Source organism: Peromyscus maniculatus, chromosome 1 (genome assembly GCF_049852395.1).
Source record: "Peromyscus maniculatus bairdii isolate BWxNUB_F1_BW_parent chromosome 1, HU_Pman_BW_mat_3.1, whole genome shotgun sequence".
In the NCBI taxonomy this organism is placed as follows: domain Eukaryota; kingdom Metazoa; phylum Chordata; class Mammalia; order Rodentia; family Cricetidae; genus Peromyscus; species Peromyscus maniculatus.
Window position 1 is genome coordinate 10,254,931 of NC_134852.1, and position 72,089 is coordinate 10,327,019.

Here is a 72,089-nt window from a genome sequence, read left to right on the forward strand (position 1 = left end):
TCCCAGAATATGCAAAATGAGCTGTAAAATAAATTCTCACATCTACTTTGTTTTCAGTTAACTCTGAATTACATCACTGACATCACATAAATAACACTTCACCTACTCTTTTTATTCATGTAACAGAAAATGAGGCTGATGGTGAAGCAACTCAGTAAGGACAGGGTATGTTAAGGTGACAGCATGGACCTTAAAGAGTTCCAAGTTGAGGCTCAAAATAGCCTGTGTGTTAAAGAGCACTGAGTGATCTTACAGAAGATCCAGGTCAGTTATTAGCATCTAGTCAGCTTTTAACTCTAGTTCAAAGGGATTCAACATATCTGACTTATGAAAGCATCTGCACCCATAGCACACACAAAGACACACACACACACACACACACAAGCACACACATACACATGGAAAGAGAAATAAAGAGACAAAGAGAGAGGGATGATAGAGAGTCTCTGTGCATTAAAAATAAAATAAATCTTAAAATACATGTGTAAACTGAGGCATGTGTTCTTAAGGATGTGTCATGACCTAGGAATGGAACATAGAAGGTAATTAAAGATAACCTCTCCAACATAAGCTGTCTTCAAGGTTTTTTATCTTACCCATTCTGACAGGTGTAAAATGGTACCTCAGAGTCATTTGGATTTACATTTCCTGATGATTAAGGATTTTGAGCAATTCCTTAAATATCTTTAAGCCATTTGAGATTCTTCTGTTGAGAATTCTCTCTTTAGCACTATAGCCCATTTTTTAATTGGACTCTTGGGTATTTTGATTTTGATTTCTAATTTCTTGAGTTCTTTATATATTCTGGATAATAGTACCCTGTCAGATGTGGGGTTGGTGAAAATCTTTTCCCATTTTGTACGCTGTTGTTTTGTCTTGTTGATCATGTCCTTTGCCCTACAAAAGCTTCTCAGTTTCAAGAGGTCCCATTTATTAATTGTTCTCCTCAGTGTCTGGGCTACTGGTGTTATATTTAGGAATTGATCTACAGTGCCCATGCATTCAAGAATACTTCCTATTTTCTCTTCTATCAGGTTCAGAGTAAGTGGATTATGTTGAGGTCATTGATCCATTTTGACTTAAGTTTTTTGCATGGTGACAGATATGGATCTATTTGCAGTCGTCTGAATGTTGACATTCAGGTATGCTAGCACCATTTGTTGAAGATGCTTTCTTTTTTCCATTGTACAGTTTTGGATTCACTGTTGAAAATCATATGTTCATAGGTGTGTGGATTAATGTCAGAGTCTTCAGTTCAGTTCCTTAGGTCCACATTTCAGTTTTTTATGCCAGTACCAAGCTGTTTTTATTACTGTAGCTTTATAGTAGAGCTTGAATTCAGGGATAGTGATGCTTCCAGATGTTGTTTTATTGTACAGGATTCTTTTGGATATCCTGGGTTTTTTGTTTTTCCACATGAAGTTGAGTATTGCTCTTTCCAGGTCTGTGAAGAAATATGTTGGGATTTTGAAGGGAATTACATTGAATCTGTAAATTGCTTTTGGTAAGATTGCCATTTTTACTATGGTTAATTCTACCTATCCATGAGCATGGGAAAACTTTCCATTTTCTGACATCTTCACTTTCTTTCTTCAGGGACTTAAAGTTCTTGACATATAGATCCTTCACTTGCTTAGTTAGAGTTACCCCAAGATATTTCATATCATTTGTGGCTTTGTAAATGGTGATGCCTCTCTGATATCTTTCTCAGCCCATTTGTCATTTGTATATAGGAGGGCTACTGATTTTTTAAAGTTAATCTTGTATCTAGCTACATTATGAAGAGAGCTTATGTTGGAGAGTGTGTGGAACAAGGGGAACACTCTTACACTGTTGGTGGGAATGCAAACTTCTACAGCCACTTTGGAAATCAATATGGTGCTTTCTTAGCAAATTGGGAATCAACCTTCCTCAAGGCCCAGCTATATCACTCTTGGGCATATACCCAAGGAATGCTCAATGTTCATAGCAGCATTATTTGTAATAGCGAAAACCTGGAAACAACCTAGATGCCCTTTAACTGAAGAATGGATAAAGAAAATGTGGTGCCTATACACAATGGAGTACTATTCAGCAGAGAAAAACAATGACATCATGAGGTTTGTGGGCAAAAAAATGGAACTAGAAAATATCATCCTGAGTTAGGTAATCCAGACTCAGAAAGACAAACATGGTGTGTACTCACTCATAAGTGGATACTCGATGTAAAGCATAGGATAACCAGACTGCACTCACAACTCCAGGGAGGCTATCTATAAAGAGGACCCTAAGAAAGCACAGGGATCTCCAGTGGCAGAGAAATGGATAAGGTCTACATGAGCAAACTGGGGGTGGAGGAATAATGAAGGGCAATGGTCAGGGGAAAGAGAGCTTAGAGGAATGGGAGGTCTCAGCTGGATCAGTAACAGAACCTATTCTGAATAGAATTACTTAGTTATTAAATGAGGAGTGATGAGACCCAATGAATGTTAAATGAAAGAATAAGTGCACCAAGCCAATAAAGTCTGAAAACTGAGTAAGAAGAGGTAGGGTAGCCAATACCATTGAAAGCCATGGGCCTTGTGTAAAAGATCACCCATATCATGTGTATCCCTGAAAGCAAGTTGTGAGTTATAAATCCATACAAAGACTCTATTTGATAAAAAAAGAAAGATGAAATGGGATATATGAAATGGAAAAGCATAGATGAGTGTCACAGGTACGTCTCTAAGGCTTCTTCTGTAGGTAATGTGGACAGGCTATACCAACATCACTAAAAGAGAAAAATGTAGCATCAGCAGTTTCCATAAGAAGAGTTGGATCTCAGGAATGTGTACATACTTTCCACTTTTCCCAGAAACTATGGGTTCTTTATAGTTTTTAGCAGAAACTACCATATATCAATCTCTACTAATATGAGCATCTTGAGGGACAATTCTCTCAGCATGATATTGAGACTATCACAACAATCCAGAAAACCAGAGGTAAAGGCACCTCTGACCAAGAGCAATATGCTTTGGAGGGTTAAAAAAGTGATTCACTCTCAAATTCATGTTAATTCATGTCTGGGAGTGCAGCTTGAATCTCTTCTGTGACACTTCATTGACTTTAGGCCTGAAGATGAATTTTTTTCTATATTTAGTCCTAACCTTGTTTGTATTTCCTTCTCTGAGGCTGTGTTTCAGTTCTGGAATTAGTCCTTTTATGGAGAAGGAAAAAGAGGATATGAGAATTTAGTTTCTATCCTCAATGCCTGGAGTACACACAAAGGACCTGGGCATATGGGAGATGGCAGTCAATAGACTCTGCACAAAAAATTCCAAGGACTGCTTCATCGGGAACTTGGGCGTGTCTTTTGTGGCTACATTATCTATTCTCATCCCTTTAAATTACTTATACTTTTCATTTGTTTCATTTTGTATTGTAACAAAATTATAATATTTTACAATTTTATTATTATTGAGAAATTTTCTATTCATTTTATATACCAACCAGATCCCCCTGTTCTCCCTACTCCCAACCTCCAGCCTTCACCCCCAACCCACCCCCTATTCTCACTTCCTCCAAATAAAGGTCTCCCATGGGGAGTCAGCAGAGCCTGGTACTTTTCAGTTGATGCAGATTCAAGACCCTTCCCCCTTCAACAAGGTTGCACAAGGTGTACCAAGATAGGCACTAGTCTCCAAAACGCCTGCTCATGTACCAGGAACACATCCTGAACCCACTGCCTGGGGGCCCACATACCAGCTCAAGCTAAACAACTGTCTCACCTATCCAGAGGCCTAGTCCAGTCCCATTGTGGTAATCTTTTATGTAATACAAACTGATTATATCACAGATATACATTGTATAATAAATAAAGATAATGAATATATATCTCAACACACATATGTATCATATCATTGTGGTGTAGACACTTAAAAACTACTCTGGTGTTACTGTGCATTACATGTGGCATGTTTAGCAATAGGTCTCAGAAGTATATTCTTTCCAATGAGTCATACTTACAGTCTCTGGGCCACTTCTCCATATTCTGTCATCCAATGTGAGCCCACACCACTGATACCTGGCTGTTTTCTTCTTGTTCCTATGTGTTTGTTGTCTTTAGGCTACATCCAAAAGTTTCCTTTTCCATTAGTCTTACTTAACTTCTGAAGGTAACTGAAGAAACAAGTTAGAGTAATCCATGACTACTTTACCCGTGAAGACTATTCTGTTTGTAGATAAAAGTCAGAGAGCTCAGAGGAAAGGCTAGAAGTGGAGACAGTTGTATATGATATAGGAAGAAATGTATAAAAACTTTCATGAAGGCCAAGGAAATAGGCAAGTATCCTTAACGTGGTTCCTTCCCTAGTTTATCTGTTTCCATCAATTCTTCAAAGAATTTCCAGAAGCCAGGTTTTAGTAATATGGATTTGTTCTTACATAAATTTTGTTTGATTTATTTGAGGCTTACCATCTGTATGTCAATATAACAGCTTCAGTTTTAAACCATGTTTTACATCTTCATTTGCTCCTATTGTATTTCTTATTATTTAACATAAACAATTATTTTTTAGTGTTTATTAGCTTCATGCAATATTACATCAAATAGATATAAATATAAAAAGTTCCTAGTTGGCCATTAACATGAAAATCATCATGTGTCAGTTACAAATTTGCAAAAATATAAAACCTTTCTCTGCTAATATTTATCCTATTAATTACATATCTTACTCTCAATTTTACAATTCTAGAAACATTCACTGCCTTCTGTGTTCAGGAAAATGAGCTAAATTGCCCAGAATATGTATAATGAATTATCACATTTATTTTGTTTTCAGTTAACTCTAAGTAGCAATCACTGATATAACATAAATCATACTTTACCTTCTCTTTTTATTCATGGAACAGAAAATGGTGCTGACAGTAAAGCAACTATGTGAGGACAGAGGATGTTAATGTGACAATGTGGACCTTGGAGAGTTCCAACTTGAGGCTCAAAATTTCAACTCTGCTAGAGCACTGAGTGATCTTACAAAAGATCCAAGTTCAGTTATTAGCATCCAGTCAGCCTTTAACTCCAGTTCAAGGGGATCCAACTTTTCTGAATTGTAAGAGCATCTGTACCCATAGCACAAACAAACAAAGACACAAACATGCTGTTGATATTGCTCTATACAAATAAAACACTGATGGCCAGTGACCAGGCAGGAAGTAGGTGGCCAGGCAGGAAGTAGTTGGAACAAGGAGAGAGGAGAATTCGGGGAAGCAAAAGGCTGAGGAGAGAGACACTACAGCCACTGCCAGGACAAGCAACATGTAAAGACGCCAGTAAGCCACCAGCCATGTGCCTAGGTATAGATTTATAGAAATGGGTTAATTTAAGATATAAGAACGGTTAGCAAGAAGCCTGTCACAGCCATACAGTTTATAAGTAATATAAATGTCTGAGTGATTATTTTATATGTGGATTGTAGGACTGAGGGGCTTAATGGAACCTGGAGAGAAGCTCTCCAGCAACACACACACACACACACACACACACACACACACACACACACACGGATCGAGAGAGAGAGAGAGAGAGAGAGAGAGAGAGAGAGAGAGAGAGAGATGAATGGAGACACAGAGAGATGATAGAAAGATAGTGTTTGCATGTTAAAAATAAAATAAATCTTAAAAGAGATATATAAACTGAGGAATGTATTCTTAAGGATGTAACATGACCTAGGACTAGAACATAGAAAGTAATTAAAAATAACCCATTTCAAATAGAATTTGATCATTCAATCCAAATGCTTTTAGACACAAAATGGTTGGCCAGGAAGATGGTAGTTATAAGAAAAGTGCTCAACCTCACTTAGAACTTAAATCAAAACAAATAGAAATTTTAATGATTAAACAGCAGTGAAGTTGGAAGGGAAAATGCCTGGGAAATTTTCACTAGATATTATGGAAGAAAGTTGTGTTGGAGATGATCAATATGGATTTTGTGTATGTATGAAACTTTCAAGGAATAAACAAAAATAATATTTTAAAGGAATGATAAAAAACTTATATGCATGTAATTCTGGGCCTCCAAAATACTTTTGAGACACCCAAACTGCAGTGAAATATGCTATGAAGGACATTCTTCAACACAGACAAAACAATTCCCTTTGGGATTAAGCAAATGGGTTTAAAGTACATATAAAATATACAATATATATATATATATACACATTATAAAACATACAATAAATATATATTTAAGGAACCATCAAACAGAAAGGGCTACATAATTAGGACTGCATTAATAAGGAATTAAATCTGGGCAAAAATAAATGACTGATTACCAAGGGCCAATGCCAGGTTAAAAAAACTGAGAAGTCAGAAGCATTCCAAATTAATGAAGTAGTCAAGGAATCAGTCATCAATAATTGCATAGAAGGACAACACTGCTAAATGTGTGCTGCATTCAATAAGGTCTTCCCTTCAAGTCCTATCACAAAACCAAGGAAAATATCAATAACCTGCCTGGTTTTGGAAGTGTTGTGGAGATCTTTTTTTGATTGTTTATTTGGTTTTTTGAGACAGGGTTTCTCTGTGTAGCTTTGCGCCTTTCCTGGCTCTCACTCTGTAGACCAGGCTGGCCTCGAACTCACAAAGATCTGCCCTTCTCTGCCTCCTGAGTGCTGGGATTAAAGGCGTGCACCACCACTGCCCGGCCTTCTGTAGATCTTAATGAATAACTTGAAGGGAGGTTTCCTATGGAATTCTTTTTCTTACATAATTTAAGGCTTTGGGGGGAAGGTTATTCATCCATGGTGCATAAGCTGGTGTTAATGTGTTTTATATGTATTTCAAGTAATGTTATAACACAATATGCTTCCTTTTGCCCTTTCAAGCATCTTTATTGTACTCTTTCCTTTTTCAATCCCTCTATATTACTTTCCTTCTTCTCCCTATTTCACTCTTTGGGCCAGTTCTGTTCCTTGAGGATATTCTCAAATATAAATCCTCAGACCTACTATACATAAGTAAGAGATAAAACATAGCAATTGTTTTAAGGAGAATGAGTTATCTCACTGAGTATTGTTTTTATACTTCCACTAGTTACTGCCAATTTCTGAGATGTATGTCAATAAGGGACAGCTATGCCAGTGCATACTTGTTTTTTCGGGGTCATCCAGAACCTCTGTGACTTACAACAAATCCCTTATGTCTGTCTGCAATGATCTCTGATTCATGGTAGGAGGGGCTGTGATACCAATGTCCCATTTATGCCTGAGCATTCCACAGTGTCTTATGGTTCACAGGTTTGATCACTTTTGGAAATCCTTGCTCACCCTCATCTACTGCAGACGGACCTCATCTGATGAAGGTTGAGAGACTAATCTACGGTGACTAATTTATGGGTGCAATGATAAATCACTGGGTGTTGGTTTACTACTGTGATGATTTAATAGAGTTGTGGTACTAGGTTCACCTCTGTGGAGCATGATATGTCTACCCATAAATGATTGGCCCAAATACTAGCATCAAGTATGGACTTAACTTGTGGAATGAACCTTACTGCTAATGATAACATGGTTGGGCACAGTCACATTATTTGTTCCATAAAGTGCCAGTGGGCATGTATTTCCAGCCAGCCTATCTTTATCACATAGGTAGATAAGGTAAGTTATTTCCTTTTCTTCTCCTTCCTTGTCATACCAAGTTCTAATACAATAAATACTAGCCAGTAGAAATTTAATTTCCATATGACCTATGTGCAATTTCTCCATGTTCTATGACTTAAGGATGTAGAGTCTTCAATGAAAGGGCCTTACTGACAAGTTGTGGAAAGAAACCAAGTGTATTGGAAAAACATGAAATATTTAGGGGTCATTTGTACCCCACTGTCTAATAACTCAGAGGAAGGTCAGCTGTGCCCAACACTGGGAATTTTCATTCTAACCATGTTGTCTCTACTAGGGGAATTATTATCCCAATCTAAAGGAACTCCAACCAATCTCTCAATATACATCCATGTATATATTCAAGGAGGAGTAATTTTCCATATGATCATTTTAAATTTATTCAAGGTTAGTTATCCCTCTGTCTATTCCATGCTCTCTCCTATCCTCACATCTACTGCAGAATATTGTTTTAAGATGTAAGTTTGTTTATGCTGTGGAACATTCATTTAATGGTGCAAAGATGCATTGCATTGTTTTGTGCCACTTCTTTAACACTGAAGCTCTGTCACTTTGCCTGTGTAAAACACATGATTGCACTAAAAGTGCTGAATGACCTATAACAAGACAGGGGAAAAGATAGGCTGGGCTAGCAGGCAGCAAGAATAAATAGAAGGAGTAATCTGGGAGAAGAGGATAAAAAGCAAGAAAAGACTGAGCCAGTCACCCAGTCACACACCCAATTACACAGTAAGAGTGAAAGTAAGATTACAGAAGTAAGAAACGGAGAAAGCCCAGAGGCAAATAGATGGGATAATTCAAGTAAACAAAAGTTAGATAGAAATTAGCCAAGTAACCGGGCAGTGGTGAGGCACGCCTTTAATCCCAGCACTTGGGAGGCAGAGGCAGGCAGATTTTTGTGCTCGAGGCCAGCCTGGTCTCCAAAGCAAGTTCCAGGGAAGGTGCAAAGCTACACAGAGAAACCCTGTCTCGAATAACCAAAAAAAAAAAAACCAAAAAACAAACAAACAAACAAACAAAAACTAAAGAAAGATAGAAATTAGCCAAGTTAAAGTTGGGTATTTATTAGTAAAAATAAGAATCTGTGTGGATTTATTTAGAAGCTTGGTGATAGGACCACCAAAAAGCAAAGAGTCAATAGAGGAAAATGAACAAACCACACACATCCACCCTACCATTAAAATCTTCCTGTACCTTGATTGTTCTTTATTCCATTATAGAAGGTTGTAACATTCACCATCCTTTTAAGTCCTATTCTAATGGCAACTGACTAATTTCCTGGCATCTATGGGTATATCAAATGAAACACACACACACACACACACACACACACACACACACACACACACACACACACACACACCTGAAATTTCAAGGATAACTCCTGATTAAAATAAAACATATGGTGCTTCTACATCTGGATCAAGGAGGTAAGTTCACTCAAAATGTGTGTTTCCAGATCTAACCATTTATTTGTGAGGTATGTCTTTTTACTCACACTTCCATGATGGAATTAATGTGAGAGGAGCTGTACTTGGAAGTTTTCCTGTGTCCCTGTCAGCTGGTCATTGGGACAAATCTCTCCCAATCCCACCCCACAAGTCAACACACAGAAGTTTATACTAATTGTAACTGCTTGGCCATTAGTTCAGGCTTATTAATGACTAGCTCTAACTCTTAAATTTACCCAAAATTTTTATCTATGTTTAGCCATGTGGCTTGGTACATTTTTTTAATTTTGCCTTGTCATCTTGCATCTTCTGTGTCTGGCTGGTGACTCCTGACTCAGCGTTCCTCTTTCCAGAATCCTCCTCATTTGTTTCCCCACCTATAATTCCTGCCTAGCTACTGGCCAATCAGCATGTTATTTATTAACCAATCAGAGCAACACATATTCACAGCATACAGAATGACATCCCACAGCACTTCCTCTTTTCTGTCTAATCAAAAAGGAAGGTTGTAATGTTAACATGGTAAAATTACATATAGCAAAACAATTATCAAGCAAGAATTACAGTTACAATATTGAGTCTATTTGTACTTGGCAAAATTAAAGAAAATAATCTATCATCTATCCTATATTTGTGAGTCTAAAGTTTCATATCTATTTATCTTTTATCATAACCAAGGAAAATTATAACATTCTAGTTTTCAAATACATCAAAGACCTCAGAAGGATATATTACCTTAGTAAACAGGAAGAACATTGGAATTTGGAAGCAACATCCAAAATTCTGGTATGACAGAGACAGTTGCTCGCCTGGACAGTCACTCAAATTTCCTCTGAAGCATTGGGGCATTCATCTTCAGCCATTAGGCCTAGAGTTTTATAGTCGCTTCCCCCTGTGTCCTGTAGAATATTTGGCAAGAACATGAAGAACCAGCTCATCTTGCAGATTTCAGTGGTCACCTTCCTATGGGTCCTGCATGTCTACTTTATACAACATACTGTCAAGCAGTCAATGCAAGGACACTTTTTTACCCAGTGGCTAACATTTGCCACAAAGAAAGCCAACCCATAACAAGCTTCTTCAATGTCTCTGAAATAGAATGGTGCTGCCAGAAGCAGGCATGTCTCAATGTCCAGACTCAAAGTTCTTAAAACATTTTAAATGTCATATTCTGTAGGTCTTTGAAGTGTTTGAAGATCACCTACCTAATTGAAATACACCTTTATGTACCGAAAAACCTAACATGACTATAAGTTTGATTATCATGGATGACTAATTATTAATCTGTATTTCTTAATTATACATTACAATTTCAAATGAGCTGTGGAAACATTAACCTTAAGCAAGAGTAGAGATATACATAGAATATAACAAAATTAACTTTAAATTTCTATCAATAAATTAAAATCCCTAGCAATGTAAAACATTTTAAACAAGTTGTTACTCTTTATCCTATCATATCTACAATATCCCCTTTTCTTTTTTAGTAAGAGATTGCATTTATAATCAACCCCAATAAATAAAAATAAACATTTATAAAAAATATTTTGGGAATTTGGACATCGCTTATCACACTACTTCCTGCTGGTTGTGGGCACTAGTAATCTTATGGGGATCCTGAGAAAACTAAGAATTATGGTCAAGTCCTGACTGGAGTAGTCTGTGATGCTGCATTATCTGAGTCAGTTGCCTTGAAGCTGATTTTGCATGTTGGATCACCTCGAGACCTCACAGGGCCTCTTCCTTGATCAAACTATATTAGCTTGGAAGCGATCCATCAGTTCTCATCTACTGTGGAAACAGGGGCACATCTTTTCCAAAACAACATATACTTAGACACAAATTTTGATAATATATATATATATATATATATATATATATATATATATATATATAATTTAGTAGCCTTTACAATCAAATGTCTTTCTGCAGTTAAAAATCCCAAAGACAACATAATCCAGAAACTCAGTGTAATATCCATCTTTGTCTGGCTTAATTTTACATTACCTTTACTGTCTCTTTAAAGACTTTATTTTTTTAAACTATTTTTACATAACTCTCTATATTCATTTTCTTCTCTCTTCCAAGCCTACATACATTTTTACACACTGTAAACCATTTAAAGTCTCATTCCATCTGAATCTGCCTTATTGTGAATCTATTGCTTTAAACTGTAGTGGCTAGCACTGAAGCTGAAGCCTTGGCTGCTGACTCTGCCCATTTCAGCTTCCCAATATGGTGGTGGTACATTTACCACCAGCTCGGGGAGCCAGGTGCACCACTAACTCTTGGAAGCAGTGGTCTAGGCCTTCATCAAAGCAGTATGTAGTCCAGAAACCATTTTTTGTCTGCACTAGCAAAAGCTATATCCACTATGAACCATGCTGCTGTGCAGCTTGGAGATGCCTCTGTGTACAGTGGCAGGAATCCACAATGCTGCACTCAAGCCCACATGCCACCGCAAACATGGCATACCATAGCTCATGGCTCACATAAGAGACAAAACTAGACAGCTTCTTTTTTGCTCCTTTTTAGAATTTTCTTTTTATAACTTTCTGTGGTTTTAGGTGGAAACTCTTGCTCTACATTGGGCAGCCAAATGTAGTTGGAAGTTTTCCTGTGTCCCAGCTGGCCAGCAATCAGGACAAATCTCTCCCACTCATGCCCCCCAAGTAAATACACAGAGGACTATATTAATTATAACTGCTTGGCCATTAGCTTAGGCTTATTACTGACCATCCTTACACTTAAATTAAACCATATTTTAGTATGTTTAGCCACATGGCTTGGTGCCTTTTCGCAGTTCTGCCTTGTCATCTTTCTTCCTCTGTGTCTGGCTGGTTAATCTCAACTCTGTCCTTCCTCTTTCCAGAATTCTCCTTATCTGCTTGCCTACCTATAATTCCTTCCTAGCTACTAGGCAATCAGAGTTTTATTTATCAACCAATGAGAGTAACACATATTCACAGCCTACAAAATAACATCCCACCACAAATATCTGGTGATTGGGGGTCAGCAATGTGAAAGATGTGCAAAGAATATATTCCTTGTAGAGTTTATCCTGTTGGTATGCTGAAGCCTAATCATACCTTCTGAAATATACTAAGTGCCCAACTTCAATGCTGGGAGACATGCCTTACTGAGAATAGGCTTACACAGTGTGTGTTGGGAACATAGCAGCTGTTTGAAATTTAACATTCCTCATGTTGTTGAAAGTTCTGGCTACTGTGTTCCTGATTGTCTTAAAACAAAACATATCTCCTGTGATTTATCTAATGATAATTATATGATATGATGAACTACAAATGTTATCTCTTCTGGACACTCAAGAACTACTTATGTCTTCCAGGTATTATAGAGGTTAATGGAGAATAGTGATTGGTGATAGTTTAACTAGGGTTTTCTGAGCCCATCTTGGATACACTCCTCTAGTCCAAGAGGAGTGGAGTGCAGTGTTAAAGGTGCAGTATTATGGGAACTTTAACTGGAGTAACATGAACAAACCATGTCATACATTACATAAAGCACCATTGACAGAAAAAATATGCAATGCCACCCAAGTATGATGTGGTGAACCAGTGACTTTAATTTTGATTACTAAACCAAAGCATTGATAAGTGGCTCCTTAATGAAGTCGGGGAAATTTTATATAGCTATACTACCAAACAAAACCTGTACCTCTTTCTATTCCATCTTTCTTCTTTAGCAAGGAATAATACCAGCATGGGCCAAAGTATTGCAAAACCCTTCCATCATCCCTAATAAATTTTATGACTAGTCCTGTGAAAAACATAGGCGGACATCGCAGCCACTGTAATTGAAATAGGAAACCCTATCTGTATTTCATGTCATCCTCAGGGGATAGATTACCACAACTTGCAGGCATTCCCAGCACTTGTAGATATTATGTCCCTTTGATGAAAGCAGCCAGTCACCAAAGTTTAATTGGGATGTGGAAAATTCCTTTTCCAAGCAGAATAATAAAGCCAAAGGTGCCTACATTCTTATGCCTAGAACCTGAAATTATTACTTCTGGTACCAGATAGTACTTAAGTTAAGGATCTTGGAGGAGTGTAGCACAAATCTTAGAAGGTCTTATTAATAAAAATAAACCCAGAGCCAGGTATTGTGATGAATGCTGAAAGATCAGAGAAACAGAAGAAGCCACAGCCAACCTCACCTCACAAATTCCTTAGCTGGTCTTGTTTTCTCAGACTGAAAAGCCTCTCAGTACTCATCTGAATGGGTCTCAGCTGAACTGCTGCTAAAAGCCTAAAAGCTTAACAAGCCTTTATCTAGTTCCTGGTCCTCATGATTTATATACCTTTCTAATTCCTGCCATCACTTCCTGAGTTTAAAGGCATGTGTCACCATGACTGGCTGTTTCCAGTGGGACTGAACTCTTAGAAATCTGGATGGATCTCCAGATTGTTAGGATTAAAGGTGTGTATGCCATCATTTTCTGGCCTCTATGTCTGTCTTGTGGCTGTTCTGTTCTCTGAACCCAGATAAGTTTATTAGGGTGTACAATATATTTGGAGGAACACAATATCACCACATTTCCCTTTTGTTGTCTAAATAATAAAGGAAGCTTATAACTAATAAAACAATGTTTATACAATATATACAGTCAAGAACTGTATTAACAATGTCTAGTCTATTAACATTTGACAGATTCAGACAAAAACTCCATTATATAAATTAACAATGTCCAGTCCATTAACATTTGACAATTTCAGACAAAAAAAGTCATTACTTATTTTATTTAATTTAAAACAAGTAGTTCCTTTTTGTAATTGATTCAATAATCTACCTTTTTATCTTATCAGAGGAGAACTTAAGCATGATGGTCTCAACATAAGAGTAACTTTTTGAGAATGCAAACAAGTAGGCAAAGGGTCAGTCTCACAGAAACCAGTAAGAGGGAACAGAATTAGAAAATGTTGGTACTTGGGTGCTGTGAATCAAGACATTGTGACTAAAGATGCGGAAGACCATTGGAGCTTAGGAAGGAAAGAGAGCAGAGTCTCACCTGAGCCCTTAAGAAATATTTGACTTGAGTCTATGGACCTACCTTGAGATTAAGGCCTCTCATTTTAACAGCATAAATGAATCTTTTCTTAGACCATACTGTTGATTTTGACTAATACTACTTTTGCATATTTGGGGTCTGCAATTGTTTCTCCTTGTGAAATGACATGCTGTAACAAGTGAATGCTTATTTTTTTGGCTTGGAAAACACACAGGACAGGCAGAAAGATGTGATGAATAGAGGAAAAAAAAACATTTTTTTTTCTTAAAGATTTTCCTCAACGCAAGTACTTTTCCTCAGTGCAGGACTTTTGCCAAGTACTTTTTGCCGAGTACTTGGCAAAAGTCCTGCACTGAGGAACAAAGAGAAGTTCCTCTTGTGGTGAGCTGGTGATAGTACTGATGTGGCAAACCCATGACAGGAAGGACCTGCCTCCAGGCTGAAAACAGCCTGTCTGATGTGTCTGCAGAATATGGTTAGGCTTCCCCAGGAGCACAAGCAAGAAAAATACAACGACTCACCATGGTCCCCATGCTCAGAATGCTGTTGTGTCTTGGTAAGATATGAAGAGGGAGAGTGGACACTCAAGTCTGTAAGAAACCCTATTCCAACACAGGTCTTATTGAATCTGGAAACTCCATGATATTGACCCTTGTCTCAGACTGAAAAAATCTCTCAGAGTGAATTTTCTTTCAGGACTGAGTGTGGGACAGAAGACTGCAGTCCTGGCAGGTGAGTGTTTCCATCCACCTCAAAATTTTATCCTTCACTCTGGATACCAGACATCATTTGCTCTCCTCTTGGTCATCTCTTCACAATGTGCAATCTGTAAAGTTTATGGATAATGTTGTGATGTCCATTAGGGCCCTACTAAGACTTGGTGTCTGAGGGAGAATTGTACCAGGACTCAACCTTTGATTTCCTTGCAGGAACCCTCACAAAGCCCAAAATATGGGCTGAGCCACACTCTGTGATCGCCATGTATGCACCTGTTACTATTTGGTGTCAGGGGTCCTGGGAGGCCAAGGAGTACCATTTGCTTAAAGAGGGAAGCACGGATCCTTGGGACAGAGAATACCCTCTGGAAAGCTTGGACAAGGCTAAGTTCTACATCCAACACATGACAGCTTACTTTGCAGGGATATACAAGTGTAACTATAAGAGCCCTGCTGGCTGGTCAGAGCACAGTGACACCCTGGAACTGGTGCTAACAGGTGAGTGAAGAGTCAGGGTTCCCAGCACAGGCTCTCCCCTCAGAAGGAGTTCAGCTCTCCAGGGTACTTTTCTCAGAGCCCAACCCTGCAGTACAATGTGGGAAGCTTAAATTCATTTCACTCCCCCTTGTATCCTAGGAGCCTATGATAAACCAAGCCTGTCTGTCTGGCCCAGTTCTGCTGTGACCTCAGGAGAGACCATAGCCATGCAGTGCAGTTCATCACTGGGATTTGGCAGATTTATTCTGACCCAGGAAGCAAAGCACCACTTCCAATGGACCCTGGACTCACAGCAAAGTGCCAATAGGGAGTTTCAAGCTCATTTTGTTCTGGACCCCGTGACTGCCATTCACAATGGTACATTCAGATGCTATGGCTATTTTAGGAAACATCCCCAGTTGTGGTCAAAATCAAGTGACTCCCTTCACCTCTTGGTCTCAGGTAAGAACCCCTGACACTACCTTTCTTAATGCAGAGTGTCACCCAGGGATCTGCTCTGAATAGCGTTCTGACCTATAAGTAAAATAATGAAACTCAAAAGTCCCAAAGACTTTCACACCTCATAGAGCACCAGCCTTAAGCATCCCCTGATGCAATTACTCCCCTCAGTGACTCATTGGAATTTAGCAGAAGCAGGAGGGCTTGAGAACAGACAGCATATTAAGTGTTCAGACATTTTCTCTCTACTGCTTTGGTTTCTATTTTTGTGATTCAACCCCTTGATCTAAAGCAACATGTGGAAGAAAGGTTTTATTTCTTCTTATATTTTACGGTCCATCATGAAGACATTTAGATGTAGGCACTTAAGGCAGGAACTGAAGCAGAGGCCATAGTGGAGCATGGCTTACAGGTTTACTCTCCAGTGGTTTGCTCAGACTATTTTCTTATATCATCAAGGTCCAACTACCCAGAGTTAGAACCACTCACAGTGGGCTTAGATAGCCCACATTAACTATCAGGCAATCAATAAAATTCCTCTCAGACTTGTCTACAGGCCCATATGATGGAGGCATATGTCCAATTTAAGTTGCCTCTTCCCAGATGACTCTAGTTTGTATTAAGTTGACAAAACCCAATGAGAACAGTCTCCAATGGCATCCTCAGTCCTTCATTCTCCTCTTGCTTATATTTCCTGAGATAAAGAGCACAGTCTTATGATAACAGCTGGTCATCAAAGGCTTGTGGTAAAAATGGTACACAGACTCAATCAGCAAGTTTTATTTCCTCAGAATCTCAATACTTTCCTGTATTCAATAATATGATTTGTTGAGGCTGGATGCACCTGATCTGTGATCTTGACAGACCAACAAGAATCCAGAGGCACAAAATGTGGTCCGAAACAAAGTGATATCCAGTTGAAGTACTTAAAGTCCAGACTGAGGTAGAAACCAACAGGCTATAGTCAAGTGCTTGAAGTTCAAATCTCATCTCTCCATCTATCTCTGGCAGATTCCAAGGACCAGTCTCTCACCCACACTGAGAATGGTAAGTAGAGCTCTCATGGGAGGTAGGTACAGCATGTGCGAGATCATAATGGGTTAGTAAAGCTTCCTGTGAAGTTGGGGAATTGGGGAAAGCTGACTTAATCCCCATCTACAAGCAGCAGGAAATGTTTTTGCTGGATCTGCAAGATGAGATTCCATGAGAATGATATGCATTTATAGTAAAATAAAAATTATTCAGCTCTCTTAAGCACTTTATATACTCTACACAAATTGTTTGATTCACTGGGGAAGCTAAGACCATTAGAACATGAAAAACATGACCATATGAGAATCAGGTGAGATGGAGAATTCTAGATGAAGAGAAAGACACAAAAGGTCTAGTTCTGTCAAGGAGAAGATGGGAGACTGGGTGCGCAATCATTTATTATCAGAAGACTTTGATTGGATCTGACATCCTTGACTTCTTTATGCAGAACCCACAGCCTCACAGCACAAAAGTCACACAGTTGAAAATCTCATCCGAATAATCATGGCTGCCTTGGTTCTAGTGACTATAGTGATTCTGCTGTTAGTAGCTTGGCACAGGAAGAAAATGGAACGAGATACAACCAGAAGATAAACAAAAAAAAAGTGCACTAGGTTCCACACTTGAGCAGACCAAGGAAAATAAATCTGCTTGTCTCATAGAAGAAAGGAAGAATTGTTAAGAAAACTGGATGTACATTAAGAAACTTTACTCTTTGAGGGTCCAGGAAGCAAATGTGTTCTGGGTGTAGGGAATCCTGGGGATTTCATTCAAGAGCACTTTCTTGCTGAATTGTACACTTTTCTCCACATCTCATTGTGGAGAATTGCTTACTAGTTCCTCCATTCTTCTTATTTCCATGTGCCATGGGCCCTTGCTTCCCTCACTTTCAAATAACATTTCCCTTTACATTGCCAGAGTCAATGTTGTTCGCAGTTTTTTCCTTTACCGCTGAGAATTAGAACTCAGTCCAAACAACAAAAATAATTGGAAAAGCCAGATATCAAGATTGAATTGAGTGGGATGAAAATGATGCTTCAAACTCTTTTTCTTTCTTTCTTTCTTTTTTTCTTTCTTTTTTCTTTCTTTCTTTCTTTCTTTCTTTCTTTCTTTCTTTCTTTCTTTCTTTCTTTCTTTCTTTCTTTCTTTCTTTCTTTTTTTCTCTCTCTCTTTCTTTCTTTCTCGATCTCTTTCTCTCTCTCTCTCTCTCTCTCTCTCTCTCTCTCTCTCTCTCTCTGGAAAGTATTTTCATTGTTCACTACTAGAATGATCTGAGGATTCTTTAGGAAAACTTCATATTTGCCTTGAAAGAAATGATGATAGTGGGAAATAAAGAGGAGGGATATTGTTGCCATGACTTGGAAGTATAGCATGTTACCACCCTTGTTATTTTCAAACACGTGTAAATAACAAATAAGTCACACTGACAATAGCCAGACCTCAAGGCTCTATATCTCCACAAAATTCAGGAAGTTAGAACACCTATCCAGATCCCGTATGAGTCACATTACCTTTTACACTTCCACTCAAAATATTTTATTTAGCATGGCATTTGCTAAACTGCGTTATGTATTCCATTCACAATCACTGTCAAAATTCCAAGATAAGGTCACATGTGTGCAGTTCAAGAGTGACATTGAGTTGGTGTTTTCCTTGTAATTTTAAATCTCACTGTTGATTGATGTTTAATACAAAAGGAAATGTTTTGTATATGCCCTTAATCTACCAGGATGCAATCAGTAATTATGAATATTAATCTTTCTTCTACATTTCAGTAGATGGTTTCTCATAAAAGATAATGTTATATTCTTTCTTTGACAATCTCATACAATGTATTTTCACCATATTCATACATCTTCCCAGCTCTGCATCGTCTATCCATTCAGACAGAACTTGTGAAAAAATAATGTTTGTCTGAAATGAAACTTTTATTCCTTTGTTAGCTTTTGTTTACTGTATTTTTGACAACCTGTCTCTTTTTTTTACAAATATGCACACACTGTATTTACTTTACTTGTCTGACTGTGTTAGCTAAAATTTTAAGTGCTATGCTGTACATGATAGACAAAAGTTACAGGTTGCATTTTTTCTCATCATCAGGGGACATTTTTTTTTAAAATTTGTCCATTAAATATGTTACCTGAAACTTATGTAAAATATGATCTCATTAAAAGTGTTTTGTGAGAATTTAGAGGAACGGCTATGTCATAATAAAAAATACTGCTTCTGTCATGGTCTCTGCATTTGTTCTTTTCTATAAGACTATTGTGATGTATGACATTGTTTTTTAATGTCAAACAGATGTTACAAAACCTTTCCACATATTCATGGGCTTTAATTCTGTTTACATATCACAGGCTCATATTGTATCACACATTGTGTGGGTATCATTGAGTTCTAGTGAAAGATAACATCAAAATTCACCATGAGAAAATGTTTCATACTGCACAGGTGGACAAAACTCCACAGACACAGTTTCAGTAGGGAAATTATAAAACCAACTCTATGGATGTTATCTGTTGCTGGTGAGATATGATAAATATATGTTGTTGAGGAGGTTTGAATGTTTTTTACCATTTCATACATCGATATGATGCATTTGCTCATTGTTCCCCATTCTCCTATTTTGCACTCCACTCCTGCACCATTCAAAATATTTTTCTCAAGAAGCCTCCCCTGACATGGTTTTGTTTTGGTGTGTGCTCCATTGAGATTAGTCAAAGCTACCTGACTCAGCACAGGAAGAAGGTTATTCGGTGGAGCATGGACAACTCATCAGTGGTACTGCATTGAAGAAAAGGACTGACTCTCTCACAATGGCCACTAGTAGCCAATGGTCTCTCTGGAGAAGTGCATTTTACATTAATTATATTTATTTATTTTCTTTGAGATGTAGACTTTTTTTCATTCTTGCAAAAGGTTTTAAGGTGCTCAGCTGAAGTTTCTTATCTTAAGCAGACAGTGCACTGGAGGGAATTAGACTAGTTTTGTACAGAGTATGAGAAACAGCACTTTATTACATTTAAAGGTAAATTTTTGGATGTTTTGCAATTTTTTCTTGTGACTTTTTTGTAAGATCAAAACAATCTTTTGTTTTGTTTGCTTGGAATTTCACTTTATTTTAATGTGATTTTCCCCTCTTTTTTGGATTGATATTTTCTTTTAATTTTTAATTTTTTCATCTTACATTCTATTTCCAGTTTCTTCCCTATCCCCTTCTTCCACCCCCACATCCTCCCCTATACCACACCCCTTCCACTCCTCAGAGTGGGTAAGGCCTCCCATGGGCAGTCAACAAATTCTGGCATACCAAGTTGAGGCAGGGCCTAGCCCCACACACCTGCATCAAGGCTGAGCAAGGTATCCCTCCATAGAGGATGGGCTCCAAAAAGTCATGACATGCACCTGGTGAAAGTCCTGGTCCCTCTGCCAGGAGCCCCACAAACAGAACAAGACTCACAATTGTCACCTAAACGCCCTTCAACCAAAGAATGGATAAAGAAAATGTGGTACATTTACCCAATGGAGTATTACTCCACAGTAAAAAATAAGGACACCATGAAATTTGCAGGCAAATGGATGAAACTATAAAAAATCATCTTGAGTGAGCTTATCCAGACCCAGAAAGACAAGTATGCTATGTACTCACTTTTATGTGGATATTAGATGCAAAGCAAAGGATAACCAACATAAAATCCACAACCCTACAGATGCCAGATAAAAAGGAGGACTATATGAGGGACACATATGGAGGGTCCCAGAAATGGGAAATAGTTAATATCTCCTGGGTAAACTGGGGTGGGAGGATGTAGAAGGGAGGGGAAGCAGGTGGAGAACACGAGGGATCAAATGGTCAAGTTAGGGAGGGACAGAGAGAGATAGCAATGAAAGAGATATCTTGATAGAGGGGGCCTTTATGGCCAAGGGAGAAACCTGGTGATAGGGAAATCCCCAGGATTTCACAAGGATTGTCCTGTAGACAAAATTCTAAATAGTCTTATTAAATAAGAAACACAGAGCCAAATACAGTGTTAAAAGCCCAAGAGATCAGACCACTAATGAATAGCCTTTAGCTTACCACTCAATGCTATCCTTCCCCTGAGAGAGAACTTCTAATGTTTAACTTGTCTTTTTAATTGCCTTTCTTTTCTGCCTTCTCATTGACTCTAAACCCAACCACATGACTTCCTCATCACTGCCTGTCTATACAGACCTCCAGGTCTCTATGGTTGGTACTGAGATTAAAGGCATGTGTCACCATGCTGGCTGTGTTCTTGAACACACAGAGACTCTGCCTGGGGTGTGATTGGATTAAGGGCATGTGCCACCACCACCGGACTTCTGCTAAATGGCTTGCTTTTAGCTCTGATCTCCAGGCAACTTATTTATTAATATACAAATAAAATTACGTTTTAGTACAAATAAAATATCACCATATTTCCCCAGCTAATACTCCTAGGAACAGTGAAGAGAGTACTTGAACTGGCCTTCTTCTGTAATCAGATTATTGACTAACCTAATTGTTATAGAACCTATATCCAGTAACTGATGGCTTTCTCTTTTAAAATTTTAATATAAAGTATAAATATGTCATCTCTCCCTCCTTCTCCTCCTGACTAAACTTTCATTACCTCCAACCCCACTGTTCACTCCCAAATCCACAGCCTTCTCTTCATTATTCATTGTTGTTACATATACACATAAATTCACAAATTAATGACTAAGACCCTCTGAGTTATTCATTTTTATTTCTTTATAATTTTCCATGGATGACCAAGTGGTGTTTTCACCTTTTGATATTTCATCTGATGCATGACAACCATTGCCATTTTTGCTTTGTGTGGAATATCCACTAATGTAAACTGTATTAGTTATTAAGCTCTCACATTGTCAAAGCTTGCTCATAGGCCAAAGAGAAAATTAAAGTGTTCATTCTAAGAGAATGGAGACATTTATCTAGTTTTGCTGTGTGGGCAATATTGGATCCAGTTGTGTCCTAGATCCCTTTCCCCCATCTATCTCCTGACTACACTTCCAATACTCTGCATCCTCACTATTCAGTCACAAATCCACAGCTCAGTCTTAAACAATAATTGTTATTACATATACATATCAACCAACATGTTATATAAATACAACCTTCAGTGTCCATTCATTGTTCTCTCTGTGTATAGTTTCTAGAGATGACCACATGGTATTTTGCACATTTGATGTTTTGTTTGATGCAGTACTTTCTTTGAAGTTTTTACTTTGAGTGGAATATCCTTCAATGTAAATTGTTTTAGTTGCTATGCGTGATATTTCCAAGGCTTATTTATAATCCAAAGAGAAAATACAACTGTTCATTCTAAGAGTATTGCATAAATCCTAATTGATCTTAATAAAAGCCAGGAGTCAGATATCAGGGTGAAAGCTGAAAGATCAGAAAAGCAGAGCAAGCCTCAGCCAACACCTCTTACCTCACTAATTCCTCAGTTGAAAAGAGCGCCTGTCTCCACAAATCCTCAGACTGAATGCTCCTGAGTCCTCAACCACAAGGGCCTGATTTCCTATCTCCTCCCATTTTATATGCCTTTCTTTACCCAGCCATATTACTTTCTGTCTCAGCCTCCCTAGTGTTGGGATTAATGGCATGTGTGCTTCCCAAATACTGGTAGCAAAGGCATGAGATCTCAAGTGCTAGGATTAAAGGTGTGTGCCACCACTTCCTACCCCTGTTTCTCTTTTGACTGGATTAATCTCGAAGTCCACTGTGGCCTTGAACTCACAGAAATCCAGGTGGATCTCTGCCTCTGCTGCCCAAATGCTAGAAGTAAAGATGTGTGCCACCACTGTGTGACTTCTATGGTTAATTTTGTGGTCATAGAAATTAATTATTTAATTAATTTAATAATTAATTATATTAATTCTGTCCTCTGATCTTCAGGGAAGCTTCACTTCCAAGATTACAAACTATTTCACCACATAAGAGAGAAAAGACATTTGTCTGGTTTGACAATCAGGACAGTCCTGAGTTCTACAGTGTATCAGTCAGGGTTTTCTACATTATCAGAATGTACAGAATGGATCTCTCTCTTTTTCTCTCTTTCTATATCCATATATATATATACATATATATATATATATATATATATATATATATATATATAGAGAGAGAGAGAGAGAGAGAGAGAGAGAGAGAGATAGATATAGATATATTGGTATAGATAGATATATGATTGATAGATAGATAGATAGATAGATAGATAGATAGATAGATAGATAGATAGATAGGACATAGAGTTATAAAGATATATGGATATGTAGGTAGATAGATATCTCTCTTTATCTATATCTATGTACAGATATAGCTATATAGAGAAATAATTTAATAGAATGGCTTACAGTGGTCAAGCTAATACAATGATTGTTGTTTATGAATGAAAGTTTGTGGTTCGGCTTACAACCAATGAGAAGGCAGAACAGAAAGTCAATAAAAAGACAGACCTTTAATCCCAGCACTCTGGAGGTAGAGCCAGGAGGATCTCTGTGAGTTTGAGGCCAGCCTGGGCTACCAAGTAAGTTCCAGGAAAAGGCACAAAGCTACAAAGAGAAACCCTGTCTCTAACAACCAAAAAAATTAAAAATTAAAAAGACAAATACACAAGAATTAGGTCTTTTTCAGAATGGAAGGACAATAGGGGTAGTGAAGGGTAAGAAAGGTGTTTAGTATCAGTTCTTAGCTACTGCTCTGATCTCTTTGGCTTTTAACTCTGAAAAAAACAACATTCCAAGAGTCCAGTTGTTATTCCATTCACAATGCAGGATATCTCAGCTTGTCTTCAGTATATGCCAGAATCCCAATGAATTAGACTCTAATGCCAGTGAAGGCGTGAACTTGCAAAGGAGAGCAAAGTAAGTGGGCGAAGAGAGATCAAACTTCCTTTTCTCATATCCTTTACATAAACTTCCAGGAGAAGGTGTAGTCCAAATTAGAAGTAAATATTCCTACCTCAAAGGTCTTGATTAAAGGTTTATCTTTCCATCTCAAAGATCCTGAGTACTAGAAGTTGGTCTTCCCTCTTTAAATTGTTCAATTAAGAAATAGTCCCTCACAAGTGATCATAGTCATTTGAGGTTTTGTTAATTTCAGAGTAGCTAAGTTGATAACCAAGGATATCATTGAGATTTGGTATTCTAATAACTGATCTGTAGGTTCAACTGTTTGGGCTGGTACCACAATCAAACATTCTCTCAACAATGTTTCAGGGTGAGGAGATGCCTTTTTGATCTATCCTCTATCTTTGATCCATTTCTCAGTTAAGGGCCCTTATAATATCTGAAGATAAAAGTGTGAGCATTATATCTTGGATGGAAAGGCATCCTGGAAGTCAGGAGCCAAAGGATACCACAAAGTCACCCATCACAAAAGACCTCATACAAGAGTTTTTTATTGGAGAAAACCAAGAGAGTGGCTTCCTCTGCTTGGCCAAGAAACAGCAGAGAACTGAGTAGAAGACAGAGTTTATATAGAGTGTCTTGGGGAGGGAGGTGGATCTTACTAGGTGAAGCTTTACAAGGTGCACATTGGTGGGATTTCAAGTCTAGAGCTCGGGCTTTGTACTCTCTGGGGCAAGGGTTAGATCCAGCCATCAGGAGAGTGTGTTGTGATGTGGCAGTTGGAGGTCCTCAGGGGAGGGGCCTGGTCACTTATGTGCCTCAAAAGGTCTTTTAGTATGTAATTGTCTTGGCCTACTAGCTGCCAGCAGAAAGAGACAGATTGATAAGACAGATAAGAGAATGATAGAGAAACATGAATGCCATGGTCAATCCTGAACAGAAAGAAAAGCTGCTCAAAGTTGAACCAGTCCTTTTCTAATTCTAACCAATCCTAATAAAGCCAAGAACTCATGCAAAGAATTGCTCTCTCTCTCTCTCTCTCTCTCTCTCTCTCTCTCTCTCTCTCTCTCTCTCTCTCATAAAGTCACCTTGGAACAAGTATCTATGGGTAATACAGATAGATAAAACAGTAATAAAATAGACATATTACAAAAGTAGTGCCTCTGTCCATTCCAACTTTGAGTGTAATACCCCAACACCTACACATCCTTCTTCCTACTGCCATATCACAAATTCACATGGTGTTTCTTGGTGTACTCATGTGGCTACTGCACAAAGTCTTCTCAATCACATTGTTAATTTTCACAGCATCTTTTAATATCCAGTGAAATTGTTTTCAGGAATCATGTAAAAATAAGACGTCAAGACTGGATATTACAAAGTTGTATTAAACTATCTGAGTTTTTGCTGTGTCATATTACACTTTCCATTTCATTATAAATTATTTGATCTTGGTCTTGGATATATCCTGTGAGCCTCTTGTTAATTAGATATAAGACAGAATAGTGGAAGGCTTCCCATAAACACTAGAAGCTTTATCACCTGCTAACTAAACATGGGTCAAAGAAGCCTGTCCAGAGGAATGCATACATAGTATGAACTCAACCCACCAATTGTCACACAAAAATTTCTGCTTGTCTTACTCTTATTTAAATTCTGATGATAGCAGAGCAAACAAGCTAGAGGAATACCATTAATCCTAGCACTTGGAAAGCAGAGGGAGGTCTGAGATCAATAGGAGCTTGGTCTACTGAGTGAGTTCCAAGAAAGCTAGGGCTACAAAGAGAAATCTTGTCTCAAGAAAAGAAAGTTTATGTTCTGTCTGCCTTAGTCTTATTAACTTCTGAAGGTAGCTGAGCTAACAAGTTAGAGTGAAAACATGAGCAGCTTACCTGTGAAGACAATCTTGTCCGAGAAGAGGGAAGGAAGAGAGGTAGGAGCAAAGGCCAGAAGTGGAGATGGTTAGAACTAATATAGGATGAAATGTATGAGAATTTTTTGAAGGCCAAGAAAATAAGAAAGCATTATTGTAGTGATTACTTCTCTGTGTGTCATCTGTTTCTGTCTACTGTGCAAAGAATTTTGCAGAAGCCATGTTCTAAAACGACATGGTTATTTGTAGTGAAATGTATTTTGTTTATTTTTTTTGAGGCATTACCATCTGTCTGCCAATATAACAGGTTCAATTTAACTGTGCTTTAGGTTTTCATTGTTTACTACTGTGTTTCTTTGTTTCTCAAAGCAGGGTTTTTCTGTGTAGCCCTGGCTGTCCTGGAAGTAACTCTGTAGATGAGATGAGGCTGGCCTTGAGCTCAGAGATACCTGTCAGCCTCTGCCTCCCGAGTGCTGAGATTAAAGGTGTGTGTCACCATGGCCTTGCTCATATTGTATTTCTTATTATTTACATTCTACTATGTTATTTGTTAGGGTCCTTATTGGCTTCATTAACTTCATGTAATCTTTATAATATATATATATATATATATATATATATATATATATATATGTGTGTGTGTGTGTGTGTGTGTACGTATATATGTGTAAAAAAGGTCATAGTTGGCCGTTGACAACAAGTCACCATATGTTAATTACAATTTTATGAAAATATAAAATCTTCCTAATATTTTTATTCTTAATTAAATATGTAAATATGAAATATATTGAGATAGGTAGATAGATAGATAGATCGATAGACGATAGATAAACAGACAGATGATTCTACATTCTGAGAATCATTTTCTGCATTCTGTATGCAGGAAAATGAAGCCTGTAGCCCAGACAATGTAAAATAAGACTTGAAATAAAGTATCACTTCTATTTTTTTCATCTAAGTCTGTTTTTCAAACACTGACATCTTGAAAATCATTCTTTCCCTTTTCAATTGAATTGGAACAGAAAATGGGTCTGAAGGTAAAGCTGTTATGTGAAAGAAATGCAAGTCAAGGTGAAAATCAGTGCGTTAGAGAGTTGGGTGATGAGGCTGGAAATAGTTTCTTGTTAAAGAGCACCAAGTAATCTTATAGAATATCCCAGTTTTGTTATCAGCATCCATTCAGCTTTTAATCCTAGGTGTCTCTTTCTCTCTCTCTCTCTCTCTCTCTCTCTCTCTCTCTCTCTCTCTCTCTCTCTCTCTCCCTCTCCCTCTCCCTCTCCCTCTCCCTCTCCCTCTCTCCTTCTCCCTCTCCCTCCCCCTCTCCCTCTCCCCCCTTCTCTCTCTTACACACATACAAACACACACACACACACATGAGAGAAAGAGAGGGAAGAGTGCCTGCTATATATAAAATAATATATAATATTCTTAATATTTTTCTTAATAATATTAATAATTCTAAATAAACAAATATGTATAAACACAGGATATGTGTTCTTAAGGAAGTATCATGAATTAGGAATTAGTAAGTTATTGAAAATAACCTATTTCTCATAGAGTTCAGTTATCCAAGTCCACTGCTTTTAAACACAGAAAACTTTTTGGTCAGGAAGAAGATAGTCATAGGAAAAATTCTCAGCCAGTCTTTGGACTTAAATCACATGAATATAAATCCAATGATAAAGCAAAAATGAAGTTTGAAGGGAGATTGGCTGGGTAAGGTTCAGGAGGTATTGCAGGAAAAGCTGTGGTAGAGATGATCAGTTTGAATTTTGTATATGTATAAAACTCTCAAAGAATAAATAGAAAATCTCATTATAAAACTAATGACCAAAAGTTATATATGTGCAATTATGTGCTACCCAAATACTTCTGATAGACACTCACACTATAGTGAAATAAGCTGTTAGATGAGCTTTTTATTTGTTCTTCATCTTAATATGTCTGTTCTCTTGAGTTGAAATATACATGAAGGATAGTCTTTCATAGTATGCCAATAAACTTCCCTTTGGGATTAAATAAATAGGTATTAAAGTACACATGAAAAGTAACAATAAATATATACTTAGGAAATCACTGAAGAGAAGGGTTGAGCACAGAGAAATGCATTAATAATGAATTGAACCACCACTGAGATTTTGACATTCAACATGACATTGAACTAGAATACATAGAGCAAAGCAACACTATCCCCAGGCTAGATTCACACTCTACAGATCTAAACAGAATTATCCATAGAAGAATCCCAAATGACAGAAAGACATTTAAGGGTTTGCTCAACATCCATAGTCCCTAGGGAAATGCAAATCAAAAGGACTCTGAGATACCATCTTAAACCTGTCAGAATAGTTAAATCAAAAACACTGATGGCAGCTTATGTTGGAGAAGATATGGAGCAAGGGGAACACTCCTCCACTATTGGTCAGAGTGCAAACTTGTATAGCCACAGGACCCACAGATGACTAGGGCAGGTGACACCTTTTCTCCCCTATAATGGCTCTACCACATTTTAATATAATGAAAGTTAGCCAGTAGAGATGAAGTTTCCTGATGAGTTCTGCTCAATTTCTCTGTGCTCTATAATTCAAGTATGTGGAGTCTTCAAAGACAGGGCCTTACTGCCATGTGCCAGCAAGAAATAGAGAGCAATGACATTGCCTCAAATGATTAGGGGTCAATGCAGTCAAGGGGGAAAACAATTGGTTGTAAAACAGAGGTGATAGATGACCCCAAATATTATGTAAGCACTGGCATACCTGCTGCTCATGGCAATACATGTCAGAAATTTCCAGGTAATTGGATGGTAGTTAAAAAAATATGGAAGTAATACAGTCTCTTAAAAACAAATGCATGTTTCTCTCTTATTTGTGAACTCTAGCTTTAAAGATTGAGATTTGAGAGTCTATCTTTACTGCCTAACAGTTCTGACAATGGTACCATATTCCTGACAATGGGTATTTTGTTTGTTATCTTGTGGTATATACTATTGGAATTGTGACCCCATTAACTCCGTTAATCATTAATTGTAACTCCAATTAAATCACACACACACACACACACACACACACACACACACACACACACACACGTACGCGCGCACACACACATGAGTGTGTATGGAGGGATGGAGGATCCTACAGTGATAACGTTTAATGTGATCAGTTTGAATTCTCCTTAGTTCTAGTAATCCCACTATCTATTCCATACTCTACACAGCTTCCCATCTACCCCACCACTAAGCTTTCCTGTACCTTGATTCTTCTTTATTCCATTATGGTAGATTGTTGTAACCAACATCCCCTTCAGTTCTGCTCCTGTGGTCACTGACTAATTTCTTAATATCTATGGGTATTCCAAAGGAAATACACTCATCTGATATTTCAAGCCTAATGCCTCAAATGAGGGAAAACATCTAGCATTTACATTCTTTGGATAAGGTTAGTTTTCTCAGAATGAATATGAATGTTTCCAGCTCTATCCATTTATCTATGAGGTATGTCTTACATGATTCAATTCAATGTGAGAGAAGCTGGTGATATTTTCTCACATTGAGAAACATGTGCAAAGAATGTACATCTTTCTTAATTATTCCTATTTGTCTGTAGAAGTCCAAAAATACATCTTGAAATGCAGTCACTTCAGTGCTGGAGGGCATTCCTTTTTGAGTATAAAGAGACACAGAGTGTGTTGATATCACAGTATATATTTGAGATATGAGATTCATCAAGTTCCAGGTAATCTGCCCTTTATTGACTTAGAAATAAATTTGTCTCCTATCTTTTTTGTTTTTGTGTGTGTGTTTGCTTTCTTTGATGTTCATTATATTATCACTTCTGGGGACTCCATGACCCCTCTTTCCCTTATGCTCTAGAAGTAATGTAGAAATTAATATACAACGGTGATTGACAGTAGTCTAGCTAGGGATCCCTGAGACAACCATGTAGATATTTTGCTACTCCACGAACAATCAAAACCACAGTACTATGGGAACTTTCCCCAGGGTGACAGGAACAATCTAATACTCTTCATAAGACATCACCAAAGGAAATAATTAAGCAATGCCTTCCTAGTATGAGGGGATAAAACAATGAATGTAATTGTGATTGCTAAACCAAATCAGAGGTGGGAAACTATTTATATATTAGACAATTTTTACATAGTTAACACCACCAAACAAAACCCCTTCCTCTTTCAGCTCTTATCTCAAGTTCAGCAAAAACAGTATCTGTGAGAGGACAAGTATTGTGAAACCCTCACATCTTCCATAATAAAATAATTATATGTTCAATACAATGAAGATCATATGTGGAAAACTTAGCTAATGTAACTGAAAAGGGGAGACACTATCTTTATTTCAGGTCATCCTCAGAGGATAGTTTAACACATAACATAGGCATCCCGAGCACTTGGTGGTGATATTATTATGTCCCTGGGATAATAGAACGAAATCACCAAAGAAAAAATGGAGGAATGGAAAAATCTTCCTCTCAGCAAAAAAAAACAGAACCAAAGATGTTTGCATTCTCACTCCCAGGACTTGTCTTTATTAACTTTTTCCAGATAAGATTTAAGTCAAGGATCTGTAAGAGCGTAAGCAAAGTGGTCTCAACATATTGATAACATCTTGATAATGTGAAAAAGTAGACAACAGGGTTGACCTCATAGAAACAAGTGAGGAAGGAGAACAGAATTGAAAAATGCTTATCCTTGGCTACTATGGAGCACAATGTTGTGGCAAAGGGGGTGGAAGAACATTGGAGCTCAGGGAGGAAAGAGGGCCAAGTCTGCTCTGAGTCCAGCCTGAAGGAAAACTTGACTCCACACTATGGAGCCACCTTGAGATTGTGGCCTCCAGTTGTTCGATCATAAATGTGTCTTTTCATAAGACACTGTGCTGCTTTTCATCATCAGTTTTGCACTTCTGTGGTCTACAATTGTGTCTCTTTGTGAAATAAAATGCTGTGGCATGTGGATGTTCATTCTCTTGCTTGGAAAACACCAAGGACATGTGGAAAGCAGTAGGGATAGAGCAAAACCCATTTTATCTAAACACTCTTCAGAGACAGGAGTACTTAACCGAGTACCTGAGCTGGAGAAACAAGAGAAGTTCCCCTTCCTGTGATAGTACTGATATGACAAACCTCTAAGCAGACGAACCTACTGACAACAGCCTATCTGATACATTGTCAGTCCACTCCAGGAGAACAAATAAGAACACTAGTTCCAATCTAGTCCCCACAGTGACACACTTCTTCCAACAAGGTCACACCTCCTAATAGTGCCACTCCCAATGAGATTAATTGGGCCAAATACATTTAAACTACCAAAATATGTAAGCCAAAGAGAAAATAACTGTTCATTCTAAGACAATAAAGACATCTGTCCGGTTAGAATGTCAGGACAGTCCTGAGTTCTACTGTGTGTTTGTAAGTGTCTTCCACAGTAACAGAGTTCTCAGAATTGATCTCTCTCTCTCTCTCTCTCTCTCTCTCTCTCTCTCTCTCTCTCTCTCTCTCTCTCTCTCTTTCTCTCTCTCTCTCTCTCTCTCTCTCCATATATATATATGGATGAATAGATAAAGACTGAATAAAGATAGATGGATGGATGGATAGACAGATATAGATATAGATATAGATAAATAGATAGATGATAGCTTAGACAATGATACTTTTCTCTATCATTCCCATCATTTGAACTCTCTTATCAATCTTGCTCTTTGCTGACTTCTGGTACTCCAAGACATTGACATATTTTAAGCACCTTGAGGCACCTGAGTGGCCAGGCCACTACCCTGAGGCCTTCCATCTGCCTGTTCCCACCTAGAGAACATTCTAACTGTCCTGATAGCTGGACCCAGCCCCTGTTCTGGAGTTGGCATCCCACAAATTCCCGTCCTAGAAAGATTCACCTGAAAGATTTTGCTCCCCTCCACAAGAAACTCCATATAAACTCTGTCTTCTGCTCAGTTCTTTGCTGTGTCTTGCCTAAGCAGAGGCAAAAACCCTCCTAGTTTCCTCTCTTCTAATAAATCTTATATGTAAGGTTTGTTGTGCAGTGTGACTTTGTGGTATTCCTTGGTTCCTGACTGCTAGGATATCATTCCATCCTAGCTGTAATGATTTCACTTATAGCTTCAGGAATAGCTGTTCACCCCTACAGAGAATGGTAAGTGATAGCTCTCCAGGGAAATGTGTACAGCATGGAATCATTACGGGTTCATGAATCCTCCTCAGCATTTGGAGAAAAATGTGTATTTATAGTAAAATTATTCAACACACAAGGAGCTCAGAAGAATGGATCACTTATTTTAAGCCATTTATATAGTATGTTCAAATTATTGGACTCAATGGGGAAGCTCAGATCATTAGAACATGAAAACAGTATGACCAAATAAGAATCAGGGGAGAAGGAAAATTTTACATAAAGAGATAGACACAAAGGACCTAGTTCTGTACAAGAGATGGGGGAGGATGGGTGCACATCCAGTAATTGCAAGAAGATTTTGGTGTGACCTGACTTCTTTGACCATTTATGCAGAACCCACAGCTTCACAACACCAAGGTCACACAGTTCAAAATCTCATCTGAATGCTGTGGCTTCCTTAGTTCTAATGAATCTAGTGATTCTGCTGTTTGAGGCTTGAAACAGCAAGAAAATGGAAAAAAAAGATGCAATCAGAAGATAAATATGAAAGGTTCCACACTTGAGCAGACCATGAGAAATAAATCTGTTAGTCCCATACAATTAAGAAATAAAAGAAAACTAATTGTACATTAAGGAACTGTACTCAGAGAAGGTACAGGGAGCAAATGATTTCTGAGTGTAGGAAATTCTGGGGACTGCTGTCAAGAGCACTTGGGCAGCTCAGCTCTGCTCCTCTTCCCACACCTCACTGTGCATATTTGATCAGTTCATCCTTCTCTCTTCTTACCATCATTTCTCTTGTGTGCCATGGGCCCTCGGTTTCCCTCACTCTCAAACAACATTTTCCCTTACGTTCCCAGAGTCAATGTTGTCCCATCATGGGCCTTGACATTTACCAATGAGAAAGAGAACACAGATCAACAAAATAATTGGAAAAACCTGACTACAGAATGAAGTAATTGCCATGAAAATGGTGTTCCCAGACTCTCTGGTACCATCAGTATCTTCGGTGTTAATTACTGAATGAGCTGAGGACGCTTTTGAAAACTTCATATTTGCCTTCAATGCAATGACAATTGTGGGAAACAAAGAGGTGAGATATGTATCCATGGCTTTTAAATATAGCATTTTACAATGTTTGATGTTTTAAAACACTAGCAAATGAATAATCCTGACACATTGTCGTTAGCCCGAACTGAAACCTCTATATCTCCATGAGCTTTGTTGACATTAGGTCAGCTCTTCTGGAACTGTGATTCACATTGCATTTTACACCTCCTCTCAACAAATGGCATTTAATTAAACACAGTGTACACTTAGGATTTGATAATTGCTGTGCATAAGCCACTAATAGACATGCTCATAATTCTAAGGTAAGGTCACATGTGTGGAGTTCTAGAGTGATGCAGTGCTGATGGTTTCTTTGTAACTTGAAATCTCACTGTTGACTGATGTTCAATACAATAGCAATTGTTTTGTACATGGTCTTAATTTACCTGAGTGAAATCATTAAGTATCAATAACTTTTACTCTATATTTGAAAATATAATTTCATTAAAAAGATATTCTTTTTTTATAATCTCATGCAATGTATTTTGAACATATTCTTACATTTTCTTCATCTTCTCCACAATTGAGTCTCATGCCCTGAACCCATTCACAACCTCTGAGGAGATAATCAATTTTTCTGAAATAATATTTTCATTCTTTTCTTAGCTTTTGTTTGTTGTATTCATTGGCAATGTATCTCTTATTTCAAAAATATGCACACTATATTTACTTTTCTTGTAGGATTGTGTTAGTTAAAATTTCAAGTGCTGTGCTGAACATGATGGAGAGAAGTGGCACACTGCATCCTTCTTTCTCTTCAAGGGAAATTTCTGACACTCTCTATTGCATACAATGTTATCTCCAACTTAATTAAATATAATTTATTAAAAAATATATTCTACATTGCAAAGTTTATTTAACAATTTATGAGGGATGACCATGCAATGATGAGAAATGCCTCTTTTGACATGCTCTCTGCATTTTATATTTTCTAAAATATTGTTGTGATATGACATTGTTTTTTAATGTTGAACAGATTTTACAATCTAGAAGCAACTTAATTAGGCAGACAGTGTATTTGAGGGAAGGAAGAATAGGTTTATTTAGGAAATCAGAAAATGTACTTTTTAATTTAAAGCTAAAAATTTGTGTTTTTCCAAATTTTATATGTTGACACCAATTCTTTGAAAAAGAACAGTGGATTTTTTGTTTGCTCTGTACATACACTTTATTCATAAGAGGCTTTCTCTTTAAAGTTTTTCAATTAAAGTATAAGTTTGTTATCTTTCTACTCCATATCCCTCTGACAACACTTCCAATATCCCTCATTCCCATTGTTCACTCCCAAATTCAGAGTCTTCATTCCCTATTCATTGTTTATATATATATATATATATATATATATATATATATATATATATATATACATATATATATATATATATAGAGAGAGAGAGAGTGTTATATTTATACATTATATATATATTATATAACTATATATATAGTGTGTGTGTTATATTTATACATTAACTATACTAATAAAACTTTCTGAGTCTGTACGTTGTTGTCTGTGTGTATAACTACCTAGGAGTGACAATCAGTTTTCTGCACATTTGTTTTGTTTGGTATAATACATTCACCTTTTTGTTTTGTTTTGTTTTTTTGGGTTTTTTTTTTTTTGCTTTGAGTGGAATATCCATTAATGTAAACCATATTAATTGTTAAGCTTTGATATTTGCAAAACTTACACATAGGGCAGACAGAAAATAAATCTGTTCATTCTAAAAGAACAAAGGCATTTGTCTTGTGTGGCTGTCAAGACAGTGCTGTGATTAATTGTGTATTAGTCGTGATTCCTTAGATTCATTTCTCCCCTGCATCTGTTCCTGACTATACTTCTAATACTATACATGCCTGCTACTCAGTCCCAAATCCAGGGCAACCTGTTCAACAATGACTGTTGTTACATATAGTAACACATTCATAAATATAACCGCTCAGTATATTCATTGTTGAATAAGATTTTATGGCTTACCATATGGCATTTTTCACTTTTGATGTATTCCTTGATGCATTATTTTCATTGTCATTTTTGCTGTGGGTCGAATAACCCTTAACTTACACTCTATTAATTGCTAAGCTTAGATATTTGCATAACTTTCTCATAGGCCAAAGTGAAAATAAAACTGTTCATTCTAAGGGAATAAAGGTATTTTCTGTTTTGACAGTCAGAACAACCTTAGGATCTATCATGTATTAGTCAGGATTTTTGTGAATAACAAGACTCGTGTCTCTCTATAAAGAGCACCAATTTAGTAGAATAGCTTACCATGGTCCAGCAAATCCAACTATGCTGACTAAAGAATGAAAGTTACAAGAATCCAGTAGTGGTGAATTCCATGAGGCTTGATGTCCCAGCTTGTCTTCACTACATATCACATTCTTGATAATCATCCAAATCCAGTGAAGGAATGGACTTGCTGTGGAGAGCAACAGGATGCAAGAAAAGAGAGAGCATGCATCCTTCTTCCATGTCTTTACATAAGCTACCATTAGAATGTGAATTACAGATAAAAGTTGGATATTCTTACCTCAAAAGATCTTGAGTAAAGATTATTTTCCCATCTAAAGGATGCAGAGTATAAGTTGCTCTTCCTTTTTAAAATTATCTAATTAAGAAAAAGCCACTCACAGGTGTGCTCATTCATTTACATTTATTTCCAGAAGTCGTTAAGTTGGCAACCTAGTTAAGTCATTGAGGTTGTATGATCTGGTAACTGGACTGTAGGTCAAGCTGACTGGTTTGGCTCTATAATCAAGCATTCCTTCAACAATATTGAAAGATGAGGTGATGTCTGTTTGATCTCTCCATTATCCCTGGATCCATTTCTCTATAAAGTGCCCTAATCCTATATCAAGCTGTAAATTAGTGGTATTGGGGTTCTAGGTGTGAAGCAAAGGGAGACAGATTTTAAAGAGAGTACAAATGATGGAGAAAACAGAATGCCATGGTTAATCTAGAACAAAAAGAAAAACTGGTCAGAGTTGAACCAATCATTTTCTAACTCTAACATCATCTGATAAAGTCATGACCTCCTCCAAAGAGTAGAACTCTCATACAGGGAAGTCACCTTGGAACTGTGCCAAGAAAGAGTACCCATGTGGTAGTCAAAACAAAAGGGTAGAGTCTATCACAGGTGTAGTGCTTCTGTCCACTCCTGTGTAGTTCCTCAAAATACAAACAATCCTTCACCCAAATTTATCTGTTGTCAGTTGGAATACTCAGGGGTATAGAGTAAAAGGGCCAGGGAAAGATCATCCTGACCCTGACTGACCTCAATTCCAAGACCAAAGCAAAGACAAAAACCACTAGTCCCTGAGCATGAATTCCTACCGTTCACTGAGCATCAATATCAGGCCACAGAATCCTTCCAATCTCAGGACACCTTGGAAATCTTTGCCTCCAAAATTACCTTATATAAAACTTACCTTTTCTCAGTTCCTTGCTACTTCTAAATGAAAAGAAGGAAGTTATCCTCCTAGAATTTCCCTTCCCAATAAATCTGTTGTGAGAGTCTTGTTTTTTTTTGTTTTTTGGTTTTTTTTGTTTGTTTTTTTTTGTTGTTTTTTTGTCTGATTTTGTGGCATCCCCTGGCTCCGAATGCCAGGATTCTTTTCCCAGTAGAGCTGTAACACTTGGACTGGAGAAACCTTCCTCATGTTGGAGTAGAGCTGTAACACTTCAATCAGTGAAGCCTTTCATCTTAGAAGTGAAACACTTGCAGTGGGCCTAACATACGGGCTCTTCTGTATCATGTGGTTAATTCTCCGAAAATAATGTAATTCCCAGTGCATTTGCCATATTGCATGTGGTTTTAATACATCATGTTTGGAAGTTACACAATTTGATTAAACTTATTGAGTGAATGCTGTGTCATATTAAAATTTCCATTTCCTTATAAGTTCTTTTAGTTTGCTCTTGGAGTGGTCCTTTGGGTGTCTCTTTTAAATAGATGTAAGACACAATTGAAGAAGACTTCCAGGAGAAGACTTGAAGTTTTGACAACTGCTCACTAAAAAATTGTCAGAAGATCCTGGGTAGAAAAGTGAACAGTGTGCAATCAACCCAACAATAGCCACAAGAAGTCCAAACCTTTCCCGCTTATGGCTGGTTGAATTTACAAATATCGTGTAAATCAAAAGGTATCTGAATTCTCATTGTGGAAGCTCTCTCTTTTCCATGAAATTACAATATTCTTGATACTTCCCCATACAAGCTACACCAAGTAGAACACAAATAAATTTTATTTTGTATCCCAACTATGCTATAAGGCATAATATTCCCAACTTATATTTATGTAACAGAAATTAAGAGATGTTTACTTACTTTCAAAATGCATTATAAAAATTCCAACCTGGATGTTCTTAGTATAGAAGCATGAATCCAACATTGTGTTCTAGAGAATGCTTAAATCCATATTGAGACCACACTACTGTTAATTTCAAGGAAGAGAAATATATCTATAATTTAAGGGCTTAAATTAAGTTGAGGTAATTTTTTAAGTGTATATAATGTAACTTGATCATATCCACTCTAAAATTCATCCTACCACATCCAAAACATCTCTAATTCAACAATCTATTCTCTCTGGTATATTAATATGAATTACAATGACATCTGGAACACTTCTGTCCCCAAACTAAACTGGAGCTTCATTCCCTGAAATCAAGAACAGCATTAAGTATCTCATGGAAATTTGCTAGTAGATTTCACTTAGGAAAACAACTAGTTTGTAATTCTTGTAAAATCTTTACATTTAATTCTATAGTGAAGAACATGGGTATCAAGTTCTCTGCACAGGATATGCAAGGACTCTCATCTCTACCTCATGAGGTCATTTACTTAGATAAAGTCAATAAGCTACCCATGTCCAGACCAATACTCTCACCTCTGTAACTACTCATCAACTCACAAGCACATGACTGATATGCTTCCTTATTTCTTAAATGAGGAATGATGAGACTTAATGAATGTGAAATGAAAGAATAAATGCACCAAGCCAATAAATTCCAAAAACTGGTAAGAAGAGGTAGAGAGTAGCTAATGCAATGGAAAGCCATAGGCCTTGTGTAAAAGATCACCCATATCATGTGTATCCCTGAAAGCAAGTTGTGAGGCATAAACATGATCAGATAGTCTATTTGATAAAGAAGAAAAATGCAATGGGGTATATGAAATGGAAAAAGAAATACAAGAGTCCCAGGTACTTCTCTGAGGCCTCTGTTGTAGTTAATGTTTATAGGCTACACCAACATCACTAAAAGAGCAAAAGGTAGCATCAGCAGTTTCTATAAAATGACTTAGCTCCCTGGAAGGTGTACATAATTTCCACTTTTCCTAGAGACTATGGGGTTCTTTGCAATTTTAAGCTAAAATTACCATATATCAATCTCTACTAATGTGAGCATCTTGAGACAATTCTATCTGTATGATATTGACACTGTCACAACAATCCAGAAGTCTTGATGTGTAAACACCTCTGACCAAGAGCAATATGCTTTGGGAGGTTAAAAAAGTGATTCACTCTCAAATCCATGTTAATTCATGTTTGGGAGCTCAGCTTGAATCTTATCTGTGACTCTTCTCTTTATTGACTTCTGGGCCTGAAAATGAAATGCATTCTATATTTGCTCCTAACCTCGTTTTTATTTTTTTCTTCTGGGTTGTGTTTCACTTCTGGAATTAGTCCTTTTATGGGGAAGGAAAAAGACGATATGAGAATTTAGTTTCTATACTTGATACCTGGAGTACACACAAAGGAGCTGGGCATATGGGAGATGGCAGACAACAGACTCAGGAGAAAAGCTGTCCAAGGGTTGCTTCATTTTGGACCTTGAATATGTTTATTGTGGCTGGTTTATTTAATCTCATTCCTTTAAATTATTTATACTTTTGATTTGTTTTATTTCACATTGTAACAAATATTATAATCTTTTATGTGATACAAACTGATTATATCACAGATATACATTGTGTAATAAATAAAGATAATGAATATATATCTCAACACACATATCATATCATTGTGGTGTGGACAATTAAAAGCTACTTTGGTGTTTCTGTGCATTGCATGTGGCATGTTTAGCAATAGGTCTCAGAAGTATATTCTTTCCAATGAGTCATACTTACAGTCTCTGGGCAACTTCTCCATATTCTGTCATCCAGTGTGAGCCCACAGCACTGATATCTGTCCTATTGCTTCCTGTTCCTAAGTTTTCATTGTCTTTACACTCTACCCAAAAGTTTCTTTTTCCATTAGTCTTACTTAACTTCTGAAGGTAACTGAACAAACAAGTTAGAGTAATCCATGACTACCTTACCCATGAAGACTATCCTGTTTGTAGATAAAAGTCAGAGAGCTCAGAGGAAAGGCTAGAAGTGGAGACAGTTGTATATGATATAGGAAGAAATGTATAAAAACTTTCAAGATGGCCAAGGAAATAGGCGTGTATCATTGAAGTGGTTCTTTCCCTAGTATGTTATCTATTTCCATAAACATTTAAGCAAAATTCCAGAAGACAGGTTATAGTAATGTTGATTTGTTCTTATATAAATTTTGTTTGATTTATTTGAGGCTTTACTATCTGTATGTCAATATAACAGGTTCGGTGTTTCACATATTCATTGGTCCCTATTATATTTCTTATTATTTTACATATACAATTATTGTTTCTTAGAGTTTGTTAGTTTCATGCAATATTACATACTATACATATGAATATAAAAAGTTCATAGTTGGTCATGATCATGAAAATCATCATGTGTCAATTACAAATTTACAAAAATATAAAACTTTTCTATGCTAATATTTCTTATTAATTACATACCTTACTGTCAGTTACAATCCTGGAATAATTCTCTGCCTTCTGTGTGCAGGAAAATGAGTTCTGTTTCCCAGAATATGCAAAATGAGCGGTAAAATAAATTCTCACATCTACTTTGTTTTCAGTTAACTCTGAATTACATCATTGACATCACATAAATAATACTTCACCTTCTCTTTTTATTCATGAAACAGAAAATGAGGCTGATGGTGAAGCAACTCAGCAAGGACAGGGGATGTTAAGGTGACAGTGTGGACCTTTGGGAGTTCCAAGTTGAGGCTCAAAATAGCCTGTGTGTTAAAGAGCACTGAGTGATCTTACAGAAGATCCAGGTCAGTTATTAGCATCTAGTCAGCTTTTAACTCTAGTTCAAAGGAATTCAACATATATGACTTATGAAAGCATCTGCACACATAGCACACACAAAGACACACACACACACACACACACACATACACACACACACACAGTCAAGCACACACATACACATGGAAAGAGAAATAAAGAGACAAAGAGAGAGAGATGATAGAGAGTCTCTGTGTGTTAAAAATAAAATAAATTTTAAAATAGATGTGTAAACTGAGGCATGTGTTCTTAAGGATGTGTCATGACCTAGGAATGGAACATAGAAGGTAATTAAAGATAACCTCTCCAACATAAGCTGTCTTCAATGTTTTTTATCTTTCTCATTCTGACAGGTGTAAGATGGTACCTCAGAGTCATTTGGATTTACATTTCCTGATGATTAAGGATGTTGAGAAATTCCTTAAATATCTTTAAGCCATTTGAGATTCTTCTGTTGAGAATTCTCTGTTTAGCACTATAGCCCATTTTTTAAATGGACTGTTGGGTATTTTGATTTTTATTTCTAATTTCTTGAGTTCTTTATATATTCTGGATATCAGTTCCCTGTCAGATGTGGGGTTGGTGAAAATCTTTTCCCATTTTGTATGCTGTCATTTTGTCTTGTTGATCATGTCCTTTGCCCTACAAAAGCTTCTCAGTTTCAAGAGATCCCGTTTTTTAATTGTTCTCCTCAGTATCTGGGCTACTGGTGTTATATTTAGGAATTGATCTACGGTGCCCATGCATTCAAGAAGACACTTCCTATTTTCTCTTCTGTCAGGTTCAGAGTAAGTGGATTATGTTGAGGTCTTTGATCCCTTTTGACTTAAGTGTTGTACATGGTGACAGATATGGATCTATTTGCACTCGTCTGAATGTTGACATTCAGGTATGCTAGCACCATTTGTTGAAGATGCTTTCTTTTTTCCATTGTACAGTTTTGGATTCATTGTCGAAAATCATATGTTCATAGGTGTGTGGATTAATGTCAGAGTCTTCAGTTCAGTTCCATTGGTCCACATGTCAGTTTTTTATGCCAGTACCAAGCTGTTTTTATTACTGTAGCTTTATAGTAGAGCTTGAAGTCAGGGATAGTGATGCCTCCAGATGTTGTTTTATTGTACAGGATTCTTTTGGCTATCCTGGGTTTTTTGTTTTTCCACATGAAGTTGAGTATTGCTGTTTCCAGGTCTGTGAATAATTGTGTTGGGATTTTGATGGGAATTGCATTGAATCTGTAAATTGCTTTTGGTAAGATTGCCATTTTTACTATGGTTAATTCTACCTATCCATGAGCACGGGAAAACTTTCCATTTTCTGACATCTTCACGTTCTTTCTTCAGGGACTTAAAGTTCTTGACATATAGATCCTTCACTTGCTTAGAGTTACCCCAAGATATTTTATATCATTTGTGGCTTTGTTAAGGGTGATGCCTCTCTGATTTCTTTCTCAGCCCATTTGTCATTTATATATAGGAGGGCTACTGATTTTTTAAAGTTAATCTTGTATCCAGCTACATTACTGAAGAGAGCTTATGCTGGAGAGTGTGTGGAACACTCTTACATTGTTGGTGGGAAATGCAAACTTGTACAGCCATTTTGGAAATCAATATGGTGCTTTCTTAGCAAATTGGGAATCAACCTTCCTCGAGGCCCAGCTATATCACTCTTGGGCATATACCCAAGGAATGCTCAATGTTCATAGCAGCATTATTTGTAATAGCGAAAACCTGGAAACAACCTAGATGCCCTTTAACTGAAGAATGGATAAAGAAAATGTGGTGCATATACACAATGGAGTACTACTCAGCAGAGAAAAACAATGACATCATGAGGTTTGTGGGCAAATATGGAACTAGAAAATACCATCCTGAGGTAGGTAATCCAGACTCAGAAAGGCAAACATGGTATGTACTCATTCATAAGTGGATACAAGATGTAAAGCATAGGATAACCAGACTGCATCTCACAACTCCAGGGAGGCTACCTATAAAGAGGACCCTAATAAAGACACAGGGATCTCCCAGTGACAGAGAAATGGATGAGAGCTACATGAGCAAACTGGGGGTGGAGGAGTAATGAAGGGCAAGGGTCAGGGGAAAGAGAGCTTAGGGGAATGGGAGGTCTCAGCTGGATTAGCAACAGAGCCTATTTTGAATAGAATTCCTTAGTTATTAAATGAGGAGTGATGAGACCCAATGAATGTTAAATAAAAGAATAAGTGCACCAAGCCAATAAAGTCTGAAAACTGAGTAAGAAGAGGTAGGGTAGCCAATATCATTGAAAGCCATGGGCCTTGTGTAAAAGATCACCCATATCATGTGTATCCCTGAAAGCAAGTTGTGAGTCATAAATCCATACAAAGACTCTATTTGATAAAAAATAAAGATGAAAAGGGATATATGAAATGGAAAAGGATAGATGAGTGTCACAGGTACATCTCTAAAGCTTCTTCTGTAGGTAATGTGGACAGGCTACACCAACATCACTAAAAGAGAAAAAGGTAGCATCAGCAGTTTCCATAAGATGAGTAGGATCTCAGGAATGTGTACATACTTTCCACTTTTCCCAGTAACTATGGGTTCTTTATAGTTTTTAGCAGAAACTACCATATATCAATCTCTACTAATATGAGCATCTTGAGGGACAATTCTCTCAGCATGATATTGAGACTATCACAACAATCCAGAAAACCAGAGGTAAAGGCACCTCTGACCAAGAGCAATATGCTTTGGAGGGTTAAAAAAGTGATTCACTCTCAAATTCATGTTAATTCATGTCTGGGAGTGTAGCTTGAATCTCTTCTGTGACTCTTCATTGACTTCTAGGCCTGAAGATGAATTTTTGTCTATATTTAGTCCTAACCTTGTTTCTATTTCCTTCTCCCAGGCTGTGTTTCAGTTCTGGAGTTAGTCCTTTTATGGAGAAGGAAAAAGAGGATATGAGAATTTAGTCTCTATACTCAATGCCTGGAGTACACACAAAGGACCTGGGCATATGGGAGATGGCAGTAAATAGACTCAGCACAAAAATTTCCAAGGGCTGCTTCATCCTGGAACTTGGGTGTGTCTTTTGTGGCTTCATTATCTATTCTCATTCCTTTAAATTATTTATACTTTTCATTTGTTTCATTTTTATTGTAACAAAATTATAATATTTTACAATTTTATTATTATTAAGAAATTTTCTATTCATTTTATATACCAACCAGATACCCCTGTCCTCCCTAATCCCAACCCCCAGCCTTCACCCAGGGTTGGATAAAGCACAGGGACAAGTGACTGGATGAATGGAGACACATGAACTGTGGACCAAGGGCTGAGGGGCCCCCTCTGAATGGGTGAGACAGTCATTTGGCTTGGTCTGTTTGGGAGGCAGCTGTGCGGTGATGCCAGGTCCTGGGCTCGTTGCAATGAGATGGCTGTTTGAATCCTGGGACTTGTGCAGGGACGCTTGGCTCGGTCTGGGGGGGGGGGACTGGACCTGCCTGGACTGAGTCTATCAGGTCGGTCCCGGTCCTCGGGGGAGACCTTGATCTGGAGGGGGTGGGAATGTCCAGTTGCTCGCCTGGACAGTCACTCAAATTTCCTCTGAAGCATTGGGGCATCCATCTTCAGCCATTAGGCCTAGAGTATTTTAGTCGCTTCCCCCTGTGTCCTGTAGAATATTTGGCAAGAACATGAAGAACCAGCTCATCTTGCAGATATCAGTGGTCACCTTGCTATGGGTCCTGCATGTCTCCTTTATACAACATACTGTCAAGCAGTCAATGCAAGGACACTTTTTTACCCAGTGGCTAATATTTGCCACAAAGAAAGCAAACCCATAATGAGCTTCTTTAAGTCTCTGAAATAGAATGGCGCGCCAGAAGCAGGCATGTCTCAATGTCCAGAGTCAAAGTTCTTAAAACATTTTGAATGTCATATTCTGTAGTTCTTTGAAGTGTTTGAAGATCATCTACCTAATTGAAATACACCTTTATATACCGAAAAAACTTAACTAACATGACTATAAGTTTGATTATCATGGATGACTAATTATTAATCTGTATTTCTTAATTATACATTACAATTTCAAATGAGCTGTGGAAACATTAACCTTAAGCAAGAGTAGAGATATACATAGAATATAACAAAATTAACTTTAAATTTGTATCAATAAATTAAACTGCCTAGCAATGTAAAACATTTTAAACAAGTTGTTACTCTTTATCCTATCATATCTACAATATCCCCTTTTCTTTTTTAGTAAGAGCTTGCATTTATAATCAACCCCAATAAATAAAAATAAACATTTGTAAAAAATATTTTGGGAATTTGGACATCGCTTCTCACACTACTTCCTGCTGGTTGTGGGCACTAGTAATTTTATGGGGATCCTGAGAAAACTAAGAATTATGGTCAAGTCCTGACTGGAGTAGTCTGTGATGCTGCATTATCTGAGTCAGTTGCCTTGAAGCTGATTTTGCATGTTGGATCACCTGGAGACCTCACAGGGCCTCTTCCTTGATCAAACCATATTAGCTTGGACACGACCCATCAGTTCTCATCTACTGTGGAAACAGGAGCACAACCTCTTTTCCAAAACAACATATACCTTAGACACAAATTTTGATAGTTTATATATATATATATATATATATATATATATATATATATATATATATAATTTAGTAGCCTTTACAATCAAATGTCTTTCTGCAGTTAAAAATCCCAAAGACAACATAATCCATAAACTCTGTGTAATATCCATCTTTATCTGGGTTAATTTTACATTACCTTTACTGTCTCTTTAAAGACTTTATTTTTTAAAACTATTTCTTTTTATAACTGTATATTTATTTTCTTCTCTCTTCCAAGCCTACATACATTTTTACACAGACTGTAAACCATTTAAAGTCTCATTCCATCTGAATCTGCCTTATTGTGAATCTATTGCTTTAAACTGTAGTGGCTAGTACTGAAGCTGACGCCTTGGCTGCTGACTCTGCCCATTTCAGCTTCCCAATATAGTGGTGGTACATTTACCACCAGCTCTGGGAGCCATGTGCACCACTAACTCTTGGAAGCAATGGGTCTAGGCCTTCATCAAAGCAGTGTGTAGTCCAGAAACCATTTTTTTGTCTGCACTAGCAAAAGCTATATTCACTGTGCAGCTTGGAGACACCTCTGTGTACAGTGGCAGGAATCCACAATGCTGCACTCAAGCCCACATGCCACCACAAACATGCCATACCGTAGCTCATGGCTCACATGAGAGACAAAAATAGACAGCTGCTTTTTGCTCCTTTTTAGAATTTTCTTTTTATAACTTTCTGTGGTTTTAGGTGGAAACTCTTGCTCTACATTGGGCAGCCAAATGTAGTTGGAAGTTTTCCTGTGTCCCAGCTGGCCAGCAATCAGGACAAATCTCTCCCACTCATGCCCCCAAGTAAATACGCAGAGGCTTATATTAATTATAACTGCTTGGCCATTAGCTTAGGCTTATTACTGACCATCCTTACACTTAAATTAAACCATATTTTAGTATGTTTAGCCATGTGGCTTGGTGCCTTTTCTCAGTTCTGCCTTGTCATCTTTCTTCCTCTGTGTCTGGCTGGTGAATCTCGACTCTGTCCTTCTTCTTTCCAGAATTCTCCTTATCTGCTTGCCTACCTATACTTCCTTCCTAGCTACTAGGCAATCAGAGTTTTATTTATCAACCAATCAGAGCAACACATATTCACAGCCTACAAAATAACATCCCACCACAAATATCTGGTGATTGGGGGTCAGCAATGTGAAAGATGTGCAAAGAATGTATTCCTTGTAGAGTTTATCCTGTTGGTATGCTGAAGCCTAAAAATACCTTCTGAAATATACTGAATGCCCAACTTCATTGCTGGGAGACATGCCTTACTGAGAATAGGCTTACACAGTATGTGTTGGGAACATAGCAGCTGTTTGAAATTTAACATCCTCATGTTATTGAAAGGTCTGGCTACTGTGTTCCTGATTGTCTTAAAACAAACATATCTTTTGTGATTTATCTAATGATAATTACATGATATGATGAACTACAAATGTTATCCATTCTGGACACTCAAGAACTACTTATGTCTTCCAGGTATTATAGAGGTTAATGGAGAACAGTGATTGGTGATAGTTTAACTAGTGTTTTCTCAGCCCATCTTGGAGACACTCCTCTAGTCCATGAGGAGTGGAGTGCAGTGTTAAAGGTGCAGAATTATGGGAACTTTAACTGGAGTAACATGAACAAACCATGTTATACATTACATAAAGCACCATTGACAGAAAAAAAATACAATGCCACCCAAGTGTGATGTGGTGATCCAGTGACTTTAATTTTGATTACTAAACCAAAGCATTGGTAAGTGGCTCCTTAATGAAGTTGGGGAAATTTTATATAGCTATACCACCAGACAAAACCTGTACCTCTTTCTATTTCATCTTTCTTCTTTAGCAACGAATAATACCAGCATGGGCCAAAGTATTGCAAAACCCTTCCATCATCCCAAATAAATTTTATGACTAGTCCTGTGAAAAACATAGGAGGACATCGCAGCCACTGTAATTGAAATAGGAAACCCTATCTGTATTTCATGTCATCCTCAGGGGATAGATTACCACAACTTGCAGGCATTCCCAGCACTTGTAGATATAATGTCCCTGGGATGAAAGCAGCCAGTCACCAAAGTTTAATTGGGATGTGGAAAATTCCTTTTCCAAGCAGAATAATAAAGCCAAAGGTGCCTACATTCTTATGCCTAGAACCTGAAATTATTACTTCTGGTACCAGATAGTACTTAAGTTAAGGATCTTGGAGGAGTATAGCACAAATCTTAGAAGGTCTTATTAATAAAAAAAAAAACAGAGCCAGGTATTGTGATGAATGCTGATAGATCAGAGAAACAGAACAAGCCACAGCCAACCTCACCTCACTAATTCCTCAGCTGGTCTTGTTTTCTCAGACTGAAAAGCCTCTGAGTACTCATCTGAATGGATCTCAGCTGAACTGCTGCTAAAAGCCTAAAAGCTTAACAAGCCTCTATCTAGTTCCTGGTCCTCATGCCTTATATACCTTTCTAATTCCTGCCATCACTTCCTGAGATTAAAGGCATGTGTCACCATGACTGGCTGTTTCCAGTGTGACTGAACTCTCAGAAATCTGGATGGATCTCCAGATTGTTAGGATTAAAGGTGTGTATGCCATCATTTTCTGGCCTCTATGTCTGTCTAGTGGCTGTTCTGTTCTCTGAACCCAGATAAGTTTATTAGGGTGCACAATATATTTGGAGGAACACAATATCACCACATTTCCCCTTTTTTGTCTAAATAATAAAGGTAGCTTATAACTAATAAAACAATGTTTATAAAATATATACAGTCAAGAACTGCATTAACAATGTCTAGTCTATTAACATTTGACAGATTCAGACAAAAACTCCATTATATAAATTAACAATGTCCAGTCCATTAACATTTGACAATTTCAGACAAAAAAAGTCATTACTTATTTTATTTTATTTAAAACAAGTAGTTCCTTTTTGTAATCGATTCAATAACCTACCTTTTTTTATCTTATCAGAGGAGGATTTAAGCCTGATGGTCTCAACATAAGAGTAACTTTTTGAGAATGCACACAAGTAGGCAAAGTGTCAGTCTCACAGAAACCATTAAGAGGGAACAGCATTGGAAAATGTTGGTACTTGGGTGCTGTGAATCAAGACATTGTGACTAAAGTTGTGGAAGACCATTGGAGCTTAGGAAGGAAAGAGAGCAGAGTCTGATCTGAGCCCTTAAGAAATATTTGACTTGAGTCTATGGACCTGCCTTGAGTTTATAGCTTCTCATTGTAACAGCATAAATGAATCTTTTCTCAGACCATAGTGCTGATTTGGACTAATACTACTTTTGCATATTTGAGGTCTGCAATTGTTTCTCCTTGTGAAATGACATGCTGTGACAAGTGAATGCTTATTTTTTTGGCGTGGAAAACACACAGGACAGGCAGAAAGCTGTGATGAATAGAGGAAAAAAAACATTTTTTTTTTCTTAAAGACTTTTCAGAAGCCCAAGTACTTGGCAAAAGTCCTGCACTGAGGAACAAAGAGAAGTTCCTCTTGTGGTGAGCTGGTGATAGTACTGATGTGGCAAACCCATGACAGGAAGGACCTGCCTCCAGGCTGAAAACAGCCTGTCTGATGTTTCTGCAGAATATGTTTAGGCTTCTCCAGGAGCACAAGCAAGAAAAATACAACGACTCATCATGGTCCCCATGCTCAGAATGCTGCTGTGTCTTGGTAAGATATGAAGAGGGAGAGTTGACACTCAAGTCTGTAAGAAACCCTATTCCAACACAGGTCTTATTGAATCTGGAAACTCCATGATATTGACCCTGTCTCTCAGACTGAAAAAATCTCTCAGAGTGAATTTTCTTTCAGGACTGAGTGTGGGACAGAAGACTGCAGTCCTGGCAGGTGAGTGTTTCCATCCATCCCAAGATTTTATCCTTCACTCTGGATACAAGACATCATTTTGCTCTCCTCTTGGTCATCTCTTCACAATGTGCAATCTGTAAAGTTTATGGATAATGTTGTGATGCCCATTAGTGCCCTACTAAGACTTGGTGTCTGAAGGAGAATTGTACCAGGACTCAACCTTTGATTTCCTTGCAGGAAACCTCACAAAGCCCAAAATCTGGGCTGAGCCACACTCTATGATTGCCTCAAATGCACCTGTTACTATTTGGTGTCAGGGGTCCTGGGAGGCCAAGGAGTACCATTTGTTTAAAGAGGGAAACATGGATCCTTGGGACAGACAATACCCTCTGGAAAGCTTGGACAAGGCTAAGTTCTACATCCAACACATGACAGCTTACTTTGCAGGGATATATAAGTGTTACTATAAGAGCCCTGCTGGCTGGTCAGAGCACAGTGACACCCTGGAACTGGTGCTAACAGGTGAGTGAAAATTCAGGGTTCCCAGCACAGGCTCTCCACTCAGAAGGAGGTCAGCTCTCCAGGGTACTTTTCTCAGAGCCCAACCCTGCAGTACAATGTGGGAAGCTTAAAATCGTTTCACTTCCCCTTGTATCCTAGGAGCCTATGATAAACCAAGCCTGTCTGTCTGGCCCAGTTCTGCTGTGACCTTAGGAGTGACCATAACCATGCAGTGTAGTTCATCACTGGGATTTGGTAGATTTATTCTGACCCAGGAAGGAAAGCACCACCTCCAATGGACCCTGGACTCACTGCAAAGTGCCAATAGGGAGTTTCAAGCTCATTTTGTTCTGGACCCTGTGACCATCAATCACAATGGTACATTCAGATGCTATGGCTATTTTAGGAACCATCCCCAGTTGTGGTCAATTTCAAGTGATTCCCTTCACCTCTTGGTCTCAGGTAAGAACCCCTGACACTACCTTTCTTAATGCAGAGTGTCACCCAGGGATCTGCTCTGAGAAGCGTTCTAACCTCAAAGTAAAATAATGAAACTCAAAAGTCCCAAAGAATTTCATACCTCATAGAGTACCAGCCTTAAGAATCCCCTGATGCAATTACTCCCCTCAATTACTCATTGAAATTTAGCAGGAAGGCTTGAGAATAGACAGTATATGGAGTGATCAGACATTGTCTCTGTACTGCTTAAGTTTTCTATTTTTGTGATGAAACACCATGATTTAAAGTAACATGTGGAAGAAAGATTTTATTTCTTCTTATAGTTTACAGTCCATCATGAAGGTAATTAGAGGTAGGCACTCAAGGTAGGTACTGAAACAGAGGCCATGGTGGAACATGGCTTACAGGCTTACTCTCCAGTGTTTTTTCTCAGACTATTTTCTTATATCATCAAGGTCCAACTACCCAGAGTTAGAACCACGCACAGTGGGCTTGGCTGTCTCACTCCCACTTCAACTATCAGGCAATCATTAAAATGCCTCCACACCCTTGCCTACAGGTCAATATGATGGAGGCATATTTCCAAGTTAAGTTGCCTCTTCCCAGATGACTCTATCTTGTATTAAGTTAGCAAAACCTAATGTGAACAGTCTCCAATGGCATCCTCTGTGCCTCATTTTCTGTTTTTCTTTATTTCCATAAGTAAAGGGCACAGTCTCATGATAACAGCTGGTCATCAAAGGCTTGTGGTAAAAAATGATGCACAGACTCAATCAGGAAGTTTTGTGTCCCTCAGAGTCTCAATCCTTTCCTTACCTTCAGTGCTATGCTTTATTGAGGCTTGGTGTACCTGAGCTGTGATCTTGACAGACAAATAGGAATCCAGAGGCACAAAATCTGATCTCCAACAAGGTGATAGCAAGTTGGAAGTACTTAAAGTCCAGATTGATGTAGAAACTGACAGGCCATAGTCAAGTGCTTGAAGTCCAAATACTCACTTCTCCTTCTATTTCTGGCAGAATCCAAGGACCAGTCTCCCACCCACACTGAGAATGGTAAGTAGAGCTCTCACGGCCAGTGGATACAGAAATAGTGGGATCATTGTGGGGTGGTGAAGCCTCCTCTGAAGTTCATAAATTGAAAGTACTAAGTCTAGTACTTTCTAAGCTCCCCACTTAGATAATCTGTTCCTCACATAGCCACGGCCTCAATATATCTCTCTACCTAGATCCCATACCCTTGTTAACATCAACCTCTGATTCACTGGAGCATTGAATTCCCTAATGGAGTTTCTTCCTTGCATGTAGATTCCTGGACAAGTTTTATTGAATAGTGAAGGACAATCACAATGATCTTTTGAGATCCAGACTTGAGGAAAATCACCTTCTCTGAGTCTTTACCTTGATTTCTGCAAGTATAAAGGAAATTGTTGGCCCAGACCTTCAATTTACTTCCTGTACTGTCCTTGGCTGTGACCTCCTGAATGAACAGGAGTCTCATCCATCAGACACCAGTTTTGGAATGACTATGTCCCCTCTACTACAAGAATGGTGACACACTACACTACATTGGAAAAGACTCATAGTTAGGGCAGGATATTCTGAAACTTTCTTTCTAGAACAAGTACCTCATCCTTTGTAGTGAAAACAAGGCTGAAAGTCAGGTGTAGGGTTCAAACCCCAGCTCTTTTAGTCCTTCTGTCTGGGTAATGGAAACAATTCCATGCTGCATGATTGTGAGGATGGAGGCTATGAGTGGGCTGGGCATACAATAGGTGCCTGGGTAAATAATATCTTTTCTTCATGCACCATGCCAACTGTGCCTAAGGATTGGGAAGGTACCAGAAGGTTCTGATTGGAGTCTTGGTCACCCTCCTCCTGCTTTTCTTCCTCCGTATTCTTCTCATCCTCTTCCGACATTAGTGTAAAGGCAAAGAGAAGAAGGCAGGTAAGTAGGGTAATAGTGACTTGAGTGTATGGATGTGGTGAGTAAATAAAACATGTAGCCTTCAGATCGGTGAAATTTTCAAATATTTTGTAAGGTTTTCCATCTCCTGCAGTATTTGTATACTTACAGGATGTTTTTTACATCCCATTTCTTCCTCTGAAATTTTCTATTGGTAGAGCCTTCCCATCCAACTAGCTTATACTTTTTCAGTTCATGCAGACAAAAGGGAGACCAACTTGCAACTTCTTGAAGGGGATACAGACCCAACAGCCAGAGATAGAGTCCCTCAGAAGAGGTAACTCCTGCCCAGAGACCCAGACTCCCACCTGCCATAGACCTCACTGCTATCTGATAATCCCTGTCTCCTCAGATCCAGCCCAGATGTTGCCATCAAGGAAGAAAACCAAGGTGAGAATAAGAGGTCCTTGGGGAGGGAGATGCTCTAAATGTTGACACCACAAGACTGATAGGAAGGGTCTGGGGTCAGCACTCTGAGGGACTGAACTTTCACAATGAACCCAGAGATTTCATCATACTCCCTGGTACTCTCTCTCATTGTGGGACAAGGGCATGGGTCTAGGAGACTGAGAGATTCCATAGCCAAGAGATAACTCCTTTGTTCTAACCTGACAGATGCTTCTGCGATGGACCCACAACCTGAGGAGAGTGTAGAGCTGGACAGTTGGGTAAGACTGCTGCCACATTCACCTTGATAAGAGCTTATGGCCCAATTTGGTCTATTACTCCCTCTTTGTGGCAGTATCAGTCACAGCTGATCCCTCCATTCTGGAAGAATTTGTCTCTATGAACTATGATCTCTTCTTCTTGGTTTCACTACGACTACATGACCCTTTTCTCCTGTCTCATTTCTGGATGTGTGTCATCTGTCTGTTGCTTAGCATGAGTCTAAAGACTTGAAAGGACATATGAGTCACTGCGCCCTCATTTCTCAAGATCCTCCTATACTCATTCACTCTGTCATCCACAGAGAGCCTCTTTATTTTAAGCTTGAGAACAATTTTATTAGTGTTTAAAAAAAACAAAGGTAACCTGTAAATCTCAGCAGCTTCCTGGAGGAATAAAAAGAAAATAGAGAAGAAAAATGGAGTAAAAGCCATGTCTGAGGAGAGCCAAGATAAAGATCAGCTAAGTGATGGCTGGCAGCCACAAGGCAGGGAGGGAAGCTTTAGAGAAAGAGCAAGTAATTCCAAAGTGTTAGGAAATGTGTGCTTAGAACAGATATACAAAGAAATAATGGAAGCATTATGCACTAACTCAGAAAAGTAGGCACATTTACAAAACTAAGGCTTACAGCACTATAAGCTACCACATAGAGCATCTTCTTGTTATAGCTTTCCTTAAGGGCTGCAAACACATCAAGGAACAGAGTTCCTCATCCACTCCAAGCTCACCTCAAGGCTAAGAAATGAGATGTGTATAACTGAAGAACGATTGTGGTGTGGTGTGCTATTAGGAAAAGAGAAACAGAGAAAATGGATGTACTGTGAGGCACACAGAGCCAGTGTGAATCACAAGGGAAGACTTTTACTGGGTATATTCTGAGGAGATGCCAGAAGAGGTCCACACAGACACCTAATTAACCAGCAGAAAATACAGAAGGTTCCAAGGTCTTCAGACAGGAAGATGAAAATGTTGCTGGATCTGGGAAAACAGGAGTTAGTGTGAGGATAACAGGCCAGAATTATGGGAAGGACACTTGCAGATTCCCCAAGGTCTCAGGAAGCCTATGAAGACTCCATTAGTATTGATATGATGTGAATTAAATTTCTAAAGGCTCTCTATGTCTAAAGGAGATCCTGAATGGAACTAGGAGTCACTTTATCCATCTCATTGCCTCTTTGCTGCAGAACCCATCTGGTGAAGAACCCCAGAGAATTGTGTATGCCCAGGTGAAACCCTCCAGGCTTCATAGAGCAGGAAGTACCTCTCCTTCCCCACTGTCAGGAAAAGTACTGGACATGAAGAATAATCAATCAGGAGAGAACAGAGAGATGTACCCTCAGGTAGGTTCTGTTCATTCCAGCTCCAGAAGTTGCCAGTGCCAAGCACATACCTTCCTCCAACTCTGTCCCACTCCAGGCTACTACATCCAAGGAACCGCAGGATGTGACCTATGCCCAGTTATGTAGAAGGACACTGGAATACCAGTAAGAAGCCATAAAAGAAAAAAGACTCTGACCCCACATTCCACGGACAGAAACTAAGGATATCTGAGATAATATTTTTTCCTAGTGCACTCTGTATAATGAATGCCAGCCATCATGCATACTTCATGTATCATCAAGAGACTCTCAGAACTTTGGGTGCCCTCTTGATTCTTTGGTCAGAGATAACCAATGACCTTACATTTTATAAATAAAGCCAATCCTTCTCAATAAACAATTAGTGAAATGAGAAAAAATGAAGTGAGAAAATGCTGTGACTTGAATGACAATGTAGCCAGGACACATTGATCTATAAACCTTGAACTTTCAGAACCATGAATAAATATAGAAGCAAAGAAAATGTTTATAAAATCAATGGCCTTATATATTATAATGAGAATACAGAATGTTAAAACCAGGCTATCCCAGATAAAAGCATGGAGGTGGGAATGGTAATTTAAGAGAAACCACTGGCCCTGCATGATGGCCACTCATCCTAGATAATCAGGAGGCACCAATAGAAAACCTTATCTACCACTTTTGAAACCTTTGGATTCATTCCCAGCAGATACAGAGACAGAGACAAAGGGAGAGACAAGGAGAGGGAGAAGGAGGGAGTTTCTGGTACTACTTATATACTCTAAGATGTGTGGTCTTCAAATGGAGTGTGATCGACTTATCAGGACTCACATCCTTAAAGAAAACTGACTTTCCCTCTTCCAGAAGCCATCAAATGCCAACTGCTTCTCAGTTAGGGGTGGGATTCATATTCATCTGCCCTCTCCATGCTGGGATTTGGTTTGGCTTGAGCTTGTGTGGGTCTTTGCATGTTGCCATAACCACTGTGAGCTCAAAACTGCATCTGCCCTGCTAGGTCTGGAAAACACTATTTCCTTGTAGTCATCCACTGTCTTTGGCTCATACATCTTTCTGTTTCCTCTTCTGCAATGATCCTTGATGCATGGATCGAGAAAGTGTGACTTTTCTGGCCCTAGCAGGTATCAACTGCCAACAGCTCCTTGGCTAGATCTGAGGCCTTATGAGCCCCTTTGCTCTCCATGCTAGAGTCCTGACTGGCTTCACCTTCTGCAAGGCTTGTGCCAGCTGCTCACAGCTACTGTGAGTTAATGGGTGAAATATCCCGGTTCCATCCAACAGACACTGTTTCACATCACAGAAACATTGGCAATCCTGTAGCTGTTACAAGCCTCCCTTGTCTTCCACAATATTATTGCATGCATATATGTATAGGTATATACATATATGTTCCAAAATATAACCTTCTCAGTCCATGTGTTATTTATTATTATTCCATGTATGCATGTTTTCAGGCCTGAATATTGGGTTTTAGATAACCAACTGGTGTGCTTTTCCCTGGAGTACACTATTTCTCCCATACTCAGCATTCCTCAGTTGCCTACAATTATTTGTGTATGTGTGTGTGTGTGTGTCTGTGTGTGTGTCTGTGTGTCTCTCTGTGTGTGTCTGTGTGTCTCTGTGTCTAGGGATGAGTCCTCATGGGCTTTTCTCCAACCACGTTGTTCAGGTAATGTTTAGGAAATCATGTTAAAGAGACTTTGTGGGCATAGCTACTGACATCACTAGGAGGCACAATCTCACAGCAAATGCTTTGATCTTGTTCTTACAATATTTCCACTTCCCTCCTTCAATATTCCATGAGCCATAGGTGTACATAAAATGATCCAAATCGGAAGTGTTTCATTGCCTTTGGTTGTGAACTTACTGGTTACTCCACCAGGCTCAAATCCAATAAACACACATATGGTCATGGTTAAATTGAGTGAATCACAGCAAAAGCAAAAGTTATGAATCTGGAAAAGGATTTTTAGCAAGAAAGTCCAGGAAGAAAATCCTGTTGTATTTAGTGCTCATTAGATAATGCCTGAATGATTAGTAAAACTGCTCATGTTACAGCAAAATAACAGCAGAAATTTATTAAGAGATGATGAGGCTTCCTCCTGCCTCCACTGCGTTGGATGTATTGGACGAAGTCCCTGCCTAGGCTTGTATTGCTTTTGGATATCCACGATTAAACCTTGCTTTTGCATTCCGGCATGCTCGTCTTTGGTGGTCTCTCTGGGGGTCACGATCTGGGCACAACATTTGGGGGCTCTCCGGGATCCCCAGAGACCCCCCGCCGGGACACCTAAGAGCTCCGGAGGTCCATCTGCACCGATCGGTAAGAGCGCTCCATTTTCTTGTCTTTGCTTTTTGCTTTTACTTTCATTTTCTTATCCGAAGCCGGCGGTTGAATCTGACAGGCTCACCTTGGCGGACGCGCCTGTAAGGTGACGCTGGAGGATTTGGAAGACGTTCCAACCCCTCATCAGGACGCGGGGGTCCTCACAGGTCCCCCCGTCATAGGACGCCCGAGAGGGGTCCGTCTGTTAGGATGCCCGTGAGGGGTCCGTCTGTTTGGATCCGTCTGGGGATCGGGAGATGCCCGTGAGGGGTCCGTCTGTTTGGATCCATCTGGGGATCGGGAGAATTGTCCCTGTCCCATCCGTAGGTCTTTGGCATTATTGAGGCTCCCTCTCCGGACTCTCGTCTGTCTGCCTGGACCATCTGTAGGGCCCTTGTTCTTCCTTTTTGTCTGCCTATCTTGTCAGTGTTATTTGTTATACCTTCATAAATGTATAAATGTGTGAGAACTGTGGCCACATGTGTGAGTGTTTTATGCCTGAGCTTGTGTGTGCATTGGGACTTGTGGGCCGATTGCCAGCCGAAGGGATGGAGACCCCTTTGGTGGTTGAACTGACACAGACTAACCTAACATTGTTTCCTTGCTCTCTCTGACCAGAGCACAGGCAGCAGGCAGCAGAAAGCTTGCGGCTGCACAGCTGCTACTTCGGGGACCCAGGGCACCGCTGAGAGGGCTAGGTGGCCCGTGAGCATCACGGGGCCTAGATGCAGCGGGTTCGGGCCCCAGTTCGCTCAAAAAGCTGTGGAGTAGAGGCTTGGCTGCATGGGAACTAGGCATGGCTTTGTGCTAGAGCGGGCTGTGAGCACTGTGGGGCCCAGATATGGCGGGCAGGTTCTAGCTGGGCTCCTGTGTGGACATGGGGCAGAGCTGGCGGGAGCCAGCAGGAGCCTCAAGGAGCTTAGTGTGGGGGCTGGTGGAGAACTAACTGCCCCTCCAGGGTCACAGCTGAGGAGTGGCCTACAGGTCTGTGGACCCAGCCAGGGCGTGGAGTTATCTTTTGTCTCCAAGGTGCATGCTTTCCCCCGCTTTCCCCGTCCTCCTCTTCCATGCTGTTGGGTGGGGCTCCCAAGACCTGCCCTGGGGCTAAAACCTGATCAAGGTCTGGCTCCAAGAATGGAATGTCACCAACAGTTTCTCGTCTGCGGTACAGTGCTGATGCAAATTGAGAGTTATTCTTGTTATGGTATATGCATGTATTTCTGTTCTTGTTTAAAATACTGTAACTTTACAATATATTCTAGAGTACTGAGGGAAATCACAAGAAAGACTTTGGTAAGAGTTTCTGTTTTAAAGGAAAAGAAAAAGTGGAATTTGTCTGGAGTAAATGTCTGAGGGATCAAAGGAACGGACTGAGGGTATATGGAAGGTTGTAGAAGGTCAGAGAGGATGTGATGTAAACTGTTAAGGTTTCTTATACCTGCAAATACTGAATTTAAAAGTTGATTCCAGTTGGTTTTCATCTTAAGAATAGCTAATGATTCTGTAAACTGCTAATGTGTGTATGTATACAGGTATGTGACTTGAAAATGTAAGCAAGCTTTAACTGTATGTATGATGTATTTATGTGTGTAACTTGGATCCAACTGTGTGTATGTGTGCAAGTAATTGTTTAGAAAAACGAGCTTTAAACAGCAACCACGTGGCTCCCTCCATCTTGGCTAGTGACCTCATGGGCAGCCATGTGGCTGGCAGCCATCTTTTACTAAGGTTATAAAGATCTATTCGGGTTAACATCTGAGTACTTATGTCTTTACCAAGTGTTCAACAGCAAGTTTCTAGAGAATTTAAGTAGATGGCAACATGTGTTTAATAAATAAGGTATTTGATTAATATTAAAGCTGCACATCAATGCTTTTATACACAGGAATATACCTTGCTCTGGCAGCTAAACTTTGCAACATAAAGGAATCATAGGAAACAGCTGAGGTTTGCAAATGTATGGCAGGACTAGAGTTCCAAAAAGAGTCTAGTTGCAGTGGTGGAAGACATTTGAGAGATCTCAGTCTTTTAAGAACAGTTTTTATAGTTAAAAACCAATGGCTTAAAAAAATGTTTCTTCTTACCCAAGGTACGTTCAGGCTTAAGAATGTTGTATAATGATATTTTGTTTTGGTTTCTTTACTGAACCTGTATTTGATGCTAGAAGAGCTTCAACTTAAAAGCATTGTTTTTAGGCTACTTTTGTAGATTGTTAGAGAACATAAATAATCAGTCATAAGTAATCAAGTTTTTTAATTGTAGTCAGGGTAAGTAAGTACTGATGTAAGTTTACTCATTTACTCAGTCTCTTGCATATGTTTTCAGGGTTTAGCTTGAAACAAGTAATTAAAAACAAAGTTTGTCTATTCAGATATACCTGGACAGCCCTCATACTTCAGAGATCTGCAGAATATGGCATTTAAATGTTGATCTAAAAGCTTACTATATCAGACAGGCTTCCAGGTCCTAGCAGTGACCCAAGGTCTCCAAAGAAGATTACGTACGAGGCACCACAACATCTCTGCCTGAAATATGACAACGCTGACCACAGGGCAAGATGCCCCAGTGAAACGCCTGCCGCCAGGACCCAGCTCAGACTGTGGATGAGCAGTAGGACACTGGAATTGATTGCACCCTTTTGCCTGATCAAGGTCAGTCTTCCATGTCCCTATTCTACAGGAAAAATACTCTGCCTTATGGACCTGATGGCGGAAGAAGATTGATGCTGTTCTGACTGGTGCCTCCAACATATGGAGACCTGGGTAGGGATTGATCCCTGTAATTTATAGGATTGGAAGCTTCTTGGTCTGCACTCAGATATAGTTTATCCTTCTCAGATTTCTGATAGTACTGATGGCTGGGCTAGCTCTAACTTTGTCAGCATGGCAGCATCAACCAGATCCTTGTGCAAGGCCATAGCTAGCTCGTTAGCTCACTTTTAGGAAAATGTTCTAAGTCATAAAGGTTCAGATATGAGTCTAAAATTGAGATATGTTTCAGATTACTCTCTTGTTCTATGGTTCAGAGCTTAACATTTAGGAGCCCTGATGAGCTGGTAGAGCAATGACTACTTACTATTCAGTCACAAGCTCAACATTTTGGATGTCTAAATGTAAACCTAAAAGTGCTTCTCATCAGGTCAAAAATCTCTGTCCAATTTATACCTGGCTTTCTGGACAGAAGGAAAATGCACAAGCTTTTAACCCAAATCTGTAGTTCTTGTTGGGACTCAAAGGTATGAGTCCACTTCTGCTGTTTTATAAGATACCCATTATCTGCTTTGTCTGCAATATGGATTTCAGTACAGATTGGTAATACTAATGTATCTAAAACTTTTATGTCATTTTGTAAGTAGGCCTCAAAGGATCAAAAGAATCATAAAAACCTAGACCCACTTCGCAGAGGTCAAAAGGACCCCAGATAAGTATTCCCAAAGATGGTATTTTTCCTCTCTCCTGGTCTTGGGACTACTGATTTTCCCATTACTAAGGGTATGGACCTAAGGGTTCCAAATAAGTTCATAAATTTTAACTTCTGTTCCTAGTTTAAATTTGTCTCAACAGATTTCTACTCAGCTGGCAGTCACCTCCAGGTTTCAGTTGCTGACTCCACTGCTCCAGATGACTGTGAGCTCCAAACTTGCTAAAAGCTGACGTGGACCAGCCCAGCTAACATGGTTCTTCCCTGTCTGTCCCTATGGGGTCAGGCAGCTACATGCTTCTGACAAATGCCCCCTTGCCCAGTCTTTGACTAGCTTTTCAGCCTTTTGGGGCCCCCTGACATCGGCGCCCCAATGCCAGCTCGAAGCAGTTCCAGAAGAGAATACATCACCCATATTCCCTGTTCAGAAAAGGCTGAAATGCTGGGTCAAAAGAAAACTCCCTGGCATAGAGACAAGATGGCTAACTATACATGGCCATTATTAAAGAGGGATACTTAGGAACTAACTGTCCCAAACCCATGATTGGGTTCCATTAGGCACATGAGAAGGGGGAAATGTGGAACCAAAATAAGACCAAAATGCTCTCACCCCAAAACTAAAGGCCTAAGACTGCTCCTTTTAGCTACAGGCCATAAGTTACTGGAACAGGCCAGAAGTTACTGAGACCAGTCAGTTCAGATTCCAGAAACCAGGAAGTGTAAAAGTACAGAGCCACAAGATAGTCACGAGGTAATGCCTGCCAGACTATGGAATGTCCTCTCCCTGGTTTCCAGGGTAACTGATCACAGAAATGCCTCCACCTGAGGGGCAGCCAATGAGAAATGGTGGCGGGCAACCACTCCCTTAGAAGTAATTTCTAGAAGTCCCTAGAAGCAAGCCAATCACAATTGTACCTGCACTAGCACCCCTAAATGATGTGACTTTTCCCTTTAAAAACTGAGCTTGCAGACAGGTGGGCGCTTCCTCCTGCCTCCACTGCGTTGGATGCATTGGACGAAGTCCCTGCCTAGGCTTGTATTGCTTTTGGATATCCAGAATTAAACCTTGCTTTTGCATTCCGGAAAAAAAAAAAAAAAGAGATGATGAATGGAGGGCCACAATAGAAATAAATGAATCTGTACTTGTTACTCAAGAATAATCTTGATTGTTAACAACTTCCTCTCGTGTGTTGCTTTAATGTGTCAGATTTTCATCATTCTATTGATGGTAAAAATAAAGATTTATATAAAGAGAGAAAAAATCTCTCAAGGGACCTTTGAGTGGCAATTCTGGTTAAGATCTCTTTCCTCTGTCTTTGGTCCTCTGTTAAATAGTCTGGTAATTCTCTTATACTTCCTTGTATTTATGGGACTAGCCATTAGGGAAGCACATTCAAACTTGGCCTCTATGACCCACCATTTTTAAAAATTAGAAAGGAGGGGATATTGGGAGCACAAAGGTACTTGTGCCCATAGATCAATAGGGAAATTAGGAATGTTAAGCATGCAGGGTTGTCTTTTCAAAGAAAAAGTTGTATTAACCTTTTTTCCACTCAGAATACTGGGAACTGGAGAAGGATTATTGAGAAGGATTAATAGCCTGATGGTCTTTGTTATCAGAAGGGTGGGGTCATTTCAAGCTCCCACAAGCATGACTGGAGATACACGCTAATATAGATGGACCTTACATTTATCTGTAACAGATCTCCCAAGCTCCCACAACCAGGATAAGAGGTGGCTAATAGTTTAACCATTTTCTGTGTGCCTGAAACCATGACAGACCCTTCCCTCAGCCGTTAGGTTAATACATTTAACCTATCTCTAGAGCCCATCCTCCTGTAAGAAATATCAGGTCCTTTAAGTTGATTGTCAATATTATTACATCTCAGTGTACACTGGGTATTGTATTACATCAAGAGACATTTCCAAGCCGGGCGGTGGTGGCGCACGCCTTTAATCCCAGCACTCGGGAGGCAGAGCCAGGCGGATCTCTGTGAGTTCGAGGCCAGCCTGGGCTACCAAGTGAGTTCCAGGAAAGGCGCAAAGCTACACGGAGAAACCCTGTCTCGAAAAACCAAAAAAAAAAAAAAAAAAAAAAAAGAGACATTTCCACAAATTAACTGTGTCTAAATATACTTGCAATAAACTACTTGGTGTCAAATTCCCAAAGTTTGAACCAGCCTGGGCAACTAAGTAATTCTGAACTGGGTTTCTTTGTTACCTTATGTGGTTTGTTTCTCTGCCTCTCTGTAGCATTATTGGAAGTAACTTGGATTGAAGAGACTCCAAATAAAATTCCACCTTCATGATCAGCTTAGCTCCTAGGACCTTAACTCTTGAGAGGTTCACACAGGAAGATCAAAATTTGGAAGCTACCTATCAATCGCCCTTTTCAAACAAACAGACAGACAATAAACAATTGTTCATCTCATAATTCAGACATGAAAATGTAAAAGAGAACATATGGGATAGTATCCTCGTTGGTTTTGTCAACATGGCACAAGCTATAGTCATTTGAGAAGTAGAACTCTCAACTGAGAAATTAGCTCCACAGTATTAGTCTTTGGGAAATTCTGTTGGGCATTTTCTTGACTCATGGTTGATGTGGGAAAACCTAGTTCACTGTTGGTGGTGCCCTGCTGGATCAGGTCCTCTAAGTTGTATAAGCAAAAATGCTATGAAACCATGGGGAGCAATTCTGTATGTGGTGAACCTCCATGGAATCTGCTTAACTTCCTGACTCCAGGTTCCTGCTTGGATTCCCTCACTGGACTGTCACCTGGTATATGTAAATGATTTAAGCCAACATCTGTCACTCCCGGTTGCTTTTGGTCATGGGGTTTTATCACAAAAATAGAAACCATATTTTAGGATTGTTATTGTGTACATAGGTTGTGTGACTCTTTCTGGGGAGATATGAGCAAACATCTGCTGATCTCACATAGGACACCAATGACAGATCCAATAAATGATCCAGCCAGATCTCTTTTACTGAACTGATGAATTTATTAGGACTACTTGAGGTATCATGGAGGAAGGATAATTATGGGAACATGGGTGAGTCAAAAGTGGCTGCATTACCAAAAGCCCAAAGTAGCATGTGTGATGACTCATAAAAGCTGCATCCCTGGAGCTCCCTATACAACTTATAGGACACTTGGCTAATTGAAAGATCTCATCTCCTCAGCCATTGTTATTACTCATATAACTTTGGAGGGCCCTTGTGAATCTGTGAATCTTGTATGCTTCAGGACATATTCAGAACTCCCTCAGAGTTCTGAGGTTTTCTTTTCTCCCTGAGTCTGAATAATTCCACTTCCAAAAGATAATATTTCAATTCAGAGGAACTAACTTTTCAGCAGCATAGTAATGGAATGATGTGAGAAATACCATGTGCCTTACTTCTGCCAGATCTTAGAAAGCATTATAATTGATGGGAAGTCTACAGTGAAATATTAAAGACATATATACATGCTTCTAATGAGAGAAGACTTTGACAAACAGCATTTGAGTTACAAAGACAGCATATTTTAAGGTCCAATATCGGGAAGGTATCAGCTGGAGTGAAAGAAAGTCAGGATAGTTGGGTAGGAATATTTTCAAAATACATGTCCATAAAAAGAAATTGTCCTGAGACCCATTATTTTATATAACATCATTAAATATTATTAACATATACTAATAAAATGAGTGAGTCTTTTGTTTATATAGAATTTTGAGATACTCAACATAGTTGCCTCTTCAAGAAAGTCTAGAGTGTACAACCAGTTAGATTGCGGAGGTCCCTAGGAATGAAATGAAGTCGAGACTCATACTCAAAACCAGTATGTGCTTCAGCAAGACAAAATCTTATCAGCCCTTCCATAGAGAGATGAGACATGCCAAACTGATGCTCAGAGATGCAGGACAATGTCATGTTTTCTCCTAACAACACCACAGGGCCCATCAGGTCTGACAGAAGAGGTTTCTTGTATAAATCTGGAAGAAAAAAGGCAGAGACAGAGAAGCAGTTCCTTACCAGTATTCATTCAGTCCTCAGAGTTCATACTTATAGCTTAGAGGTAATTTAGGCTATGAGTCACCTCTGGTTCTGGTTGCAGGAGCATGGGGAAGCTTCTAGCTCTATAAATAATTTAAGGGTCATCTAGACTCTTAAGTATCCCTGGTCTTGATTGTGAGAGCTTGATATAGCCTGGCCCTTTAGAAATCACAAACCAACAGGCTATTTATCATCCCCATTACCCAGCCTTCTGGGTGAAAACCAGGTCTTATATCTTTTCTTTAAAAATACAACCATGCATGCTTACCATTGCAGGTTTCCTCAATCATCTGTGGGCTCAAGTACCTTTGTGCCCCCAACATGCAGTCACAAAATAAAAATAAATGGAATATTTGCAGGAAAATTGAAGCAACTGGAAATCATTATGTTTACTAAAATAAGAGAGACATGGAAAGTTAAATGCTGCATATTTTTATACATGGAAGCTAGATTTAAGAATATGTTTGTACATTTTTAATATTTCATTAACTTTTTAGGTTACCATACAAAGCATGGGGTTTAATTATGGTGTCTATATACATATGTGTCATATCATGAGTTTGTTTGAGTGTAGGTTTGTGTGTGAGAGACAGACAGATTAAACAAAGATCATGAAAATAAAGAAAGAGATCTTAATACATTTTTCTTAATTTCATAAGTGCACATGGGTAGTTTGATCATATTCAACACTCACTCTAACTCCTCTCACATTCAAGAGTTGGGGTCCCTGATACTCATCCTCCCTCAGTGTTGGAATGCTGACTGTCTTGATCTTGTGTAGGTCTTATGCAGGCAAGTACAGCTGCTGTGAGTTCAGGAATGCTGAGGTCCTGTCATGTCCAGACACATCATTTTGCTTTTGTCTTCCTAAATCTCTGGCTCTTATACTTATTGATGCCATATATTTTATTAGTATCTCTGAAGCTTGCATGGATGGGTGTGATATAGAGAGGAAGGGAACTTAAAGAGGGTGGAGAATAAAGAATAGTGGGTAACAGAATCCATGTAATAGGAAAGCAGAAGAAAGAACCAAAAAGGAGAAGAAAGGAAAGCACCAGGATGAGGGAAGGTTGTGCTCTAAAGTATTCCAAGAACAAATTTAGTCATTTCTCCTCAACTTTAGCCCACATGGTCTAAAACACTATATAGAGACAAACAACCTTCTTGGAACATCTATATCAACCCCTTCATAGACTCAGAGGACATCATGAAAAATGGGGCATTAAAAAGAACCAAACATCCAGAATATTTGAGAGTAGTTGTGAGACCTTGGCCTCTGTTTATGGCATAGCTATTAAAAACACAAACTTCATAGCAGCTGCGGTTACCTCAATAATAAATAAATACATAAATAAATAAATAAACTCAATTAACTTCATGGTGTGTTAACTTCTTGGCCTTCATGTATGTGGTGTATCTGAAACAAGTGGGAAAACTCATTTCTAAATATTACATGCAATGTTAAATAGTAGTGTTATTTTGATTTTTGTGCCAGCATGTCCTTTAGTTTTCCTTGTCAACTTGCCACATTCTAGATGTACTTAAAAATAGTGTCTAAAAGAGTGTATAAATCAGAGAAATTTGCCTACGGGCATATCTGGAGAAACTTTTTTCCTGTGGAGTGAGAATCTGATTAATATTTAGGGAGTTGGAGCCATTCCCTAAGCAGGATATTCTGAACTGTTCAAGAGTTAAGAAGGCAAGTTGAGCATATGCATGCATCCTTGATTTCTGCTTTCTAACTATGGGTGCATTGTAACCAACTGTCTGTTTCCAGTGACTGTCTTGATGACTTACCTACAATGATGGAACTGTCAGTTAAGTAAACCTTTCCTCCATTAAAAATAAAAATTAAAAAAAAAACAGCTAAAAACAAGTGTGGTAGTGCACACCTTTATTCTAGCATTTGGTAGGCTGAAGGAGGAAGAACTCATATTTAAGGTCAGTCTGTGCTTCATAAATGAGTTTCAGACTAACTAGAATGCAAAATAAACTCTTCAAGGAAAAAATAAAAATAAATTTAAGATAAAAACAAAAAAGACTGAAATTTGAGGACCACCAAACTTTGGCATATAAACAGATGGAATCCTGTCCTTTTCTAAAACACTACCCAAGAGCAACTGAAAACTAAGGATTTAAAAAAAAACGTTCATTTTTCCTATGTAGTATCAGATGAAGAAATCCTGTGGTCGAGAACTCAGACCTCACACAACCCATGGCTCTCACTCTCTCACAATTATCTGTTGTGAAAGTCCACAGCCAGGAAGCTAAGTGTGCTGAGGCAATGTCAGCATCACGGTCACATAGGACACCACCCTTCTGTGTCTTGATGAGTCTTGAAATAAAAGTGAGTTAGCTAGGAAGACAGGACTCCCACCAAAGCTAGATCTTCTTTTAACATAAAAGCTAGGTGATTTTAGTGGCAGCCAAGGATGATCTAATCTCTTCAGTACTCTGATGAGATGGCTGTAACTGGGTCTCTGAATCTAAGCTGTAGTACTTGGTTGCTTCTATTCAACCCATGACATACTGTCTTGAATTCATAGTTACTGACAGAATTTTGGAGAGGAGAGACTGAGGGACTGAAAATTTAAGGGTGATCCTCAAGACTGTGTTTATACTGAAAAAAATGCATGCTCACTTGTGATCATCTGCCTCCCTAAGTCTGTTTTGCAATAATCAACATCTTCCATTATTTATCAATCAATACTTTCAAATCTTCTACTAAGGTTTAGGACTATTTGAAGATTTTTTTTCTCTTTGCACATACCATTCTTACTATTTCTTCAGCCCTTTCTAGCTCTGAGTCTTTCTCTGTTCTCCTTGTCCCACTCACTGTGTATGTGCATATTTTCACGGTCCTACTTTAATTGTATCTTAGATCACAATTCTGAAACAAGCCCCAATTGCATAAATCAAGTATCTGCAAGACCGTTATACTGCTCAAAGCACCAAGAAAGCATCCATTTCTTTTAGCCTTCCAGCTCTGTAGGCATCATGTATTCCTTGGCATTTAGACCCTCCCTCCACTGTCATAATTGGCAACACAGTGTCTTCCTCATGATGGTTTGCTCTGCCTACTACTGTATTTTTCATTATTTTGTTGTATAAACCCGTGTGTTTGAATAAATCCAGGATAATTCAGAATAGTCCCCCACCCCAATGTCAACTTGTTAATACATGAATTCCATCTTGTAGCCTTAATTTTTTTGCATGTCCTTTGGGAATCATATTATGCCAGCACAGTATCCAATTCCCTGTGTTGAATATGTTTTTATCAAAGTTATTTGAACACATTACTGTTGTACATATTATAGCATGACTAAGAATCTTGACCAAATTTACTGGGTTGGGGGATTTAGGGGGGTGAACTGACCCTCGAAACATTATCAGTGACCTGAAATTATAATTTCCAGAGTGTCACTGTATCTGGAACTTCATCAAGGATTTTATTATTAAAATCATAACATCTGTTGAATCCTGCATATGGTGGGGTCACAGGTTCAAATGAAAAGCTCTTCTTGGGTATTATGTCTTAGAAATGTGGGACAGGAGCCCCATGTTCTTTGTATTTCAGAGCTGCTTTGAGATTAACAATGAAGAATCACATGCTATCCCTGAGGAAGAACATGGCTTGGCCAGGCAGACACTGAAGCCTTGCCATAACTTCCCACAGATAGAGAAACACAGTGAAAGATCTAATGATCTCTTCTCATCCCTGTGCACTGATCCTCCTCTTTTCAGTTCTTCAGGAGCTTTTTATAACAGTTTTCTCTGAATTGAAGCATGGTTGGCCCAAAGTGGGAGGTGGAGAGGCTCAGGGGACTCAAGAGATAAACAAACTTCACATGTTCTAGAGAGCTGAAATTTGCAAGATTCACTATCACTGCTTTCCAGAGCTATAGGAACAGTAGACAGCTGGGCCTGCTGAGCTCTAAGAGGAGATTTCTTAGATCTGCTGAGTTGCCGGGGAATTGTTCAGAAAGCTCTAGGGTTTCTGCTTTTACGATAAGCACCCATGTTGAGCTGTGCTTTCAGTGATGCTTTTGAGTCATTCCTTGCTTGTATAAGTAACTCCTTATCCATATTGCTCTTGGCAATCTCAATTAACACATTGGTTCACAAAGTTGGATTTTAATGTAATCATTGGTCTGTTGTGGATTTCCTTTCTTGAGTGAACAGTTTTGGATACATTGTTCTTCACCAAACAAAAGTCTCACAATAGTATCATTTTCAAATGGTGGGTGTGAAAGACTGTATGTGCCCCCAACCACCACATATACATGATATATCTTTCTATGCTAAGGTATGTTGGTTGAAATTTTTGAGTAAATAGCTAATAATGAAGTAGATTTGATCATGAAAATTTTTGATCTAAAAAGAAATTACTCAGTTGAGTTTAAGGTAAGACTCATGTGAATGAAATAACAAATGGGATTTGATGCCACCAAGAAGGTGTAAAAATAATACTCTTGAATCACACTCACAAACTCTAGAAGTCTAAAAATATTTGGATGAAAATTGAATTATGAATATTATCTTATCTATCAACTTCATTATGATAAAATAAATGATTAGTAGACAAAGATGAAAATGGATAACGGATAAAAGAATGATATTTGGGAAAGTCAATAAATAGATAACTGAAAGATAAAGGATAACAAATACACAGATGATTGACTGACAGAGTGTTTGGTCAATAGAATGAAGATGATAGAACAATGATGATCAATTGACAGATAACCGCTATATAGTTATATATATATATATATATATATATATATATATATATATAGAGAGAGAGAGAGAGAGAGAGAGAGAGAGAGAGATGATAGATAGATTGATAGATGATACATAGATGGATGAATGATCAGTAGATATAAATAAACAGATAATAGATGTTAAAGAGATAGATACACCATACTTATAGATGGCAGTGATATACATAGTAGACAGCCCAAACTTATGGGACACAATGAAGGCAGTTCAAAGAGGCAAAATCATAGCATTCAGTACCTAAATAAAAATACTCTAAGGATAATACACAAGGAACCTAACAGCACACATGGAAAACTGGGAATAAAAAGAAAAAAACACACAAAAAATAATAAACTCAGGGCTGAAATTAATACAATAGAAAAATAAATAAATAAAAAGAATAAATGATACAGAATTGGATCGTTGAGAAAATAAGATTGACAAACACTTATCCAAATGAACTAAAAGGCATGGAGACAATATCCAAATTAATAAAATTAGAGTTAACACATGGACATGACAACAGACACCAAGGAAATATATACAATCAAAGGACATATTTTAAAATCCATTACTCCGTCAAATAAGAAATTCTAAAATAAATTGATGGCCAAGATATATAAAGAAGTCAAGAAATTAGACATGAACAAACCAAATAATGTAATTAAAAATGGGGTGCAGATCTAAGCAGACCAATAAAGGAATGTCAAATGACTGAAAAACCCTTAAAGAAATATTCAACCTCCTTAGCCAACAGGGAAATACAAACTAAAACTACTTTGATATTTCATCTCACGTCTGTCAGAATGGCTAAGATCAATAACACAAGTGTAAGTTCATGCTGGCAATGTAGAATAAGGGGAACACTCCTCCATTGATGTTTGGCATGCAAACCTTCTACAGTCACTATGAAAATCAATATGGTAGTTCCTCAGAAAACTGAGAAAATTTACCCAAAAGAAGGTCAATCTGTGGTGATATATTTGTACTCTAAGAAATAAAGCTTGCCTAAAGATCACAGGACAGAGCCAGCCATGGAGTTAGCCACAGAGGTCAGGCAGTGGTGTTGCACACCTTTAATCCTAACACTTGGGAGGCAGAGAGAGAGATCTGTCTGGATCTCTATAGGTTCAAGGCCATGCCAGGCTACACAAGATTAATCCAGTCTAAAAACGAAACAGAGTTAGGCAATGGTGGTACACACCTGTAATTCCAGCACTTGGGATCACAAATCTTTAATCATAGCACTAGGAAGATTGAAACAGAAGTGATATGGCTGGGCAGAGAAAGGAATATAAGGAGGGAGGAGACAGGAATTTGCTCATTTGCGAGGCTGTCAGACTGAGGAGATGGTGAGGTAAGAGGTGGCGTCTGTGGCTTGCTCTGCTTCTCAGTCTTTCAGCTTTCACCCTGATGTCTGGCTCCAGGTTTTTATTATAAGACCATTTAGGATTCATGTAACATCAATCCTACATGAAGACACTTGCTCAACTATGTTCATAGTGGATTTATTTATAATAACCAGAAACTACAAAAAGAACTAGATTTCCATCAACTAAAGAATGGATTAAGGAAACATGGTACATTTACACAATGGAGTGTTACTCTGCTGTTTAATAAAATGACATCATTAAATTTTCAGGTAAATGGATGTAAATCATCCAGAGAGAGGAAGTCCCAACCAAGAAAGACAAACATGATGTGTACTCACTTATAAACTGGTATTAGCTGTTAAGAAAGTGATAACCAAGCTATAATTTGTATTCCCAGAGAAGTTAGGTAAAGAGGAAGGCTCTAGCATGGAACCCATGGATCTCTCTGGGATGAACAAATAGAATAGATTTTACAAGTGGACTGGGGGCACATGAGTATAAGAAGAGGAGGGAACCGATGGGGCAGGAGGAATGGAGGGAGAGAGTACTGGAAGAGACACTTGAAATTTGGGGTATTTGGGGAGCCATATAGAAACATAGTATTGTAGAAAATCCCAAGAATCTATGAGGGTAACCCTAGTGAGGAGCCCTAGTTATATAGGATATGGAGCCTGAACTGTCCACCTTCTGTAGCCGTGCAAAGTTCCCAGTAATGAGACTGGTACACCAACCCAGCCACACATCTTTGAACTACAATCTTTCTTGCTTACAAGTTGTGTTGGGCAACGGTGGCACAGAACTTGTGTGAGTGGCCAACCAATTACTTGTCTAATTTGAGGCTCACAGCACAAGAGAGAGCTCGTGACTGACATTGCTTGAATTGCCAAGAATGGAGGGGTGGGTGGCCCAGAGACCTAGGGTACAATCGAACACAACTGGCTAAAAATTCAATGAAATGATTGCTAATGATGTTCTGTGATATTCTGGCAGATGATGAGAGCATATGTAGAGATCCATAGCCAGACATTAAGGAAAGAGAGAACCTAGCTTGGAAGCCTCCACGGAGTCCCTCCCCTTAGAGCCTGGGGACCACCTCAAAAGAGGGGGAGAAGTATTGTGAGAGTCAGAAATGTCAAAGATACCAGGAGAGCTTGGCCCAAGGAATCCACTAAGCAAAGTACCTGGGTGCTCACAGAGACTGAAGCAGCAATCACAGGGCCTGCAGGAATCTGTGTGATGTCTTCAGGATGTGTTAGAGTTGTTAACCTAGTATTTGTGGGGACTCCTGACAGTGGGAGTGGGGCTGTCTCTGATTCTTTTACCTGTTCTTAGGACCATTTTTCTCCTACTGGGTTACCCCATCCAGCCTTGACGTGAGGATTAGTGCTGAGTCTTATTGTATCTTGTATGTGTTGGATTGATAGCCTTGAGAGGTCTGCTTTTTTTCAGAGGAGGGAGATGGGAGAAGAAGATACCTGCTGAAGAGGGGAGGTGGGGAGGGAATTGAAGGTAGTAGAAGGAGGACAAGCTGTGATCACAATGTATTATATGAGAGAAGAATAAATAAAATTTAAAAAGAGAAAGAAAAAGCAAACAGTCTTCTCAATACATGCCATTTTTCAAAAGAAGAATCAAGATTAGATGAGCAACTTAAACAGACCTATGTCCCCGAGTGAAGTAAAATCAGTCATTAAAAGTCTCCAAAATCAAAAACAACAAAACAAACAACTAAAGGCCAGGAACTGATGTTTTTACCACAAAATTCTACCAGACTTTCAAAAAACAGTTAATGCCAAGGCTCCTCAATTTATTCTACAAAGTGGAAACAGAGGGATTATTGCCCAATTCATTTTCTGAGGCCACAGTTATGCTGACAATGAAGTGATATAAAGACCAAAGAAAGATAATGCATGCCAATTGTATTTATGAAATCAGAGTGTAAAAATGTACAATAAAACTCTTGCCAACTAAACCCAAAAACACATCAAAAGGATATTCCACTGAATAATATAGACTACATCCCAGAGATTTAGAAATGATTCAACATCTGTAAATTGATAAATGTGATCTGACTCATAAACAAACAAAAATCACATGATCATCTCATTAGATGCACAAAAGACCATTTGCAAAATCCAGTACCACTTTATCATAGAAATCCTGGAGAGTTTAAGGAAAAGGGGTCATACTTCCACATTAATAAAGGCAGTTTAGACCAAGTCCACAGTCAACATCAATTTAAACATAGAGAAAACAAACGAAATTCCACTAAAACTGGGGAAAAGGCAAATTTGTCTGCTTTCTCCATAACTATTTCATTTAGTACTTGAAGTCTTAGCTACAGCAACAAGACAGCTGGAAGAGATAAAGGGGATGCAAATTAAAAAGGAAGACATCAACACATCTGTATTTACAAGTGATATGATATGATGCATGAGTGATTCTACATATTCCATAGGGAGATGCCTGCAGCTCCTGCAGCTGACAAACACTTTCAGCAAAGTAGCTGGATATAAAATTAACTCACAAAAATCAACAGTATTCCTATAAACAAATGACAAAGAGACTAAGAAACTAATTAGGGAAACACCTTTCACAATAGCTTCCAATAATATAAAATATCTTGGAGTATCTCCAACCAAGAATTCTATGATAAAAAACACCAAGTTGTTTAAAAAAGAACTTGAAGAAGATATTAAAAGATTTCCCATACTCATGGATTGGTAGAAATAACAACAGTAAAATGGAAATCTACAAAAAGTAATCTACAGATTCAATGCTTTCCTAATCAAAATTCCAAT

General features: G+C 38.5%; 2 protein-coding genes across 3 annotated transcripts; both read left to right on the plus strand.

The window, feature by feature from the left end:
* The first annotated feature begins 14,517 nt into the window (after positions 1–14,517).
* Positions 14,518–51,316, plus strand: LOC143272850 (leukocyte immunoglobulin-like receptor subfamily B member 4A). Of its 2 annotated transcripts, XM_076569249.1 has the most exons (6): positions 14,518–14,679; positions 14,820–14,855; positions 15,053–15,337; positions 15,476–15,778; positions 16,787–16,822; positions 17,256–19,023. In XM_076569249.1, exons 1-6 carry the CDS (start codon positions 14,646–14,648, stop codon positions 17,399–17,401), a joined length of 840 nt encoding a protein of 279 aa, XP_076425364.1. In that variant the 5' UTR covers positions 14,518–14,645; the 3' UTR covers positions 17,402–19,023. The 2 variants fall into 2 exon arrangements, with proteins under 2 accessions (XP_076425364.1, XP_076425365.1); XM_076569250.1 differs by lacking the exons at positions 16,787–16,822; positions 17,256–19,023 and adding an exon at positions 50,403–51,316.
* A 42-nt stretch (positions 51,317–51,358) lies between these two features.
* LOC143271788 (leukocyte immunoglobulin-like receptor subfamily B member 4) lies at positions 51,359–54,101 on the plus strand. The gene is made up of 5 exons (XM_076563721.1): positions 51,359–51,367; positions 51,507–51,625; positions 51,701–51,738; positions 51,964–52,016; positions 53,199–54,101. Exons 1-5 carry the CDS (start codon positions 51,359–51,361, stop codon positions 53,478–53,480), a joined length of 501 nt encoding a protein of 166 aa, XP_076419836.1. The 3' UTR covers positions 53,481–54,101.
* The last annotated feature ends 17,988 nt before the right edge of the window (positions 54,102–72,089 follow it).

Excerpts from the sequence above, each read along its gene's own strand:
- LOC143272850 (XM_076569249.1), top strand. The coding sequence starts at position 14,646 with ATGGTCCCCATGCTCAGAATGCTGTTGTGTCTTG. Across the intron at positions 14,680-14,819 it reads CAGAATGCTGTTGTGTCTTG|GACTGAGTGTGGGACAGAAG; the intron begins GTAAGATATGAA and ends ATTTTCTTTCAG. Across the intron at positions 15,338-15,475 it reads CCTGGAACTGGTGCTAACAG|GAGCCTATGATAAACCAAGC; the intron begins GTGAGTGAAGAG and ends CTTGTATCCTAG.
- LOC143271788 (XM_076563721.1), top strand. Across the intron at positions 51,626-51,700 it reads GATAGAGTCCCTCAGAAGAG|ATCCAGCCCAGATGTTGCCA; the intron begins GTAACTCCTGCC and ends CTGTCTCCTCAG. Across the intron at positions 51,739-51,963 it reads CATCAAGGAAGAAAACCAAG|ATGCTTCTGCGATGGACCCA; the intron begins GTGAGAATAAGA and ends CTAACCTGACAG.